Source organism: Chiloscyllium plagiosum, unplaced genomic scaffold (assembly GCF_037043375.1).
Source record: "Chiloscyllium plagiosum isolate Xiang-an unplaced genomic scaffold, Cpla_swu_hap1 HiC_scaffold_3, whole genome shotgun sequence".
Classification (NCBI taxonomy): domain Eukaryota; kingdom Metazoa; phylum Chordata; class Chondrichthyes; order Orectolobiformes; family Hemiscylliidae; genus Chiloscyllium; species Chiloscyllium plagiosum.
The window spans coordinates 93,905,657-93,977,745 of NW_028270141.1; the positions used below are offsets into that span (position 1 = coordinate 93,905,657).

A 72,089-nucleotide genomic window follows, 5' to 3' on the forward strand; every position below is an offset into this window, starting at 1 on the left:
AGTAAGACATTTCTGCTCCCCTGATCCTCACTACATGGCCCCTTCTCTGCCTGGTTGGGATGCAGGACCTACCAAGGTGCATGGATCTGCACTAATGGAAGATGCTCAGGGATCATATGAAGGTACATTTTAAAAGTGTTGCCCCTCCTCTGAAGATTCCTGAATTTTTCCCTTTTCTCCTCCCCTGGAGACCATAAAAGACGTGAGGAGTATAAAAGACATGAATTAGTCTGAAAGTGGATGAAATGAGGTTTCATATCTTATACTCATTGTATAAGACAGAGAACGAAAAATTCTGACATATGAGAATGAGACAACAACAATTTTCTGTTTAAAACAATATATTTTATATAGTTAATATTAAACAATAATTGTTGATTAGTTGTTATTTAACTTACCACATTGTTAACAGTGTACATATACTGCTAATTACTCGGCTTAGCTTCCTGTCACAAATTCAGAGGGTGCTGCGTGAATGGAATGAGCTGCCAGAGGAAGTGGTGGAGGCTCGTCAAATTGCAACATTTAAAAGGCATTTGGATGGGTATATGAATAGGAAGGGTTTGGAGGGATATGGGCCAGGTGCTGGCAGGTGGGACTAGATTGGGTTGGGATATCTGGTCGGCATGGACAAGTTGGACTGAAGGATCTATTTCCATGCTGTCTATCTCTATGACTCTATAATGTTCAAATGCAGAAATATCATAAAAACCAAAAGATGTTGAAGAATAAGATATCATTACTGTAAGTTAATGACAGAATTGGGCAAATCAGTCAGCAGCTCTTGGTTCATAATTCATACACAGCTTTTCCTGTTCACAACTTGCTAACCCTCTTTGAACATCAATAAAAGGGTGTGACATTCAGATATCTTTTTTTTCATCAAATTCTTGCCAATATAAACAATATTTGTACTGTTTCTCCTAAGTTTCCATTTCTCTTGGTATTGAAATTGTAGCAGACTATTGGGAGATCCTTTGTAAAATATTCGACATCTAAGTAAGTTATATATTATTCCATTTTTTAAAAAATTATTCTTATCATCTGGGAGTTTTATGAATAGCTATAAGTCAGCAATGTAGATTCAAACATAGCCATAAAAGCTAAATGAAATGGATCACAATCAGTAGCAGCAAGTAGAACTACATTCTGATAGTTAATGTCATTTTGCTTTGAATATTTTTTTAATGAAAATTTAGAGTAATTCTATTGTTAAGTGCAAAATAAATACTGCAGTGATAGGGTCAGCAGAACAATCATGTGACCAAACATTATGCAGCATGACCAGTATTAAGTAACAGTAACAGTACATCCCGTACTATTCCATTACATTCCAAGATCCATGAAAAGAGGTACATATTCCCTTATATTCCTTAGGAAATCTCATATTACAATTAAATCTTTATCTATTCACCCTGAACTGAATGGTTGATATCACTTGAGAGAGCAGAGCTCTCCACATGCTCTAATAGTGATAAATCCTGTTTATCTGGTCTGCCCTAAGGATAAATGTAACTCCTACACTTTGATTCTATCCTGTGGACTTTATTTCTGGCACTTAATCACTGTGAGAGGTTTGCTTATTGCCTCCTCCACTCCTGATAAATAGAAGATATAATTTTGTTAAACCAATGTTGTTGCAGAATTATAGAAACCTTGATATATTAACTCAAAGTGTTGACTTTAGAATTTTAACTAGATTCCTCTGTGCATCCTTCGATAAAAATTTAACTAGACCCTCGTGTAGTTGTTAGTGAAACTTACAAATGACCTTCACGCAAATTTCATCATATACCAGTAGTATTAGAAATTCTTTAAAAAAAAATAAAAATACTACAGGTGTGAAATAAAAATAGAAAATGGTAAAAGTGTGCAGTTAATCAAGCAGCATTTATGTTTATAAATAGGCAGCAATCAGGTCTCAGGCCAATATCTTTTGTCAGAACATAATATTTATTGTTTTTATTTTTAAAAACTTCCAATTTATTTATGAATGTAATGGCAGTAATTACTACTGTTAAGGCTTTTCACACAATGATTATTCTGACATTTGCCTTTGTTTCTTATTTTATAATGTGTATATTACTTCTCTGTGATTACTTCCTAATTAGAATATAGGAAAGCAGAATTATCATTGTTTATACCTAAATATTCCAGCAGTTTAATTCAATGTGAGATTCTTCAAATGTTCTGCCTCAGATCTGATGGAATCATGAGAACTGTCAGCAACTCGATCAAAATGTAATAATCTGTTACAAATGTGTTCTTATATAAAAGGAAACTGCAATCTTGTGCTCAATTTTGTGCATTCAGCATGTGAGAGATTGTTTCAATTAAGATCACCTTGTATTTCTTGGTCTTACTGTTGCACATTGTTTATGTAATTAATAGAGTTTATTGCATCCTACTGATTGTATTGGAAAGGTGGCGCAGATATATTCATTGAATTAACTCTGTTATATCAGGTTGCATCACCTCTTCCATTACCCCATTACATTTTTAAGTTCATGAACTGAGATAAATATTCCCACACACTTAGGAAATCTTATATTCACAAAAACACAGAAGTGTAGTAGCACAGAAGAATCCATTTGACCCACTATGGATGTGCCATCTCTCTGAATGAGCTATTTACCAAGTGGCTCTCCGTCACCTCTTCCAATTACCTTTTACATTCATCCTTTTCAGGTAATAACCCAATGCTCTCCTGAATGCCTTATTCAAACCAATCTCCTTGACACTCCCAGACGATAGCATAGGAATATGTATTGACCATTCAGCCCATTAAGTCTGGTACATCATTCAATTTGATTGTGGCTAATTATCTACCTCAAAGTAATTTTCCTGTACTAACTCCATAATCCTCTGATATCATTAGTCTCCAGAAAACTAATGATTTCTGTCTTGAACATGTTCAAGCCTCCGAGAGTAGAAAGTTCCAAAAGTTAACTACCCGTTGAATGGAGAGATTCCTCCTCATCTCCATCTTAAATGACTTAAATCTTATCCTGAATTCATGATTATGTCCCCTAGTTCTAGACTCATCAGTCAGGAGAGACCTCTATCTATATCCTCTTTGCCACCCCCTCTAATAATTTTGTAAATTTCAATGCAGTGGCACCTCATTCTTCAAAGGTCCAGGAAATTTGGACTCAGTCTTCCCAATCTCTCCTCATAAGACACTCCCACCATTCCAGGATTAAACCAGTGAAACATCATTCCAGGGATTAAACAAGTGAAATTATAATAGTGAAACATCCTTTTTGGTGAGAATATGTCTCCTAAGATAAGGGAATCAAAACTATAGAGAATACTTCAGTCTCAGCAAGTCTGCATACAACCACAATAAAACACCAATAGTCCTGTACTCAAATCCCCTTGCCATGAAGATTAACATATTATTTGCTTTGCTAATTATTTGCTCTCCCTCATGCTAATTTTTAGTGACTCATGAACAAGGATACCCAGGTTCCTTTGGACAACATCTCTTCCCAAACATTCACCATTTAGGAAATATTCAGCCTCTCTTTTCTACACTGAAATTATATTCACTTAGCCTGTCCAAGTTCTCCCGAAGCCTCCTTGCAAACTCTTCACAAATTATTTTCCCACTCAGTTCAGAATCATCTATTGCTCTTTGCCGGAACACACTAGTCAGAACCTGTCATTCTGAGAATAATCCATCATTCATAATTTTCTGCCCTTCTGATAAGCAAGTCGCATTTCATAATATGTTCCTAACCCATATGCTCTATTTTCATTTACTAACTTCCTGTGTGAGATGTTATCAAAAAGCCTTCTAAGAATCCAAAAATACCACAACTACGTGTTCTCCCTTGTCAATGCTGCACATAAAATCCCCCAAAAGTTCCGACATGTTTGTCAAGTATAATTTCGCTTTTATTAATCCAAGTGGATTCTGCTGAATTTTACAATTATTTTCTAAATATCAAGTTATCATATGCTTTCTAATAGATTCTAACATTTCCCCTTCCACAGCTGTCAAACAATCAAATCTGTAATTATTCATTCTTCAGCTGCCTCCATTTGTAAGTAATGGGGATAGATTTGATACTTTCCAGTCCGCAGAACCCTCTAGCCATCTCCTTTGAGGTGAAGCTCCTCTAGTCCAGGGGAAGTTATCAACCAGTTGGATAGCTGGACAAGTTGGACATTGAGTATCCACAATCCAATTCTTTTCTGTCTTCCTCTTATTAATTGTCAATCTTAAATTCCATTAATTAATCTTCTGTTGTCTCACTGTTCATGAATATCCTGCTGCCTTTGTCACTCCACTGACATTTCATACTTCCAATAAGTTTTTGGCCGATATCTTTTTTGAACCAAAAGGCGAAGGAAGAAATGTAACAATCAGGGCTTGCAATGAGCTATCCCACTCCAGAAATTCTGGGCTGATGAGTGCCCTGATCACTGATCACCAGCCAAAGAGATATCAGATGTTTAGAAGAATCTTTCAGTTTACCAATGAAAAGTTGCGATCATAGCTGTGGCTTTGAAATCTGGCTCGGAATCAAATGCATAGAGATGACCTTCCACTTTACTTTTTGCATTGCAAAAACCCATAAAATTCTCCAAGCATAGATTAACTATCCTGTCAGTTGACAGGAAAATGACAATGGAAGAAATGCTCACACAGCAAACTTTCAGGGTGTTGAACAATCAGTGATTCCTTCTACGTGGCACTATTTTCAATGAAAAAATGAAAAGATATGAAACAAGAATATCTCATTGCATTGGGAAATCCCTAATCCTGGGCACTTGAAAGAATCTCCGCAAGCCAAGGCTTTCAACTGAGAACATAAACAAAAGAAAGAAGAGACAGATAAAAACATGCATTCAGGTTCAGCTAAAACAGTGAAAGAAGTCAATTGTTTTGAATGGAAAAGCTGTAAAGATATTCACATGCTATCATGTTAGATATATGGGATGATAGTTAAACACCACCTTGTTTCGGGGAAGTAAAAAGATTCAGTGATGGAGGGAAAGATTACATTATTAATGGTGTATGCTTAGATGAAAACATGTTATCCTAACTGAATGAGTCTAATCGTAATTGCCATTTTGCATGTTCACCTTACTGTGAAATAAAGCAGCTTATTGATTTGCATCAGATATTGACATACCAAATGAATATTCAGTCCATCATTTGTAAAATTGAAGAAAAGCTTGTGCAAAAACATGAATGTCTTGTTCAAATCCTAAGGGAGCAATATTGTTAGCCCAATGGGTTACCAGATCATGCAAGTTGGTACATGGCTGTGTGAATTGACTTCTCTATTAAGGTACTCGTTTCCGTTATTGTGACTGACTCAAGAGAGTATTTTCAGTTAATCCACATTTATAATGAGCACATAACTTCAGACTGGAATATTGTCAGAACCTATAGCACTTGCAGTATCCTGTATATTCAACCATCTTCTGATACCATTTGGAGTGAATTGAATTGTCTGAACAGTGGAATCTGTGATGCTATAAACCACCTCTACCTCACCCCGCCACCCCCACCCCAGAGAAGACCAAAATGGATCATTCACTCTGAACTTCTGGCTGAAGATTGTTGCAAGATGGATTCTGGGTAATCCAAGATAGAGGACATGAAATAATTTTATGGCGATAAGAGTTGCTCCTTTTTTTGAGGTATTTTAGGTGTTGGAGCTGGTTTCCTCAAATTTCAGGAGCAATAATTATTGTTTTATTGGGTGTGGTGTTGTTTTGGAACTTCGGGGGGTAAATGATCAGAACCATGGCATTTTAAAAAGGAGGAAGAGAGACAAAAGCAGAAACAACATGGTCAGTGAATTAAACAAGAAATAAACCTACATTGCTTTCTGATACAGCAGTGAATCTGCACAGGTACTGCTTTTGCTATTAGAGTTCAAATATCTCTGGACATTAGAGTGTGGTTAAGAAAAATTAACAAACTGCAAAATTCACAGCTGACTTTGGAAGAACCTGTGTGGGAATGTTCACAGCATGGGAGCAGCAAAGTGTGTACTTTTTAAGTGTAACCTTGCTGTTCTAATTTTTTTCATAAATCTACAATAGTGGGTTCTTTTTTGATTATTATGTTTATTGAGATTTATCTCATGATTAAATTTTAAAAATATAAAACATAAGTAATACTTTAGTCTGGAGCAGTGTTTTTTAGAGCAGTAAGACTGTGCTATTTCCTGGGTCTGTAGATTGTTAAGGTGCAAAGATGGCCTTTAGTAGAGTGATGTGCTCTTCCTGTCGAATGTGGGAGATGAGAGAGTGCTTCCATGTTACTGATGATTATATGTACAGTAAGTGTGTTTGGTTGTATATTCTACCATATTGCATGGAGCAGCAGGTATAGGCAATTAAGAATTTACAGAAGCTGGAGGCTGTGATAGACGGCAGTTATAGGAAGGGAGAAAAAATGCAGGTGGGTGGGTTACCTCCAGGAATGATAGGAGAAGGAGATAGGCAGTGCAGATGTCTCCTGTGGCTATCCCCATTTCAAACAAACATGCTGCTTTAGAAAATGTAGGGGGTGAAGGACTCTCAGGGGAATGTAGCATTAACAGCCAAGATTCTGGTAGCGAGACTGGCTCCAATGTAACAAGGAGTATGTCAGGTTCCAACCAATGGATTGTGATAGATGACTCTCTAGTCAGAGGCACAGACAGACATTTCTGTGTCCGGCAGTGAAAACTCAGAATGGTGTGTTGCCTCCATGGTGCCAGGATCAAGGATATCTCAGAGAGAGTTCAGAATATTCTCAAAAGAAAGAGGGGTCTACAGAAAGTCAGTGTACATGTTGGAACTAATGACATTGAAAGGAAATAGGCTGAGATTCTGAAGGGGAATATAGGAAGTTAGGCAGGAATTTAAGAAGGAGGTCCACAAGGATAGTAATATCTGTATTCCTCCCAGTGCTATGAACGAGTGAGGATAGGAATAACAGGATAGAACAGATGAATATATGGCTAAGAGGCTGGTGCAGGGGAGAAGGGTCCACATTTTTGAATCGTTGGAATCTCTTCTTGGTAAAAGTGACCTGTATAAGAAGGACAAGAGCACCTGCATTGGAAGGGATTCATATACAGGCAGGGAGGTTTGCCAAAGCTGCTTGGGAGGATTTAAACTAATAAGATGGCAGGGTGGGACCACTATGAGACTGGTACAGTTGGGAAAAGGAGCAAGTCAAACAGTCAGGGTAGGAAGGAATAAAGCAGAGAACAACGTAGAACTGATAAATTAATCTGCATTTATTTCAATGCTAGAGGCCAAACTGGGAAGACACATGAACTCAGGGCATGGTTCGGAACATGGGACTGGGATATCAGAGCAATTACGGAAACATGGCTCAGAGATGGACAGAACTGGCTGCTTAATGTTCCAGAATACAAATACTATAGGAAATGGGGCAAGAGAGGAAGGGGAGTGGTGTTTTGGATAAGGGATAGCATGATGGCTGTACTTAGGGAGGACATTCTGGGGATACATCCAGGGAAGTTATTTGGGTGGAACTGAGAAATAAGAAAGGGATGATCACCTTACGGATTGTATTTATAGATTCCCCCAATAGTCACAAGAAAATGAGAAACAAATTTGTAAGGAGATTTTAGTTATCTGTCAGAATAATAGGGTGGTTATGGTCGAGGATTTTAACTTTCCACTGAGAATGCTATAGTGTTAAGGGTTTAGATGAGAGGAATCTGTTAAGTGTGTACAAGAAAAGTTGCTGATTCAGTGTGTGGATGTACCTAAAAGTTGCCTCACAGCGCCAGAGACCCGGGTTCAATTCCCGCCTCAGGCGACTGACTGTGTGGAGTTTGCACATTCTCCCCGTGTCTGCGTGGGTTTCCTCCGGGTGCTCCGGTTTCCTCCCACAGTCCAAAAATGTGCAGGTCAGGTGAATTGGCCAGGCTAAATTGCCCGTAGTGTTAGGTGCAGGGGTAAATGTAGGGGAATGGGTCTGGGTGGGTTGCGCCTCGGCGGGTCGGTGTGGACTTGATGGGCCAAAGGGCCTGTTTCCACACTGTAAGTAAGTAATCTACCAGAGAAAGTGCAGAAGCACTTTGGGGTCAGGAACCATAGTGATGGAAATAGTGATGGAAAAGGATAGATTGGATCTAAAAGTTGAAGTTCTATATTAGAGGAAGGCCACCTTTGACAGAATTAGACAAGAACTTTCAAAAGTTGACTGAGGGTGGATGTTCATAGGTAAAAGGGCGGTTAGAGAATGGGAAGACTTCAAAAATGAGATTACAAGAGTTCAGAGACAGCATGTTCCTGTTTGGGTGAAAGGAAAGGCTGGTAGATGTAGGGAATATTGGATGATTGGAGAAGTTGAGGCTTTGGTCAAGAAAAAGGAGGTATATGTCCGGTATAGACAACAGAGATCAAGTGAATCCTTAGAAAAGTATAAATGCAGTCGGAGTGTACTTAAGAAGGAAATCTGGAGGGCAAAAAGGGGACATGAGATAGCTTTGGCAAATGGGGTTAAGGAGGATCCAAATGGATTTTATCAATATGTTAAGGACAAGAGAGTAACTCAGGAGAAAATAAGGCTCCTCAAAGATCAGCAAGGCAGCCTATGTGTGGAATCACAGGAGATGGGGGAAAATGAGTATTTTGCATCAGTGTTTACAGTGGAGAAGGACATTGACGATATAGAATGTGGGGAAATAGATGGTGACATCTTGAAGACTGTCCACATTACAGAGAAGGAAGTTCAAGATATCTTAAAATACACAGAGGTGGATAAATCCCAGGGATCTGATCAGGGGTACCCGAGAACTCTGTGGGAAGTGATTGTTGAGTCCTTTGCTGAGATATTTGTATCATGGATACTCACATGTAAGGTGCCAGAAGGAGAGGTTGGCTAACGTTGTGCCACTATTTAAGAAAGATAGTAAGGAAAAGCCAGGCATCTATAGACCAGTGAGCCTGACATCGGTGGTGGCATGTCGTTGGAAGGACAGGATGTACATGTATTTGGAAAGGCAAGGATTGATTAGGGAAAGTCAACATGGCTTTGTGCATGGGAAATCATGTCTCACTAAATTGATTGAGTTTTTTGAAGAAGTAACAAAGAAGGCTGATGAAGGCAGAGCCGTGGATGTGATTGATATGTACTTCAGCAAGGCATCTGACGAGGTTCCTCATTGTAGACTGGTTAGCAATGTTAGATCAAATGGAATACATGGAGAACTAGCCATTTGGATACAGAAGTGGCTCGAAGGTAGAAGACAGAGGGTAGCGGTGGAGGTTTGTCTTTCAGACTGGAGGCCTGTGACCAGTAGTGCCACAGGAATCAGTGCTAGATCTACTGCTTTTTGTCATCCATATGAATGAATTGGATGTGAACTTAGGAGGTGTAGTTAGTAAGTTTGCAGATAACACCAAAATTGGAGGTGTAGCGGACAGCAAAGAAGGTTACCTCAGAGTGCAACGTGGTCTTTATCAAATGGGCCAATGGGCCGAAGAGTGGCAGATGGAGTTTAATTTAGATAAATGTGAGGTGCTGCATTTTGGAAAGGCAAATCAGGGCAGGACTTATACACTTAATGTTAAAGTCCTGGGAGTTTTGCTGAACAAAGAGACCTTGGAGTGCAGGTTCATAGTTCCTTGCAGATAGAATCATAGTCATAGAGATGTACAGTCTGGGGCTGTTTTCCCTGGAGTGCGGAAGGCTGAGGGGTGACTTTCTACAGGTTTACAAAATCATGAGAGGCATGGACAGGATAAATAGACAAAGTGTTTTCCTTGGGGTGGGGGAGGCCAGAACTCTAGAATAAGCTGACAGAGGAAGTGGTGGAGGCTGGTGCAGTTGTAACATTTAAAAGTCATCTGGATGGGCATATGAATAGGAAGGGTTTCAAGGGATATGTGCCAAGTGCTGGCAAATGGGACTAGATTAGATTGGGATATCTGGTTGGCATGAACAAGTTGGACCAAAGGATCTGTTTCTATGTTGTACATCTCTATGACTCTATGACCTAAAATACATCAAAAAAGGAGTAGCTGTTACAGCCACAAATTTTTCCCATCCTCCATCTTGGATTACCCAGTAGATAGGATAATGCAGAAGGCATTTGGTATGCTTTCCTTCATGTTTGCCCAGCCTTGAATTGTTCGACCATTTAGAATCATAGAGTCATAGAGATGTACAGAATGGAAACAGACACTTCGGTCCAACCCATCCATGCCGGCCAGATATCCCAACCCAATCCAGTCCCACCTGCCAGCACCCGGCCCATATTCCTCCAAACTATGCCTATTCATATACCCATCCAAATGCTTTTTAAATGTTGCAATTGTACCAGCCTCCACCACTTCCTCTGGCAGCTCATTCCATACACAAACCACACTCTGCGTGAAAATATTGTCCCTTAAGTCCCTTTTATATTTTTCCCCTCTCACCCTAAACCTATGCCCTCTAGTTTTGGACTCCCCCACCCCAGGAAAAAGTCTTTGCCTATTTATCCTATCCATGTCCCTCATAATTTTGTAAACCTCTATAAGGTCACCCCTCAGCCTCCGACACTCCAGGAAAAACAGTCCCAGCCTGTTCAGCCTCTCTCTATAGCTCAAATCTTCCAACCCTGACAACATCCTTGTAAATCTTTTCTGAACCGTTTCACATTTCGCAACATCTTTCTGATAGGAAGGAGACCAGAATTGCATGCAATATTGCAACAGTGGCCTAACTAATGTCCTGTATAGCCGCAACATGACCTCCCAACTCCTATACTCAATACTCTGACCAATAAAGGAAAGCATACCATAGGGTGGTGATATTACCATGAAATATGATGAAGAATATCTTCAAAGTGAAGACAGGACTTCATCTCTTCAAATCGTGTGAGCAGTGACTCCTACCAATACTGTAATTGATAGATACATCTGTGGAAGGCAGATTGATCAGAAGAGTGTGTTTTTCCAGGAGCCAGTGCTTTTTGAAGCATAAACAAGAAAATCTGGCAGAGTTGATCATGTACCTATAATAGTTTTCATTCAGTTTGACTCGTATCAGTTTAAAAAGATATAAAATTAGCAAAACTTTTAGCCGTAGTCTAGCAACATTTAGACCATCAGCAAGGGGTGAGCTAAAAGTAGAAAATGACCAGACGTAACACTAAATAACAGAATAAATAGAGTTTATAAAGTATTTAGATATATATGTGTATTATAAAATTTGCACCAACAACAAAAAAGTCATTTTCACCAACAAGCAGAGAAATAGATTCTCTCTCTCTCTCTCTAGAGAATGTATTTCTCTACTTGTTGATGAAGATGACTCTTTTCTGTTGTTGGTGCGAATTTTATAATTTTGGGTTAGGATTACACATAGAATGGTGCCATATATTGCAATAATTCTGTAGGGACATTCTGTCAATAATCAATTGAACATGTGTCAGGGCTATTGCATCAATACCAGTGACCTTGTTGGATATGCAGTTGATTGCAATCAATAAACAGAAATCATTAGATCACTTATAAGTTACTGGTCTTTCTATTTGCCTAGTGTCTTTGACAATGATAGCATGACTGAGATTTCCTCTCTTTTCCCGTCAAATGAACTTCCTGGGATATTGTTGCTGAAGCTATTTTCTCAATGTATTTCAAGAGATATGGTACCAATTTTTGTTTGAAAAATCAGCATGTTGACCACCTTCTTTCTTCCTCTATCATGGGAATGAATCAACTTTTCAGCGAACTTATTATCACAATGATATTACCCGTGTTTATTACCTGTTACGTTTCCACGTAAATTCATATGTCCAAATCTGTGATGGAACCTGCTCATAAAAAAAACTTAGCATTACACTCTACTCCCAATGCCAATGTTACTGCTGACAGGCGGGTGTAATGACAAGTTCTTAGAGGCATGGTGGACCTTGGAGTTTACATTGGAAAACTGTGGATAGAATGTCTCATTTTTAAAATAGGGACTGAATTATTCATATCCTGATCCAATTATCTTCTGCTGTCCAACCCCACTCCCCCTGCACTGTACACTGGATCTTGACTCCCTGTGCACAATACCATGAGGTATTAATCTATACACATAAAAAGATATTGATGAATATGATTGAGCCTTAAAAATGCACTTTTCACATGAACAACATTGTTTACAACTTGTATTCTTTGGAATTACTTACAAAATCTCCCAATGTTCCATCATAAGTTCAATCAGGGGATTAAAGGAATCCGAGAGAAAGTAACAATTTTAAACTATTTATATCATGTAGAAGGGGTTCCTGTGACCTGTGAAGTAACATAGGGATTTCAGGAAAATTGTCATGGATATTTCATAAATCATATATCTAGGCAGGAAAGGAAGACACTTGAAATTGTAATTAATCTGAAATTGCTTATCACATGGAGAGCCAACTAATGGTTAGTGTGAAATTAATGATGATTGTTGTGTAATATTTATGTCTCTTCAAATTTTGAGAAACAAGTGAAAAAGGTATGGGTCGCAAAATTAGATTGGAATTTTATTTTGGGAGAATAAATTTAAAATCAAGGTCATCCCTACCCTTAAGTAGTCAATTGTTGACTTGCCTCACTTACATCGCTATTCAAATATTGACAATTCTTAAAATTCAATCAAGCATCAATGGCTGGGCCGGGGGCAGCCCATTTGATTAGCATCACAACCACAAATATCCACTCTGTCCACTACTTATGCCCAGTAACAGCAACGCGTACCATCTACAAGATGTGATGCAGAAATTCATAAAATGGTATTGGATAATACCTTCAAACCCCAAACCTTCAGTGCACCACGAGACTTCCTAGTTTGTGGTAAGTAGTGTGACTTAATATTTTCTGTTAAATATTAAATAACTTTAAGAGATTTCCATGAACTGATCAAAAAAAACTGCGACTGGAAGGTCGGAAGGGTTACCTCAGACACCCATTACTTGAATACAAAAGCAGCAAGGTGCTTATAGAAATGCTATGAAAAGCAGAAAGTAGCTTCAAGAAGAAAAACACACTTTATTCATACACTACAGTTAAACACAACAAAAAAAAATTGGGATAACTTAACTCTGTCAGAAACCTTCACAGAAGAAAATATTACTAACTACTAAAATATTATAACTATTAAACAGTAACTGTTCCAAGGTAGTAACATCCCATAAACACACCCTTGGCAAAGGCAAATTCAGTAAATGCAATTCTCCAGTCTAGGAGGAAAAAGATCAAGAAAAATATCTGAGAGAGAGATTAGCAAGGAGGGATGTATTGCAGCTTCCAAACCCAACAACTGTTCATGAAAAACTAAAACTAAAAATCCTGTGTTTTTTTTGTTGTGGGAGCTTGACTCCACCTATTCAGGCTGTTTCTATTTTTTTGAATTTATTAAAAAATAAAATCCCAAGGCCTCACATGTTGTTTACATCGAAGCAGACTGTTTGACACCTCTGTCCCAACCTTTCTTCTGTTATGGACTAAGCCAGACCACTCAAAACATTCTTATGCACGCAGCTCAGACCATAACTTTGCAATTTGCTTCAGTAAGTATATAGTGAAAATTACCCGGATTAAGTTAGCTAGGTTGACTACTAGATTTTAAAACAGACAACAATTTATTCACAAAATTACACAATGAAACACAAAGAAGAAAATAAAGAGCCCCTACAGAACTCAACCTATCCAACTAGACTTAATTATGTTGTTCCAAATATACACAACAGTCCCAATAAGCAAACTCCCTTTAAAATCCAGTATAAATGAAACACATGCTTACAGGTTGAAGTTGAAGGGCAGAAAATAGAGAGTTTCCACACAGCTCCCTGTTGAACTTCCAACCAGTTCAAGGCTGAACTAAATCTGCTCAGCTCAGCTAGAGAGCTGACCACTCCCCTTTCTTTATACAGGTCACTTCTAAAACATGACCACTTTGACCTGAAGTCTCATCTGTTTACATATAAACAAAAGGCCCCTCAAAATCCTTTTCATCTCTGTACCAAACCAGACTGATTGCAGCCTGACCTGGTTTATTGCCCCGCTGAAAAAATTTCAAGGACAGAGTATCCTTGAGCCAAGGAACAACTTATCGAAAAAAAGGTCTAGTTTTGTGACATTTCATATAAAAAGAACAGAAACTAATACATCTCTTAAAGCCATATTATCATCACACTCCACATGCTTGTCTAGATTCCATTTAAGTACATCTATATAATTTGTTTCAGTGGTAATGAGTCCCACATTTTTACAACTCTTTCGGTGATGAGGCTTCTTCTGAATTCTCCACTAGATTTCACAATGACTATCTTGGATTGGTGACATTTAATGATGCTCTTTCTCATAAGAGGAAACATTCTCACTTTGTCCAGTCTTTCAAGACCTCTGAGGTGTTCACAATTCCTTGCCAAAAAGCAAAATGCCCAATGGACAGAATAATCAACTAACCTCCAGGTGCTGGAGATCCGCAACAAACAAAAAAACACAGAAATTGCACAAGAAACGCAGGAGCTCTAACAGAAGAGAGAAAGCAGAATTAATGTTTCAAGTCCAGTGACCCAAAATACTACACAGGATATCACTGGGGACTTTGATCATGGTGATCTCGTGCTGTAAATAGAATTGAAGATTGAATTAAAAGATTTCAATCAAAAATAATAGGAGAGGTTGAGGGGTAATGAAAACTTTAAACAGGAAAGGTTTGGCTTAGGGGCAGAAATCGCTATCTTATTGTTTTGAAAGGAATAGAGTCTTAGAAGGCAAGCCTATCTGCAACATAAGTGATCACAGAACCAAAGCCATTGAGTGGCATGGAAAGAATTGGGTTGAAAGTAGGTAAGGAAGCATGTAAGAATTTCAGAGCAGATGGATTTCTAAAGTGCTTTTATGAAGTTGGAGTATTCTGGAATATTCTCGAGTTAGAGTTCTGGAAATGCTTCAGAAAGGTAATGAAGCGAAAATAATCAATAGCAGCTGAATAAATGAGGAGCTGAATAAATACATGATCTCCTTATATCTGGCTTCTACTGGGACAGTTAAGTCAGTAGCAAGACAGAGTTCACTATGAGAAAGTATCAGTTTGCCCAATCTGCTTGTAAGAAGGAGAAATGAGAATATTTCCTAAATTTCAAGATTTTAGGGATTGCAGATGAGTCCAAATACAGAAATTACTAATAGCTAATGGAGAGGTACAAAAAGAATTAAATGAGTGAATTGTTTCTCTTTATATTAAAATTAAGGAGTGGGAGCTATCTGACAGTTTTGCAGGGTCTGGTGCATTGTATGACCATAAGACTATAAGGTATAGGAGCAGAATTAGACTATCCAGCCAGTTTAGTCTGTTTCATAGGTGATATGTTTCTCAACCCCATTTTCTTGCCTCCTCCCTGTAACTCTTCATCCTCTTACAATTCCAAAAAGATGGTGGCTGAGGAGGGAGTGTCTGGGCTCAGCCCAGGTGTCACCCTTTCTGTCTGTTTCTCTTTTCTTTCCTTTTCTCATGCTTCTCTTTTTTAATTATTTTAGAATTGTTTTAACTTACCTTGTGGAGAGAGCAGTGGTAACGGCATTGAAACGTTGCAGCAGCTGAGGGCCCAGAGCTGGACAGTCAGTGGGCCTGAAGCAAAGTGGGCATTCAGCGGTCAGCCTGTCACAGGTGGTGGTCAGTGGTTTGTTATCCCAGGGCAGAGGAAAGCATGACCACATGTGGTAAATTCCCAGCATGGAGCAACTGCAAACTATAGGGGGACTGTAATGTCTATGTTTTAACTTTAATTCTTTATTTTCATACCTTTTACTGTTAAAACCTACAATGCAGACTCATAGAGCCATAGAGATGTACAGAATGGAAACAGACACTTCGGTCCAACCTGTCCATGCCGACCAGATATCCCAACCCGATCTAGTCCCACCTGCCAGCTCCCGGCCCATATCCCTCCAAACTATGCCTATTCATATACCCATCCAAATACCTTTCAAATGTTGCAATTGTACCAGCCTCCACCACTTCCTCTGGCAGCGCATTCCATACACATAACACCCTCTGCGTGAAAATGTTGTCCCTTAAGTCCCTTTTATACTTTTCCCCTCTCACCCTAAAGCTATGCCCTCTAGTTCTGGACTCCCCCACCCCAGGGAAAAGACTTTGCCTATTTATCTTATCCATGCCCCTCATAATTTTGTAAATCTGTATAAGGTCACCCCTCAGCCTCCGATGCTCTAGGGAAAACAGCCCCAGCCTGTTCAGCCTCTCCCTATAGCTCAAATCCTCCAACCCTGGCAACATCCTTGTAAATTTTTTCTGAATCCTTTCAAGTTTCACAACATCTTTCCGATAGGAAGGAAACCAGAATTGCACGCAATATTCCAACAGTGGTCTAACCAATGTCCTGTACAGCCGCAACATGACCTTCCAACCCCTGTACTCAATACTCTGACCAATAAAAGAAAGCATACCAAATGCCTTCTTCACTATCCTATCTATCTGCGACTCCACTTTCAAGGAGCTATGAACCTGCACTCCAAATTCTCTTTGTTCAGCAACACTCTCCAGGACCTTACCATTAAGTGTATAAGTCCTACTAAGATTTGCTTTCCCAAAATGCAACACCTCCTATGTATCTAAATTAAACTCCATCTGCCACTTCTCAGCCTATTGGCCCATCTGGTCCAGATCCTGTTATAATCTGAGGTAACCTTCTTCACTGCCTACTACACCTCCAACTTTGGTGTCATCTGCAAACTTACTAACTGTACCTCTTATGCTCACATCCAAATCATTTATGTAAATGACAAAAAGGACCCAGCACCGATCCTTGTGGCACTCCACTGGTCACAGGCCTCCAGTCTGAAAATCAACCATCCCCCACTACCCTCTGTCTTCTAACTTTGAGTCAGTTCTGTATCCAAATGGTTAGTTCTCCCTTTATTCTGTGAGATCTAACCTTGCTAACCAGTCTCTCATGGTAAAACTTGTCAAACGCCTTACTGAAGTTCATATAGATCACATCTATCACTCTGCCCTCATCAATCCTCTTTGTTACTTCTTCAAAATCCTCAATCAAGTTTGTGAGACATAATTTCCCATGCACAAAGCCATGTTGACCATCCCAAATCAGTCCTTGCCTTTCCAAATAGAATATGGTCGCTGGCCCCAAAGTGCTCCCCCACTGACACCTCAGTCACCTGCTCTGCTTTATTTCCCAAGAGTAGGTCAAGTTTTGCACCTTCTTTAGTAGGTACATCCAAATACTGAATCAGAAAATTTTCTTGTACACACTTAGCAAATTCCTCTCCACCTAAACCTTAATACTATGGCAGTCCCAGTCTATGTTCGGAAAGTTAAAATCCTGCCTAGCTCTCTGTAATCTCCCTTCAGAATCTCAACCTTTTCCCTTCCTATGTCATTGGTTCTAATGTGTACAATGACCTCTTGCTGGCCCTTCTCCCCCGTGAGAACGTTCGATACCCTCTTTGAGACACCCTTGATCCTGGCAACAGGGAAGCAACACAGCATTCTGATTTTTCACTGCTGGCCACAGAAATATCTGTCTGTACCTTGGACTAGAGAGTCCCCTAACACAATTGATTTCTTGGAACCCGATGTACCCCTCATTGCATTAGTTTCAATATCAGAAACTTGACTCTTCGTGCTACACCCCCCTGAGAATCCATCACTCCCTACATTTTCCAAAACAGCATACTCATTTGAAATGGGTATAGCCACAGAAGGCTCCTGCACTAACTACCTACCTCTCTTACCTTTCCTGGAGTTAACCCATCTATGTGACTGTATCTGAGACTTCCCCCCTTCCTATAACTGCCATCCATCACATACTGTTGCTGTTGCAAATTCCTCATTGCTTCTAACTGTCTCTCCAACCGATCCATTCGATCTGATAAGATTTGCAACTGACAGCATTTATTGCAGATATAATCTGCAGTAACCCTTAAACTCTCTTTAAACTCCCACAACTGATAAGAAGTGCATATCACTCTACTAAAGGCCATTTTTGCTCCTTCACAATCTACAGAACTAGAAAATAACACCGTCTTATTCCTCTACAAAACACTGCCCCAGGTTAAATTAATAGTGTTGGCTTACATTTTAAGTTTAATCAAGAGACATATCTCAAAAAACATATAATCAAGAAAGAACCCACAGTACTCACTATTGGAGACTTTCTGTAGGTCCCACTTAAAAACAATACAATTATCTGCTTCTGTGCTGTGAACTTTGCCCAGTTCCTCCAAGATCAGTTGTGAATTTCACTGTTAGTTAATTTTCCCAGACGCACTCCGATGTCCAGCGATACTTGAATTCACACAGCAAAGGCAGTAACTGTGCAGGTTCACTGCTGTGTCAGTTTCTTTCTCTCTCTCCTGCACTGACCTCACCATGTGCTTCCTTTGTCTGTTCTTCTCCCTTTTAAAACTGCTGTTGTTTTGACTTTTTTTTCCAAAGTTCAAAAACAATACAACAGCATATAAAACAGTAATTGCTACTCCTGGAATTCGAGAAATCACCTCCAGCACCTAAAATACCTCAATAAAGGAGCAGTTGTTACAGCCAGAAATTCTTCCCATCCTCCATTTGGATTAGCTTTAGCTTTTCTTCTTTATTTCTCGATTTTTATGTCGAATCCATTTTCGGTACTTTATACCTAAGATGAAGCCTACATGGAGACATTGTAAACTTTTCACTGTACTCCTGTACTTTTATACTTGAGTACACATGACAATAAAACCTTATTCCAATTCTAATTCTAATCAAGAACTTATTTCTCTCTGTCTTAAATACATTCAATGACTCCGTCTTCACAGTCTTCTGCAGCAATAAATTCCCCAGATTAACCACCCTTTAGCTGAAGAACTTCCTCCTCATCTCAGTTCTAAAGGATTGTCCCTTCACTCTGGTGCAAGGCCATCAGGTCTAAATCTCTCCTATTAGTGGAAACATCTTCTCCATGTCCACTCTATCCAGGTCTCTCAGTGTTCTGTAAATTTCAATGACTTCCCCCCTCGTCCTTCTAAACTCCATCAAATAAAGACCTAGAGTCCTGTCTGCTCATCATGTGACAGGCCTTCATCCCTGGACTACAGAGAGTATATTGTAGTTTTGAAAGGTCTGGAGCAGATTTACCTCAGTAAATAGATACAGGTTGTACAGATTAGCATTCTATTTAACTATACAAAGGTAAAGCAGTGATCTGACTAGGTGTTTGTAAATAATGAAATGAGCTGATTGCTTGACAGAGAGAAATTATTTTCTGTTGTGACAGAATCCAAGATAAGTGGGCATACACTTTGTGAGAATATAGAATGTTCTCTTCTGTTCAGAAAAAGTTCAAGGCAAAGGGACCAAGATGGATGCCTACCTTGAAGAAGTTCTCCTCCTCTCTCTCTCTCTCTCTCTACAAGGATCTCAGTGAGTTTCTTTCTCACTGTAACCCCCAGGTCAGTCTCAGCTACCTTCCCTCCAGCCCCACCCCCCTCCCATTTATCTCACCACCCCCTCAGCTCACAGCCTCTTTCCTGATTCAGGGCTTTTGCCAAAAACGTTGATTCTCCTCCACCTCGGATGCTGCCTGATCTGCTGTGCTTTTCCAGCACCATACTCTCGACTCTAATCTCCAGCATCTGCAGTCTTCACTTTCGCCTAAGTGAAGTTAACAGATCAACCATGACCAACTTCACAGTGGGTAAGGATTGAGGGGCTGAATATCCTTTCCCTATGATTCAGGAGAAATTACTGGGAGATTTAAGGAAGTTATTAATAATATTTGTGATTGTCAATGAAATGCAAAGGACTGAGACAGCATAAATATAGAAACAGGGATAAAACCTAAGACCCTTCGAGCCTGGTAGGGAAGTCAGGAACATTATTGCTGACCTTCGACCTAGATTTCACATTCCTGATCAATCCTCATATTCCAGGGGATTCCCCTACAGTGCAATAATCTAATAAGTTTTGAAACACTCGTCAACTGAGCATCCGGAGCCTTCAAAGATTCATAATCATCTGTTTGAAACAATTCCTCCTAATGTCATAATTTGAACGCCTCTTATGCTGTGACTATTGGTCCCCATTCTAGCATATCCAAGCACAGGAAATTATGTGGAAGCATTCAACCTACTAGGCCACCTTGCAAACTGATAAGTTTCAGTGAGAGAACTGCTCATTCTATTAAACTCCAACTCTCAGCATTGCAAGACGACTTTGATTGGCCCATGGGGTGAGTTAGGTTTCCTGATTTCCACCCAGCTGTCTCATACATTGTGCCATCAGTGGCAGCATGGATATGCAACAGGTATTTTTGCATGGTATTATGGCTAGTTTTACATCTTTAACTCAACTTCCAACTGGGGTGTGTAAAAATCAGCCCTCAATGCCTCAAATATATCTTTTTGTTCTAACCTTTTTCTCAGTTTGTCTCCAAAGATTATTAATCCTGTACTTCAACTATTTCCTGATCCAGCTTATTATTTACTATTTATTCTAAGTTTCCTCTATGTTTATGTGCCATTATTATGTGATTCCACTCCCTTCTTCCTTTTCCATGTCCTTTTGCAAATGCTGCAATATGTTTCAGTTCAGAGGAGTAGTTTAAACAGGTTTTTGAAATAATGTAACAATGGATACTTCCAAACCTAATGAGTTATTCTAACATGTTCTATTTATATTTTTGATTCAAATTTTTTTAGCATTAGAGACCTAAGAAGCAACGTTTTCACACAGAGGACGGGGCATGTATGGAATGAACGACCAGAGGAAGTGGTGGAGGCTGGTACAATTGCAACATTTAAAAGGCATTTTGAGGGGTATATGAATAGGAAGGGTTTGGAGGGATATGGGTCGGGTGATGGCAGGTGGGACTAGACTGGGTTGGGATATCTGGTCGGCATGGATGGGTTAGACCAAAGGGTCGGTTTCCATTCTGTACATCTCTATCACTCTATGACTCTATTTGCTGTATTTTGCTTTTAGCTCAAAAGAACTCAGAAATTGATGTCATTCCTGATCTGTGTGGATAAAAAAGAGGTTGATTGTAATTGGGCAAATTCAATAAATCTAATATTGAATAATTATTCATTTTACTAACTGTGCTGACATATGTTGAATATTTTGATACAAGAAAATAGTGTTATCGTGTAATGCAAGACAGATCAGATAGTACCAGCCAAGCCTAAGCCTGCCTTAGGTTAATAGCTTCGTCTCCTGTAACTCAGTCCTAGATTTTGCTTTCTTGAATAGCATATAGTAGTTCTAAGCCTAGAAATGTTTCAATACATGTACCTCATTTCAGTTCCCTTGCATTCTATGAACTTATTTTCCAAAATATTTGGATTATTTGCTTCTACTTGTTTGGATTCCATGAATCTTGTTGCAACCCCCTCCTCAAACAAACAGCTAAGATTTCAGCAAATGACCACTGTTCATTCTCATGAAAGGGATTCACTTCTAAGCAGATGAGTTCAAAATTTAGAAAATTATGCCTTTGCACAGAGCATCATGTAAAATGAAAGAATGATCTAATAACTATACCATTACATATTTATAGGACACAGATAAACAGGGCAGTGACTGTCAACGTATTATATATGGGAAATTAATCATTAAATACACCAAATTAGCTGGAAGTACATGGCTTTGATATTCACTGTACGTGTATAATTGCTACTTTTTGGGAAATGCATTTAGTATTGAAGTCAATGTAAAGGCAACTCCCAATCACAGTAAACTCTGGAATTTGAATGTTGCTCTCTATCTATCTATCTCTATCTCTCTCTCTTTATCTATCTACCTATCCACTCATCTGTCAATATATCTTAATAGAGTCACTATTTTTTCATTTCATTCATACATTTTATTTATTCTTGAAATGTTCATCACAATCCAGTTTAGAGGTAAGTCTGTATACATTTCTGATCCTTAGTTGTGGTGATGCTGTTCCTATGGTGGTGTTAAGTGGGCAATTCCAGAAACTTGAGCCACTGGTGACGAGGTAGGGGCAATATGTGTCCAAACCAAAGTAACGTATAACATTTGAATGCAGACATTGTGTGACTGGGAGCTTCTCTTAATGTTACCTTGGTGAATTGCTGCATCATATGCTGTGGATGTCAGATATGACATGTTGAGTCCAATGGTAAGAATAACATTCAAGCCTCTGAACAGGATTGAGTTGAACATTCTAATGTTGTAGCTACACCCATTCTGGAAAGTCATGAGAGTTCCATGACTTCTGTCTTGTGGACAATGGAGATGCTTTAAGTTTCAGGACACAAACAGTGCCTTGCCAATTAATTCAGCCTCCACCCTACCTATTGGCATAGCATTTACCTATTATTTTTGCACCAAGACAGAATGTTGTCCAAGTTCAGCTGCAGTGTTTCATTTTTGGATGAATTTATGAATGGAAATACTGCAGTCATATTGTGAGTAAACAGCTACTCCAGGTTTTATTATGTTGGGAAAATTATTGATGAAGCAGCTCTTTCCAAAAGCAATTACTAAAGACATTAAAAAGGTCCCATGTTCACCTGTAGTGCGCCCACAAAGCTCAATTCTTACTCCTCTACTTCATCACTTACACGTTAACATTCATCAAATATTATCTCAAACACAAAGTCAATTATCTTATATATTGTACAACTCTGTCTCCCCCATCTATACCAACAGCTGTGGTATGTTGTTGCCCAATGACACAGTTTACTACCAGTATAGATCTTCTTGTGAATGGTTTATATTTGAGGAATTTGTGCATGGAGAGCAGTGTACCCAGTTTACTATCTGAACATTCTTTCATCCATTCATTTAAACAGCTCCATTGCAAGAGACTCTGACAGGAATGCAAACCTATCTTTTTTTTTTGCCACACATCCTGACTCTGTTTGAGATCAAATCACGGCTGAGACAAAATTCATTTAAGTTCAGTGGAAGAAAATTACTCTCAGCTCTTGTTAGCTCCCACTGGCCACAAATCCCCAATTTCGGGAAAACACAGAGTTGCATAATCTTAATGTCCTGTTTGAGTTAGAGCAGATTGTCTGAAAGTCAGAGTGAGTGCCTGCTTGCCACTTTCTTCTCCAGGCCACCATTATGGATGCCCGGCAACAATGTCTCAGCACAGATTCTAGTGGCACCAACTTGACATACCCCTCTTCACCAGACATTGGAATCCAACACCTGGCAGCCTCTCAGAACTTCATGACATTTCTCTGATCCATTTGCAGGACACTTATGGACTTTAAAGCTGCACTTCAGGGTGCACCAACAATTCACATTGATAAGCTGCTCCAAGGATATGTTGTATGCAGGAACCTTGCTTGTGGATTGGACCAGGCTGCATCTGAGGACTGCACACTTCTGTCTTAGCACTCACTTACTTAGTGCCTGGATGCTCACAGCACCTCTGTGTTGCCTTACCCTGTCATATCGTGACTTGTTTTGGTGTGCTGTGAGTTTGTTTGCTGTGCCATATCTTGTAATACTCTTGTATTGGTGCATTTGCTTGCTGTTCAACACAGAGCGAAGCTGCTTGTCAGGAATGGATGTCTTGCCATTTGGCAGAGTTAGGCAATATTACACCAACGGTATGTATGAGCTACCTGTCCTGTATGGCAAACACACTATATGAATTTTCAACAAAATGGCCATGTGTGAATATATGTTGGGGGGGGCTAGACTTCCATCAAGTTAAACAGGGGGAAGAGGGTTGCAGTCAGTCAAGGGTCTTGATAGCAATACTCAAAGGTAAAGTCCAGTCACAAAACAGGTCATTCTGTTATAACACATGTTTCTATGGCACAAACTTTTAAAATGTGTGTAATGCAATTACAGCGCCAATACCTTAAGTGCTGTTTCTAAACCATGATTTTTCTCTAACTTGGGGTTATAGCAAATACGTGTAGAGGGGTACAGTTAGTCATCTATTGGGATTGTCAAAGTGAAGGAAGACATCCCACTTAAGTCTAGCAAGTAGCTTATAGTCAATCATGTAGAGTCATCACAAGCAGTGAGGGGAATATCATCTTCCAGCAGTCAGGGAGCTACAAGAACAGAAACCAGGGATCTGGTCAGTCCTTTCCTGGGGCTTGAGAGTGTGGTGCTAGAAAATCACAGCAGGTCAGGCAGCATTCTAGGAGCAGGAAAATTTATGTTTCAGGCAAAAGCCCTTCATCAGGCTGGGAGACTCGAGGATGGTGAGACAAATGGGACAGGGGTGAGGCTGGGGGCAAGGTAGGTGAGTGTGGAATAGGTGGATGGAGGTGGGAGTGAAGGTGATAGGTCAGAGGGGAGGGTGGAGCGGATAGGTGTGAAGGAAGATGGGCAGGTAGGACAGGTCATGAGGGCGGTGCTGAGCTGGAAGGTTGAAACTGGGATAAGGTTGGGTGAGGAGAAATGGGGTTGGAGGGTCCCAAGGTGGAAGATGAGGCGATCTTCCTCCAGGCATTGGGTGGTAAGGGAATAGTGATGGAGAAAGCACAGGACCTGCATGTCCTCAACAGAGTGGGAGGGGGAGTTGAAGTGTTCGGCCACGGAGCGCTGGGGTTGGTTGGTGTGGGTGTACCGGAGATGTTCTGTGAAGCACTCTGTGAGTAGGTGTCCTGTCTCTTCATTGTAGAGGAGACTGCATTGGGAGCAATGGAAACAGTAAATGATGTGTGTGGAAGTACATGTGAAACTTTGATGGATGTAGAAGGTTCCTTTGGGGCCTTGGACGGAGAAGAGGGGGGAATATTTGGGCACAGGTTTTGCAATTCCAGGGCAGCAGCGAGAACTTTTGGCCTGTACATTGAGCTGTGGAGAGGGTGAAAGTTTGGCTGAGTGAGAAAATCAGAAGCATGTGTTGAAGTGGATGATGACGGCAGGAGGAAATGTTGAGATATAAGGGAGGTAAGCAAAGGGAGAATGGGAGGGCTTGGAAGACTACGGGCTGGGGATTTGGGGTTATAGGAAAGTCAAGTTTTATTGGTAGTGACTACCACATTGGCCTCCACCAAATGCATTTCCACATGAATAACTTTTGGAAACTGACTAATGTTCACATAATTCCCATTCCTGTTTCATATGCAGCTGCTTCACTGTTAACCCTGAGGTACAGCACCTCCATGGAGTTGAGCATTGCTGGTCCCATTATACTTCCTCTGATAAGAATGGCCACACTTGTCATTGTCTTCACCATCTGCTGTTCCACTCATCCACTGATGCCATCTATTCTGTATGTTCTTCATGCCTCATTGAGGTTAAAGTATAGGTGATGGTGGAGGTGCATTGAATCTGATGGTGCCCCCTCAGATGATATTTTGTACTCTGAGGTATTTGTAAGACTCAATGAGCTCCCTCTATTACAGTGTCACCACCACTGGTCATATGGAAGTAATAGAAATGTAGTTTACCAACATCCCAATGCAGATATATTCCTGACTGTACATTTACCTGAGTTTTGCATGGTTACTAACAATCAGAGAAGGGTCAATCTTTGAGAATCTTTGTGCCTACCATCTTTGTAACTCTTATTCTGCTTAGGCTCCATATCCACTATTTGTTTTTAATTCATTCACAGGATGTGGGTGTTGCTGGCTCGGCCAGCATTCATTTCCCATCCCTGGTCTGGAGTCACATGTAGGTCAGACCAAGTGAGGATGGCAGATTTCCTTCCCAGACTGACATTAATGAGCCAGGTGGGCTCTTATAACAATCGACAATGGTTTCATAATCATTAGCAGATTCTTAATACCAGATTTTTTTAACACAATTCAAACCACCATCTGCCATGGCAGGATTTGAACCCATATCCCTAGAACACCAACTGAGTTTCTGGATTAATAGTCTTGCAATAATATCACGAGGCCATTGTCTCCCCTTCATTTTCTGTGACAGCCTGGTCCCTACCACCACTCCCACCCCCGCATTCTCAATTACCTCCTCCACCATCTGCATTAACACACTGAGAGTGGATGCCTGACCACCTATCCATCTCCATTCTCTTACATTAGAAATTTTCTTCCCTTGTCACACTCATTCCTCCTGTTGTTATATCATTCTGCTGCCTCAGTGCTACTCAGGAGCCTCTGCCACTTCTAAGGTCATCACGCAGTATATTGCATGTCTTTAGCCATGCTTGTTCAGATTGCCCATGGTACCCTGTGTGACAGTGCTCTTTGGCCTGATGCATGTGATCACCCTTGTTCAGCCCTGGTGCATTATGTGGTCCACATTGCTGTATATGCTATGTTTGTCACAGTACATCTGCAGATCTGCCACAATGCAGTCCTGGAAACATCATTGTTGTGTTCCCAACTCTACAACTCGTGTTTGCTCCCTTCCTCAGACACCTATTTGGTGAGGCCAGCTGGCGACCTCCCCCCATCCTTTGGGAATATTATCTCGCTGTTTCCCCTCGTTGACTGAAGGAGGACATCCAGGGGCAAGTCATTGAATCCCCAGGCATCAACTCACTCCCCACTTGGTTCTGAACCCTCCTCTGCGGACAGTTGGTTTGAAGGGGGCGGTGTCCTCCTCAACCCCTTTTGCAAGCACCAACTCCCACTATCGCCTCCTCCTCCTCTCCCTCCTCACAGCTATTGATCGCATCTCCTTCTCCAGCCCAACCCACACAAACCCACGCCACAAGCTCTGCTTTTAAATAGTTACAGATCAAAAAGATTGCCGCGGCGGCCACGCGACCCCGCAGTGGTCCCAGCGCCAGGCAGCGCAGCGCATTAACTCTTGTTTCTCTTTCCACAGATGTGGGCCAGGCCTAACTTAGTGTTCCTAACCTTTTCCGTTCCCATTTCAATGTTCCGGCATCTGCAGTATTTTACTTTTCTCTTAACCCCCTAATCCTTCGAAATTGCCTGGTACGTTTTCTGACTTGAGCTGGATACTGCAATGCCATGGCGAAGTATACAATCTTGTTTGAAGCCCTTCGGTGCGCTTTAGTCGCGTGGTGAGCTTTTCTTTCTTTGCCGAAATGTTTCAACGTGTTTCCCTGGGGTGTGCCTCCCCGGCCAGTTCCGGCTTACCAGCGATTTTGCGGGGATTTACCAGTCGTCGAAACTAGGCCAGACTTAGCAACAAAGGTCACGTGACTAATTTGTGACGCTAGATTCGCATCATTTTAACTAATTTACTATTGGATTGTTTAAATGACTGCTGCTTGACCGTCAATCGAGCCTGCAAAGTGCAGTCTTGAAATTCGCTTTGAACGTGTTGTTCCCATAAACAGGGCCTTGCATAACAATTTCCCCATTGTTGCTTTAAAAACCACACGTTCCATCTTTTGCTAGGAATTAAAATTATTTTAAAAGACTATCAAAACATATGCTCCTTAAAAAGTGCCAAACCATTTGCCTCATATGAAATTAATAAACTTTACTTAAATGGTTATTTGAAAATGCTTTTGTTTTCATTGTTAGAGAGTTTGGGATTTGATGATACCAGCAGTGTTAGAAATTGGATCAAAATCGCTTGGAGCTTTGAGAAGGACGCTGTGGTTTTTGTTGGTTTGAACCGTCCATACACCATGCCGATGCGGATTGAGACTATTTCGCATCGATTCCATCTGAGATCCCGATAATTAACCGAAAACGCACCGAGTTCTGTGTGAGAAAGATAGCAAAGAATGTCCTCTCTTCATTTCCCTTCTTTCTGCAGTCGGTTGGCTATTTCGGGTCAGTGAGTTTAGCACGAGTTGAAGTTCGTTTGGAAGTGAGGATGTGAGATGAACATTCTCCTTAATGGTGGCTCCGGGTCAAGGGATCGACACTGTCCTGGATCCCAGCCAACATCAGAAGAAAAGAGGCTTTGTACGGCAACGGCTGATAGTCAAGTGCAAACATGTTGGGTGGCTCTTAACACCCGAAGCTACGCCAGGACCGTTTAACACACGGAAGCAACTGTCAGCCTTCCTTCTTAGAGCGGCTATGTCACTCACAATGTGACCTCACCCGCACCCCCACCCCCCTCACCCCCGTCCTCCAACCCCTTTCCCAGACTGACATTCTTACAGGAAACTCAGAGAGACGAGTTTGATTTAAGTTAAAAATCACACACCAGGTTAACTTGTTTGACTTAACTTCTTCAGAGAATGCAACAGCGCGGCTCCTTTTTTTTTAGAGACAGTGGGAGCAGCCCCTTCGTTTTACAAGCAAAACGTTTCAGAAGGCAATCCCCTTCTGGGAGATTGTCTCTTGTCTTGCTGTGAGTCTTGTCTTTCCGACCCATTTCAGAGATATGATCTATCCCGTGATGGCCATTCTGTTCACATTCTGATCGCTTCACGTCAAATTCCGTTCATTTAAAAAAAGTCACTTTATCTTTTCGCTGGCGGACGTATTGGTGAATGGGATTTAGGTAAATTTTGAACAGTGTGCGTGTGTTGGAGGGGTGGGGGGGGGGGGTGTGGAGAACGACCGCGCTCCCAGCAGCAGCAGACTGGAAAGAACTGTGCAACTTTACCTCGCCCTCAGCTTCTGGGCGTCTGTAACGGTTTAATCTGGAAGGAGGAAATGTAGGTCGCAGTTATCCCAGAAGGTGGTGGCCAGCACACAGCAACTAATCTATAACCAGCCTGCAACTTTCCATCTTCACTGAGTTGAAGACCCTGACTGATGTGTGTTTTTCGCTCGATCGATGTGTAGTTATTTAACATTGGGTGTATATATTAAACTAAGTTAAAAATCACACAACACCAGGTTATAGTCTAACAGGTTTAATTGGAAGCACTAGCTTTAGGAGTGACGCTCCTTCATCAGACAATCACCTGATGAAGGAGCGACGCTCCGAAAGCTAGTGCTTCCAATTAAACCTGTTGAACTATAACCTGGTGTTGTGTGATTTTTAACTTTGTACACCCCAGTCCAACACCGGCATCTCCAAATTATGTTAAACTAAGTTTCTATGCGTCGCCCAACCCAGTATGTTAGCCCGGCTCGGTGAAAGGGTTAACCCCACACCTCACTCCCCCCTCTCCAATAGCGAATGGGTTCACTTTCCGTGACCGTTTAAAAAACACGTCTTAAAATAATCCCCAATGGCAAGTGGAAAACGCAATCGTCTCGGACCACCACTGTCATTGTTCAGCTCGCTCACAAATCAAAGGGACAAGGTTAACTTAACAAGCCTTTTTATGCAGGCTAATTGCATTATAATATCTCAATGAGTGTCCACACTCTGGGTTTCATGTTTCTCTCTAAAGGTTGTTAGTTCCTGGTTGAATGGGTTGAGAGGCAGGGTAGCCGCATTGCCGGAGCTCCAGGCTCCTGCTTTGACGTTGAGTGACGCTAGGAGTCGAGTCTTTCGACAGATGGGAGTTATCTGATGGTAACAGCAGATTCACTCTGTTCTATTAGCCGCGCAGATAACGGTCACGCTGTGTTCAGCTTTCTGAACCCCAGACACTGGAACACGCTACCGGGGTTAAGAATGTTGAGGATTCAGTCATAAAAATGTCTACGACTAAAGTACAACGGCACATCACAGTACTATATATACAATAATGAACTGTACCTTCAGCAGCATCGACAACAGTGAACTCTATACTGAGATGTGAAGTGATTTCAACATTCAACTATACACTGAAATTCTAACTACTGGAATATTTAAGTGAACTGCATCTCCAATAAAGAATTATATCTGCTCCACTGGAGCAATGTCCCCGTGGGGCTTCCTGAGACCGGACGATGTACTTGTAGAATTGGCTGTTGTTGTTTGAAGAAGTTTGCACCGGGTGGTTGCTACTGGAGCATTGCCTGACACCTGTACATTATACTGCACCTGTAGCATACCTGTCTCATTTCAATGTATTGCAACACTAAACGGTACAGGCCACACATAATGTCACCCTCATACTGTATCGTCTCAGCGAACGAAAGGTCAAGGGCTGCTGTGTAATTGACGCTATCTTAACTCTTTTTATATTTGAATAATCATTACATGTGGACTCTATAAGATTATAAAACCAGTTCTGCTCTTCCGTACTTGAAGCAGGACTTCATGTATCGCGTTTGCAACGTTTTGCTGCGAATGTTACTCTGTAACACCGAACTGTTAGGGTGCAAAGGGGAGACTATTGTACGATTGGCTGGTAGTCATTTGTTTAAATTAATTGAGGTCGATGTGAATGAGCGAATTTTGGTCGAAGAAAAGCAGCTAATGTTAAATCAGAGTCATTGAACTTCCTCCGGTGGAGAAGTTGAGCGAGGCAGTAATGTCTGTGGACGAGTAATCCAGAATCTCAGGCTAGTGTTCTGGGAACGTGTTTGAATCTCCCCATGGCAGATGGGAATATTTGAATTCGCTAAAGTCTGAAGTGAAAGACCAATCCAATGGCGTTATGGCTTTTTTAAAAAACAGAATCCATCTGGTGCCCTTTAATCAAGAAAATCTACTGTCCTTACCTGGTTTGGCTTACATGTGACTCCATGTCCGCAGAACTGTGATTGGTTCTTAGCTGCACTCTGCCTATTAGTGGCGGACAAGAAATGCGCGTCTAAGCAGCCTTGCCTACACCCCATCAACCAATAATACAAAACTAAACGAAAGTGACCTTTGCTCAACTCATTCATTGGACACCACTGGGCTTGCACTGAACAGAATGGTGGAGTTATTCTAGTCTTGTTAAGTATTCAATAAGTGAAACCAAAACCGGTAAATTTAGCTGATTTATATTGGTTCAACGATAAAAAGTTGTCCCGGACAAGACTCCTAGAAGTCAATTCTGTCGTTTTGTTCTGTAACCTCCAACATGACCCGAGACCTTACCTAATTTTGAAACTTTCTTTAACGGGATTGTCTCTTTATTTCGTCCGTGGTTGAATGATGAGAATAAATTACAACTATTCAAAGTTTGGGACTTCCATCGCTTTCTAATAATGTCATTTAAATTTTTCCAACAGTTATTCAGAAATTTACGTCCACCGAATCTCAATACATTTTGTTGCGATCAATGTGTAATTATGATAGTTATTAATAATCGGATGTGTGGAATATTGCTTGGAAGACAAGATTTCTTTCTAAACCAACTGAGCCTATCCCTGTCCCATATTCTCCAACCCATTCATCCTACCTAAAGGTGCATCTCATAATACAGCTGAAGATCATAGGAAAAGGATGCTCGAAAAATACGTCACCCCCCACATTAGAAAGACAATGATTTATATCACTGAAGCATAAACCACCAGCACTGACACCAACCACTCCCCCCACCCACGCACCTCCCCCCACCGACACCAACCACTCCCCCCACCTACGCAACCCCCCCCCCCCCAACCACACACACACCCGTGGAACGGGAAGTTAGACAAAAATATGCTTTTTAGAAGTTAATAATGTAATCCAAAGGAATTTCTGCTTATTTTTCTGTCCAGGATAACAGATCATTCTGGGGTTTTGTTTGTACGATTTGTCAATCCATTTTCCTCTGGATTTATAATTATTTGTGCACTGGGAGCGTTGGGAAACGGAGACTGTGATTAATGGAATCCTATGGAGCTCAGTGCTCGCCATGTGAGAGTCCCCGGGGAGAGGATCTGCCTGTCAGAGCCAGCAGCACAGCCCACAACTCACCGGGATTTGGGTAATAATTATCACATAGAGAAGAGAGAAGACTACTTTTATATCACACATGGGCCACAAACAGCAACCGACGGAAAGGAAGCGTGCCCGCAGACACAGTTTTAAACAGGATACAGCCTCAGACGAAACTGGGCAGCGATACTAGAACTGAATTATACATTAGAGAGAAATGATATGATTTTGTACTTAGAAGCTGCGATTCATTTTTTTCCATTAAATTATGCCACAAATATGGTAACCTGTCACGAAAACGGAGAAGGGTGCTTAGAAACGTTTGCACACAGTAGTGTCTGAGGGTTAAGTTAAAGAAATACTAGCTGTGGTAATTTGACTAGATATGTTTCGGTAGTTTTCGGGTAGTTTCTAAACTAACAACTTTGTATTGAACCGCAGAATGCTTAGAGTAAAGAAGGGAGCCATTCGGCCTGTGGTGTCTATGCCGGCTCTCTGAGAGAGCAATAATATCATAACATTTCACGCATAGCCATTGACTGCTGTTTCTTCAGTGTTCATTAAAAGTCATAAAAGTTCGCTACGCCTTAACGCCAATGATATTATTTGCTGCACACATCCGAATAATTGTCGGTTTTGTAATGAAAGACAGAAATCGTGTTTTTTTTAACAAAACTGGTCATACATTTAATCTCAATTCAAACCAAAGTTCGGTTTTTAACGTTCAAGTGCAATTTTCATTTTTTTTTAATTAGCGAGATAGAGTTTCAACCCGTTTTCACGAAAACTCGGGTAGATGTTTGTATGCAATTTAGTCCAGGTTTATGATTTTTGGAGGAACACCAATTCTTGTTATTGATGCAGTGCCGGTGCCTGTCGACATTTTGTTTTCTGTCTGAGTACGTTTTAGAGGTAATATGCTCTTCTAGATTGATTGTAGCTAAATCATCTAAAACGAGATAAAACAAAGGTGAAACAAATCTGTCACTTGGTTCTGCCTCCCATCATTTCACTTTTCAAACGTCACATATATCAAGTGCTTGAAACCATGGGAAGTGATATTCTACCTACTAAGTCTTAGCTTTTGAAATGGTTGGAATAAGAATTGCAGGACTTATTGCCTCTATCTGCTGGTCACTAAAGTGTTAATGCATGTTACAGCGTATTCTGGTTTCACCATTCACAGACTAGTGTGTTCATTCGCCAAACCGAGAAGCTCACGATCCTACGAATACTTCTAATCAGTTCAGCCCAGACCCCTTTGAGAATTCTATTACATTTTCTGTTCTCTGTTCCCATATTCTGTACAGTGATCGTGTGGGGTTATGTTCATAGCACCTCGCCTCAAAGCTTCGAAGAACTCCGCTCAAAAATAATCTATCTCTTGATTGTTTTCAGAATATCCTGACTTGGGTGGTCCAAGCATATATTTTCTGACTTCACTTTACATCATTAGTCTCTGGAAAAGAGGTGGATTTTAAAATGAAAGTCACCAGCAGATAATCAATGTGAGGAGATGATTCGTATTGCTCGGCGCATAGTGGCATTGTTACCCTGCAAGGGACCCGTACTGGTTATAAGTTCTTCGCTCACAAACTTGATACGTTTTCTTGCCAATTTATCAGTGCTGGGAACAGCGGAGAAATGAACTAGAAACTAACTCTGGAGGGACCCCTTGTCACTCCCAGAATTGTTTGTTAGACTTGTCTTTTGCTATGTGTTTTCTGGGCACTTTCTCGGTAAGTGCTATGCTGTGGGCGGGTCTTGAATTCGAAAAGACATGACTTTCATTTGCATTAAATACCTAATATGTAATATGTATATACCATATAAAAACCCAATCACAGTTCTCCAAGGAAACACTTCAGCTCGCAGCGTTACATAAAGTCAATATATATACTGTTACCTCTATTACTTATGCCTCAGTTCTGTACAATTTATTCTCAAAGCCAGAATAACTTTACAGGAGCTACCTGAGGCAATCAGAGACATTTTCTTTTATTTGAGTTAGAAAATATGAAACAATCAAGTTAACTTTAACGAAAGCGCGTGAGGTCTTCTCATCTTGTCTGTAATACAATAAAAAAGTGACATTTGGAGGATAATTACTTAACAAATTCAGAATTCAAGCCTGTATGTGCGCGTGGTGGCGCGTGGTGGGGGGGGGGGGGAGGGGGGGAGGGGGTGGACGGAGTGGGGTGGATTAATATTGCTGTGTTGTCTAGTCTAGATACAAACATTTTTAGGTAGATAGATAGATAGATAGATAGATAGATAGATAGATAGATAGATAGATAGATAGATAGATAGATAGATAGATAGATAGATAGATAGATAGATAGATAGACTGACTCAATGAAAGGAAACCTATTGATATCCATTATTGCAGCATAAATAGGAGCGTCTCATTTTTTGCAGGTCAAGTGACTGAGGGGAAATGATTTGAACAAAGCTTTGTTTATAAGGTTTGAATGTATTGTTATGAGCCAGACCCGCCCCGCAGCTATTGCCCTGAGTTCAGCTTTGATCAATTTAAGATGGCTGGTTATACGCGCGCATCCTATAGCTGACGGACTTTATAGCTTATCCTTCCCCGGGAGAATTAAAAGCCTGCCACGGGTGTCCTAATTTGCCGAGACTGAAGGTAGAGGTCATACAATTACAGTATCGCAGCATATCCCAGGATCGTGATATGAGATAAGCCTGTCACAATCCAATTAGACCAGGGTTGGTGAAAACTGCGAAAACTTGACCAAGTTGCATTAAAGCCATTAAAGGCTAGCTCTGTTCTTTAAATATGAGAACAATTTGGCAATATAGTGAACCCTCTATTCATACCACCCTGTACATCAGGTCACGCGGTAGTTCACGCACCCGCCGCACGGATTAGAACTGATCAAGTAAAATGTTCTCCACATTAAGCAAGCTCCATTCAGCAGACACTATTACCAAATGAGGAGCAAATGTTGCGTTCAAGTGGAAACGTACAAACTACATATACCTTGAATCTATTTAAATATGAACCCGCCGTCCCGAATGTTCACAAAAAAAGTGTTGCTGGAAATATAAAAGTAAACGTTTGGCTTAAACATGGTCCGAAGTGTTTCCTACAATCCGCATACAGTGTAAGAATGCGATCTTCAGAAGTGTGGGGAACTGTGATGAAAATGACACTAAATCCCTGTAAATGTCATAGTAAACCTACTATTTATTGTCTGGACGCTGAGGAAAGCTCCACTGCCCAGGCGCCTCGCCCACAGCAATAATGAATCGCTGTTGTTCAGTGCCTTTAGGGAAGATGTGCTCGCTATTTTTGAAAGTACGAAGGCAACATTAACTGGCCTCTTGGATAATTGCTTAACTTGTTAAAGGGAAGAATCCAGAACCTGTGGGAGAAAAGTTTCATTGAAATACGTTTTTTTTTCACAAATAAAAAGCGCTTCAAACATGTTTCAAATTACAAACCACAGCACCCAAAATTAATTCTGCTTCCAGGAGGCTACAAGTATTTGACTAACATCATAATTTTCCACGTTCACTAAAAGCACTTTATCTTGAAGCTGGTGATCACGTTATGGCTAAACTCTTATCGCAGTTGTAATAACGTTTGAACTGTCCAGTTATGTGATTGCAGAGGCAGTACTCTGTTAACTTTGGTTGCTTACCTTCTTATCAAATTCTGCAAATATACCGTGAAAAGCTGTGCTCTGATGAGGAACTAATTAAAGCTTACCACTATTTCATCATTGCAGCTAGAGGGTTATAAGCGGGTGGGTGTTGTCTCTTAGACTGTCATAAACTCGAGAGAGAAGGAGGCCAAAGGTGCAGAAAAGTAACAGTATAAAGGAGGGATGAAAGGAAATCGAAATAGAAATAGGAAGGGGGATGGAAGGAATGGTAAATAGGAATAGGGAAGTAAATGGTGGGAGTGAAAGATGTAGGGAAAAGAGAAGCAGAGAGAAAATGCTGTAGGTGAAGAAACTGCAGGAGAGACTGAGATAGGTGGGAAAGCAGAGAAATGTAGACTATTTAACAGACTGAGAGAATGATTGACAGTGGGGACAGGGAGAAAAACAAAGAACATCAAGGAACAAAAAAAAACGTGAAAATATAGCTATGATTCCACATATAAATTTTCAAAATTAAGACCTTAACATGGAATTAAGCTCAATACTGACGTGACAGACAGGTAGATAGAAAGAGGAAGTGTGAGAAACAGCACGGAATTGGAGAAAGGAGAGAGACAGACCCGGAATGGAAGAGAGACAGAGAGATGGAATTGTCTTGGGCACAAAAAGGCGCACATACTGGCTACGTGACGTCAGGCTTTGCCAGAAAGTACAGCTCAGCAGGCCCCACTTTTAAAACCCACGGAAACATCTCACTTTTAGATATGTTAGGAGACGGCTAGATTGAATTGCGAGTAACTTAGTGCTCCACTGGTGTATCTATCAAATGCTTAGCACAGTTCTGTTCATGGGTTTCGCGCTGTCTACTCTTTTGATTGATTACAATGTCAGCTATAAAGCAATGATGTCCATTCGGCAGAGCACATTTGTAAATATTGCACAATGCAGGCGTTCAGCTAGAAATGGGTTGGTGTTATTTGTAATTTTTAATCTTCACTCGGCCACGTTTGTAAAAGCTAGTGAAATCTGCCGGAAGATTGTTTGTTATTTACCGCTCGTTTCTCTTGCCCTAAACAATGATAGGACCCACATATGTGTCAGATTTTTAAAGCACTACCACTATGAATGTTTTTAGGTTATTTAAACATGGCATCTTAATGCATTATAACTTCAAAATAAGCCCCTGGCAATTGTTTTATGTGGTTGTTCTGGTTGGAATTTTCCGACATGTACTAATTATCAGTCTGCCCTTAAGTGCGCAGTGGGTGAGAGAATTCTGGAGGAGAGGGTCGAGTTTCTTGTGGCAAAAGTGATGGTAAGTGCTTAATGAATTTGGAGAACACAATACGTGGTTGCTTTGACACTATCAACTGCATTCTGTGTTACAAGTGTGTGTGCAAGGCATTGACTCTCAAACACCACCCTGTATCCCGCTAACAACAACACTTTGAGGAATTATTGTTACTCATGCAGTTTCATGAAGTAAACAGGTGAAAAGGTTTCAAAATCCAACCGGTACAGTACTGTCCCTTGTAGGTTCCCCTGGCAACTTCTTACCATTATCAGTTTACTATATACTAATGTAACTAACTGGAAGTATTATCTCTTGCGCCAAACACCCAAAGGGCAGCAGGTGGCCGGTCCGTTCAGGACAATAGCTCCTTTTCAATGGGTGCACTTGCTTGGAAGAATAAAGGCTATTTATACCTTATCGATCTTAGGAACCTTTTTTTGTTTTATTTTTGAAAGTTGTAGGCGATCTATTTCGAATCAAAGTGATACGTTTTGGTAGAAGCAACTAAGAGCTCTGGAAAACTCAGAAACATCTGTCTGAAGTTTAAAACGACAGATTTTTTTCTTGAATGGGGACACATCAACAAGCTCCTTTAAACCTATGAATGGGCCCGTGTCTGAGCTTGAAGGTTTGGGGCTGTGTCCCTCTGTTGGGATGTCTCTGTGCACTGCCGATATCTGTGCTTGCTTGCACGTGTTCGTGTGTTGTACGTGCCTCTGTGTCCTGCCAACCAATTTTAACTTGCCAAGCATCCGTGTCCGGTCTGTTCAAAAATGACATTTTAACTATTTCTGTAGGCCGGAGTCGAAATATGCAAATTGAAAAGATAAATTGCTCGATACATCTGGAAATGTTATCTAATTAGGGCGTCAGAAATTTAATCTTTACAACGAGCAGGTCAAATAATTACTGTTAATTTAACGCCCAAATTATCTTTCATTGATTTGTATTCTCTTAAATATAGTTTGGCAGGAAACCATGATCCATACCAATGGATTTTACTTTATGTGTGAACACGGCGGGCCTTAGAGTGAATTATTGCAACCCATCCCATACAAATAACAAGATCACATCATGTATGCATTATTAAGCCATGTAATTGAATGTTCCATAGTTTGCATATCAAACTATTAAAATAATGTGTTTTTCTTTTCTTCCAACACGTAATGTTTAAGCCTGCGCGTCTATTTTGTGACTCTGATAATTATGATCCAATTAGAGTAAATGTTCCCTTAATTCGGAGATTTTTTTTGCCTATATTTTTGCATTTTAATCTCTAACTGAGTAGCCCGTGACGTACACTATTTTTCCCCTTTGATATATTCCCTGCTGCGTCCAATGTTACCTTTCAGAGAAAACTCAGCCAACATTCAATTTTCTACCCTGAATCCCTTTTTTCGGATACAGCTTTATCTGTTCAACATCGTTCATTTTTAGGTTCGGGATATCAAACTAAGTGTTATCTACTTTCATATCAAAAAATACATTCGCAGGATTGCTTTCAAGGACAAGTGGAAAAAAATTGCATCCCCTGCATGCCATATTTTCATTGCAAATTTTAGTCGATATTGGCGTTTCAATAACTTAATTTGGATTGCTAAGGACAAGTTACAGTAAGCAATTACTGGTCACATCATTAAATACACATTATCCATTATTAATTAAATTTGTCGATCTCAGTTACCCTATAATACTTAATTCTCCTCCACTCAGTCACAAATCATGAAACTTATACAACTTACATGAAAAAGAAAGTGCATGTATGTGAGCCAATGTATCGCATACCTGTATGCATACGTACGCATTTAAATATAATGCACACTCATCGATGAACAGATAAGTATACGAGACAGCGGGGATAGATAGATAGATAGATAGATAGATAGATAGATAGATAGATAGATAGATAGATAGATAGATAGATAGATAATCATTTCATCCTATTATCTTTCTTGATCTTTCTCGATCGCGTCATTTCTTTTCTCTTTCATTCGAATTTAATTTGTTTTTTACAGCATAACCAGAACTAACCGTTAAGTCTTTTGGAAGTCTTGCAGAACTGATTGAAAAGCAGATCACACCATCGGCTTTGCACTTTATAACATCTTTAGGACGAATGCCCTCTACAGCCTCTTTTCTGATTCCCGCTATATGTTTTATTTCGGTTTTATGCGCCACGAGATCTTCTCCCATAGCGGTTACTTATTTTCTACAAGCTTTCAGAGTTGCAATACAAAGCTAATTGCGTCTCCTTTGCAAAATAAGAGTCCCGCGATCTACCGCAAAAGTTTTGTTTCGTCAGGCGCTTTCTGCGTGGGTGGAATATTGACCTTAACCACCATGAAAGGAAGATTGATTTGTAATGTGCATCCTTTACTAGGGACTAAAGTTAAAGAGAATGGAGCAGATTTCTTTCATCATTGCCTGACACACAAAGAGAAATCTGGCGTCCAGTGGAATGACAAAGATATTGATAGAAGTTTGTTGTTTGAAATATAAAAAGAATAGAATTGGCCAAGAATGAAAGCACTGACTATAGCCTTCTCAAAAGAAATCAGGCGTAGTCAGTCAGCAGACTTGCCACTTAAAATCATTGTTTTAAGTGAATCATAAGCTCAGCCCTTACGTTATTGATTGATACTGTTAACCGTGACATCTTCACCGACTTGAATTGAACCCGGGGAGTCTGCAACACGTCTGAAAGAAATCATTTTGCAGAATGCATGTAGCTGGACGCGCAACTCTCCCGTGCTGTTGTTAAAGTCGTCCCGTATTTGTTTATTCAAATCGGTTGCAGTGTTTATTCTTACCCATTGGCCTAAGGGAAAGCCGCATCACCGGCCTTCTCCACTCATTCAGTCCGGCCGGACTGGACTTTTATTTTGGCTGAGGCTCCCCGCACTTTCTCTGCGAGTTTAAAAGAAGCCTTTAGTGGTGCGAGGACACCCAAACACAGCTTTAGTGTGAGCTTTGTTATTTCATTTCTGCGCCTCACTATAGCAACGCCGAGCGTCTCGGCAAAAATGCACCTTCTCGGGACAATGGAACATCCTGCCGGAGCCAAGAAAGAGATTCATCTGTTACATTTATTTCTCAAATTGCTGCATCACCCAGCAAGGGGAATCGGATGAGCCTCCTTGCATTTCTCTTGTCATTTAAGAGCTAGAAAATATACTGTATATAGATTAACGCCCAAATAAACAGAACAATCAAAACAGTCAGTGTAACAATGAAATGAATTAGTGTCATATTACGCAAGTGGTACAATCTAAAGTCTCCTTAAAACCGACTGCAGTTGTCTCTGAGGTTGGGGAGGAGTTACCTTGCGAGTTTAGATGATCATTAAAAGTTCACTTCATGAATGACCGTCTCTGCACAGTGTGAGTTGGTTTTGATAAGAATACATATAGGGTCTCAGAGCGTGGGTGTCCGTTCTGCACAGGACACTGGGTCAGCACGCAAAGGGAAGCAGTTTCACTGTCTGTAAAGGACGCAGGTTGCCTTGAGAAGGAAGATGTGAGCGTGTTTTACAGTCTAAACCGAAATGCAGCTCCATCTTCTACCAATGCAAACTTGGGGGGAGAATGACATCATCAGTAAAAAGGCAAAGCCCGCCTTACAAGTGGGGCTTTGACCAGATCTTGCTCTCCATTCATAACAAATAGGTGGTATGTAAAAGCGATTGAGTTGTGCTCTACAGCTTAAAGGCGGGGTAGGGAGGGGGTGGGGGGAGGAGTGAGAGTTCTTTTAATTGGCGAGCACCACTGTCTGTGGGTCCATTAGAACACTGGATGTCAAAGAAACCTTCACTTATATAAAAAAAAAGCTGATTTCATTAACAATGCGTTAATCCCTATGTGGAGTTAACGGGGCTGAAGCACACACTTGCACAAAGCCGTTTAAAACAATAATTATGTCAATTCGAAATGCAAAACCGGCAGCTCGATGTTGGGATTTAAACACTCTTCTTAATTTGTTCTTCTTCAGTTTGACATTTCACCAGATTGTCTTTCGACGAGGTAGGCGGTAAGTGAGGGGAGTGTTGGTAACGTGTGTTTGCATCAATTAATTAATAGGATAGATGTAACTGGCGTACAGTGGATAAGAAACTACAGGAGGAGCAACCAAACTGTCGGATGAAAATGGGAGTGACATGAAAACGTCCTGGTCCATTATTTCTGGGACTCCAATTGGTGCAAGTCTAACAAATATGAGTCTCGTTGAACACTTCCGGTTCAGTGCTGAGAGCTTCTCGCTGGCTGTGATGTAAGTGAAAGTGACTAGACTGCAAATACTGTTTCCAAAGCAGCGTCTGTCAACAGCCAAGCAAACCCCTGGGTCTAGGAGGCAGCGTCGTATATACGCAGATACAAAGAAATGGACGAATGGAAATGGGTGTTCAGACAGATAACAGAGAGACGGACATCAACTTTATTAACATGCGCCAAAATAAACGTGTTCAATAGAAATGTCTTAGTGTTGTCAGTCGCTTTGGGAAAGATTTGTACATAGCATGCGAAGTGTCTAATATGGCATTTTCAACCAGGCAGCCAATATGAGAGACTTTTATTTACAACTGTAATGGATAGATTGATAATGCATGCTTAGATTGTATCGACATGCAGCGAGAAAAATAGAACCATGGAAAGCTAATGTTAAACGGGAAAATAAATGTGGATACAAATTTCTAAATGTGTTCCAGCACAGCATGAAAGCAGATCCTTCGCTCCAACTAGTCCTCGCCGACCATGTTCCCAAAGTAGTCCCACCTGCCTACGTTTGACCCGTATCTCCAACCCTTTACTATTCGCGTACTTATCCAGACGTCTTTTGAACGTTGTAATTGTACCTGCTTCCACCACTTTATCTGACAGTTCATTCACACACTGACCACTCACTGCCCTTTTTGCAATCCTTCTGCTCTCAACTATAAAATATGCCCCCTAGTTTTGAACTGTCCCACCAGACCTTTTTCGACTCACCTTATGATTTCATGATTTTATAAACCTCTCTCAGGTCACCTCTCAACCTCCCAAGATCCAATGAAATAAGTCCCAGCCTGTACAGCCTATCCCTATAACCCATATTCTCCATTCCTGGCAACCTCCTGGTAAATCTTTTCTGAACCTTCTCCAGTTTAATAATATCGTTCCAATAACAGGGCGCCCAGAAGTGCACCAGAAGGGGCCTCACAAACGTCCTGTACAACCTCAACATTACGTCCCAGATAAGGAACTACGCAATACCAAGTGCAAGTATAATCTGCATTACTTCAGTCCAGAAATCCTAACAAATAAAGTAAATACATTAATTTTAAAGATGATCAAAACCTGCTAAACGGTTGCCCGAGGAGATTTTTTTTATGATTTTTCTGTTCAGTTTCAATTGCCTGCGGATGTATTTAAACGAGGACAGAAGGCTCTTAAATAAACCAGCTGAGAAACTTCCTGCATCGGAAAGAAGGCTACATCACAGATCTTTGTGCAGTTCAAAGGTTTGGGGCCCTTTTAAAACCCCCGTCACGTCACGGTTAGCAGCTCTTGTATTTGAACAGCTGCTCGGGGGCTGAACTGAAGCAAACACAGCAAAGTCTGGCTCGGAAACTGCACTGGCTGCTGCAACGCCTTGCAACCTGCTCTTCCAGAGCCCGAGCCCTCACTCAACAGCTTTAATATGTCCAGAAAGCCCGAGGAACGGCATATCAGAGAGGGCTGCACGTGTTCCTGTCATATCCATCTGCATATATTGGCACTTGACCTCAAATACCCAAAACAAATACAAATATGGGCAGTGAGTAGCGTGTACATAGTGTACATAGATTCGTGCATGTTAATACAATATACAAATATGGGAAAAGCACATTGATAGCTCAAATGGAGAGTTTAGTGTATATATGCACAGCGCTGACATATAATAGATACATATTACATACATTCAAGCTACATCTACAACAAGATTGAGAATATTATCTTTCTCGCACGGATTTGGATCACAACCGACTCAGTGTGATATCAGAGCACTATTTGGCCTCAGATTCACTATCAATTTACAGATCTTTGCTATATCTTTGTTCTAAATTAGAGTGAAAATTTCTGGAGCAAATGTGCATTTCAGCGCACTTCAAAGATGTCCCAACTTCACTCGAGCCACTTCCAATGTCATTTCCTCTCTTTTCCCCAGATTCCCAAAATCCCACCAGACGACATGTACCCTTGGTAAGCACGTGACCACAAAGGGCAGTGTCTCCAGTTTCGGAACAATATCATTTAACCAGTTATCATTTAACCTTTACTGAGCAGCACATGATCCATTCCTTGGGGTCGATACAGACTTACTGTCTAGTTAACTACGCACGTTACATCTATCCCATCCGTCCTGAAAACTATAACAATGCCACGCTCATGTTAAGCCGTCACTTCGGCTGTGTTCAGTTAAAAGTGACATAGTCGAGAGCTCTGTGGAATAGGCCACATGTGTCAGTGAGCATGAGCATGCTATTGGAAAGAATTCACGACCCCTTGCTTTCTATCTAATATTGGGTTTAGATTTTAGATTCAGATTCTAATGTGGTTGCGGTCATGGCCTGGGTGAGTTTCTGCGGCTCACAGCCCAATTAAGTGCAGCATCTACAATCCACTTCAGTGGCTTACTTCCTCACGGTCAAACTCACGTCGTGTCTCAGTATCACTCTGGAATCCGATTTAATCTCAGATTCGCAACTATCAAGCTCACATTCGGTCTCAGGCTTTTCACACTTTGAGATTCAGATTTCAACTTACTATTGGACTGAGACAGAGTTGTTAGAATAAAAACAAAATACTGTGGATCCTGGAAATCTGCAACAAACTTAAAAGGTTGCTGGAGATAACTTATCACTTGTCTGTGGAGAGGGAAGCAGAGTTAACAATTCGAGTCTGGTATGACTCCTTCAGGACTGATGTTGTGAAGTCGGAAGAAGGGTCATATTCGACTCTGAAATGATAACACTGTTTCTCTCTCCAAAGAAGCTGTCAGATCTGCAGAGTTTCTCCAGCATTATCTGTGTTTGTTTCAGTACAGTTCGAGATTGGAACCCGTTTCTTTTACCTCATAAAGGCATAGTGTCAGACACAAATGTAGGCAATTTGTGGGCGGCACTGTGACTCAGTGGTGAGCCCTGCTGCCTCACAGCACCAGGGACCCAGGTTCGATTCCAGTCTCAGGCGACTGACTGTGTGGAGTTTGCACATTCTCCCCGTGTCTGCGTGGGTTTCCTTTGGGTGCTCCGGTTTCCTCCCACAGTCCAAAGATGTGCAGGCCAGGTAAATTGGCCGTGCTAAATTGCCCCTAGTGTTAGGTGCATTAGTCAGAGAGAAATGGGTCTGGGTGGATTATTCTTCAGAGGGTTGGTGTGGATTTGTTGGGCCAAAGGGCCTGTTTCCATACTGTAGGGAATCTAACCTAATCAATTCAGCCTTTCTAATGTCTGTTGGTTCCCTGTAGAGTAATTCACTCAGTCCTATCCCCTGTCTTGATGCCCATAGTCTTGGCTCCTATAACCACCATCCTTAAGGCAGAAAAGTCTAGGTCATTGCTACTGATCACAGTCCCCCTGCAGCTCAAACCTAGAAACATAAAGTTGTGTCCTGGCATCCCGGTGCGGTCAGTAGAAAGAAAGTCCTTTTTTGTGGACATTATGTAAACTTGTCATAATCTTGTACAACTCTCTCGAATCCCCCCTCAATCTTCTTTGCTCCAAGGAGATCAACAGCAACATTCTGACCTTATATATAACCCATTGCTTCCCCCTCACCCCACTTTCCTGGAAGCATATTGGTAAATCTACTCTACAACCTCTCTTTATTCTTTGTGTTATTGACATCTGTTCATTGTAGATTTCAATGTGACAGTTTTTTAATTTCATTATTGCACTCTGAAAATCTCCTTATTGTCAGAAAAAGAAACAATTGATGGCTCGGTTTAAATCAGCAGTCATTATCTTCATTCCCACCACTATACTCGTGTTTATACAGGTTTTAGATAGGTTCATAATAAGAATGATCTGGTTATCTGTTCACAACTCCTTATGGAGTATATGTTATTGTTGGAGTTTCCACGGTAATATATGAGGTTTCCTCTTGAATTTTAGATCATCAATCCACCCTTTTCTTGCACTTGAATTGGTGGAAATATTGTATATTGTATTGTAACTACTAACATATTCAATCTCATTTGATATAGCATGAATGCAGAATGGAGCTTATTTCCTATTCAAGTTAGAAATGACATGTTTCCCAGGAATGATTAAAAGGCAGATACTTGGCTTCTATTGGATATCCATCATTTCAACCAATGGTATGGTCAATCAATGGTGTGCATCCATGATGCTATCAGAAGTATAGTTCAATATATCCACATTTTATATCAATTCTGCTATTCTGTCTGTTGTTTGAGAGAAGCTCCCAACATCTCCTATTCACTCATTGAAAACATTAACTGATGGTTACCACTTGCCTTATGGCCAATTTGTACTGAGGCATTTTGGAGAATAAGGAAGTGGAGTTCCGTGGGTATTGGAATGACAGGAAAGATTCCGAAAGCCTATAACCATGCACACATTCCATAACAGGTTTAGTGAATACATAGATGCACTAAGTACCTGTAGTAAACTAAAGCATTAATAATTAATAAAACATCCGACCCGAAACCTGCCGCGGGTGGTGGAGGGTGAAGTGTCTGATATTCTTCCTACTCAAGATCAAACAACTGTGCAACCCAAAACTTTAATTAAACAGGTAGTCACAGTTTACTGAACAAATTCTCAATGATCTGCTTTGGTGATCTTGGTGACTTGATTTTGTCAAACTGCACCTAAAGTTTCTGGATTTGCGTATGCGAAGGAAGCACTCACCTGATCAAAAAACAATGGGTAACTTAGGTTTCCGCATTCTATGGGCTGTGAGAAGGCATATTCAGTCGTAAAACGTGCAGATGCGCCAATGAGGTGCACATTTCACTGATCAAGTGACCAAAAGCAAAATGATATGTGAACCACAATATGCACGTTCCAAATGAAGGAGGAGAAAGTGAGGACTGCAGAATCTGGAGATCAGAGTCCAGAGTGTGGTGCTGGAGGTCAGGCAGCATCTGAGGAGCAGGAGAGTCGATGTTTCGGACATAATCCCTTCATCAGGACCCTGCATCTATGTGGACTTCACCTGTTTCTTAATTTCCCCCTCCTTCCAATGTATCCCAGTTCCAACCTTCCAACTGGGCATCGCCTTCCTGACCTCTCCTACCTGTCCATCTTTTTTCCCACGTTTCTGCTCCACCCTCCTCTCTGACCTATCACCATTACCCCACTTTCATGCACTCTCAGCTACCTTCCGCATAGCCCCACCCACTCCCATTTATCTCTCCGCACATTCCTGATGAAGGGCTTTTGCCCGAAACGTCGATTCTTCTGCTCCTCGGACGCCGCCTGACCTGAAGTGCTTTTCCAGCACCCCAGTCTCTGTATTTCAAGTGAAACCAAACTGACTATTCAAGAACCGTTAACTGCATAGACTGTCTATAATGTTGCAGTCAAAAGAGAGGATTGCAGATGCTGGAAACCAGAGTTTAAATCAGAGTGGTGCTGGAAAAGCACAGCAGGTCAGGTCAGCATCCGAGGTGAAGGAAAATCGACGTTTCGGGCAAAAGCCCTTCATCAAGAATGAAGGCAGGAAGCCTCCAGGGTGGAGAGATTTTTTTAAAAATGTTGTTTCGATCAAACGTTCTCGGTGTGGCAAACACATAGCAATCAATTTACTTTTGCACTGTTTTATACGCAGAAGACTCTATCGTCAAGTAAAGGTTGATAGTGGCGCATTGCACAGGAATTTCCGGAAGCTTTAAGCAGCCCACTTCGCGCCCCGACCCCCATCTTTCCCCAGGGCCTCACCCCCCACTCCAGCCTCCCACCTCCCCCCCCCCCCCCCCCAACGTCGCCAAAGATCAACTTTGTTGTTGGAACATTTGCAGATATTCTACGGTTCTTGTTTCCTCACCGAGGCCTGAAGTGTCCTAGCCATCCCCCGTCCTGGGAAAACATTCGCCATTTTCAGAATCCACCAGCGAATGCAACAATTTTTCTGATTGAGAAGCTGCAGGATCCCTCCAATTCAGAAGCTACCGTTTCTAATTTCCCGTTTTGCACCTGAATCTGAGGCTCTTTTGGTAACTGCCTGCGTTTTTTTTTTCATTTCTGAGAATATTAGAGGCCACAGATCTTCACAACTGAAGTTTAAATCTGGACTCTGCAAATACAGTCAGTTTGTCCTTCACCACCGAGCCTTCGAGTGGAAATGGTCACCTCGGGGTGAATGTCATCATCAGGTGCCTTGGTAGCCAAAGGGGACCGTTCCCAAAGTTACTGCATTAAAATTGAAATAGTGGGTTTCCAAGTGAACAACGAGAAATGGAGTAAATAATTCTCCGACTAAAAATCAATCAGATTAAGGCCCGATTTGAGCAGAGAAACTGTATTAGGCCGAGGCGCAATATTGGACACATGGAGCAGCCTCAGTTTCAGGCGAGGTTTAGATATATTAGCCTTGTCCTGAATTTCACATTAAGTCTTGGTCTCAGGCTCAGACTCAGATTCCCCATCAGGGACAGGATGCTATTATGTTACCGCCTTTATACTCTGATCATTATCTGGATGGTGTGATACACAGCTGCAGTCCCGGGTTATAGTGGCGGCTGCACCACACACTGAGTTCAGCAACAAAGACGCGCTGCATATATATGCTCGGACACACGCACAGAGCTCTGCTCTGTGGGCAGCTCATTCTTTATGTTAAAAGAAAGCAAATAGAAACACCATTGGACAACTGAACATTAAAAAGATTTCACACAATGTTCAGTAAGTTCCCAGGTAGTCAGACAGACCGCTTGGAAATTTGGACAAAGCAGACTGCGAAAAAACTGAAAATGAGGTGCTCTCACCCAAATTCCAGATTCCCAGTATTCAGGGATCAACTCGACTTCCAAATTAGACTGTCTCTCTGACAAGCTTGTAGAGTCAGTCTCTGAATCGAGTTCAAAACAAACATAACCTCTAATGCAATCCCATCCAGAAAACAACTCTTGGACCTGTAGTTTTTTTAAAATTGTGAATAATGTTTTAGGTCTGTACCAGTTACCAGGAATACTAACAAGTGTTTCTCTCCTCCCTTGTGTATATTTGCCGCATCCTCCGTTTTTGTTTAAATCGCGGGATTGTTTAAGTTAGCCAATCATCAACTTTGGCCCTGTGTTGAGCCGAGCTGGTTATATTGCACAGCTGCCCAGGAGGGAGCGCTGCATGTGCATAGGCACATGGACAACATTCGGCCTCCGGCAATTACATTCAAACTGTTTCCAGAGAACACGGATCCTGCACTTGCTCCACACTGAACTGAACTCTGGGGAGGTCAAAGAAATTCCATGAGGGTTCCATCCGGGACACCCCGAGCTCCTGGTTAGTTCCATTGTCAATCTCCAACAGTGTGTGACCACCCTCTCCAAGGTTCCCACACTGTTGGCCTTTAGGGTTTTTTTTATTGAGCTACCCAGTCGACTGCTATATTACACTTTTAGCTTCATTGCACAGCTTGCCCGCGACATTCGGTAGCAGTATCAATGCACTTTCAGTCCGGTCTGTCAGAGGGTCATTATTCCGAGGCATTCGCTCTTGTTTCTGCCTCCACGCGTGCAGCCAGAGCTGCGGAGTGTTTCCAAGATCCTTTGTTTTTATTTCAGATATCCAGTATTTTGCGTTTGTACCTTCAGTCTGGTGTGCAGCTCCGCCTCTCAGCCATGCAGCGCTCCCGCGACACTGCAGGCGCCGGACCGGCTTTATATCCAGTTTGTGCTGATCGGGGAGGGAGCTCTGTGCATGGACACACAAGACACCACTCACTGTGGTTAACGTGTTCATGCTCAGAACATACTCGGAGATGAATCCCCACTTTCCAAACTTTGAAATTATCTTTCGAGAGAGTCCAAGTGTTGTCTCGGAGGGAGACCCTGAGCTTTTAGATGTTGTATCAAACCCAAGCGGGTGACACCCCGTCTCTCCCCAACCCCCTCCCCGAGGTGTCTGATAGCTTCTCCTTAGAGGGAGTTTGGCCTGTGCTCCAGATTGACACCAGAGGTTTAGTGTCGGGTTAATCAGAAAAAGGAGCTGAATTCCGGAGTAGAAAGGAGCCCTCGGCCACTCCATTCAACCTGAGAGTCAGGCTCGGTCCCACTGTCTATCATTACATCGCAGAAAATTCTGACAGCTCCACAGGGTCATTTGCAAAACAGGTTGCACCGGAAATGGGAAGTGCTGAAGGCTGCAATGGAAAGTACAAATGGTAATCTCTGATTTGGCATCTGACTCGTCCTCGGGATCACTCGGCTGCCCATTTCCACTCAGTTATTAGCTAAGTGATGCATTTCCCATCTGCAGCGTAACTACTGACGGAATGGACTGAACCTGGTGCCGAGGTCAAACTCGTGAGCAGGGCAAGGGCCCTGTTTGACTGGAGGTTGAAATTCGAGTTGTACGGATGGGTTGCATCCCGGTTTAAGGTGCAGCGCATTTCTGCCGTCCACAGGCAGAGAGACTGCCGGAATCTGTTTGCAGTGAAGTCCGGGCCCTTTGCATTGGCCAGATTGCATCAGAACAGGTTTCCAAATGACAATGTGAAGGGGCGTATCATTCAAATCCAGGAGCCATGAGATCTGCTCCCTGTCCCGAGAACTCCTCTGGGGTCGGTCACATAAGAGGGACCGGGACCGAGACGGATGGGGGAACCTCTAGCCTCTCCTAGGAACGGGCGCTGCTGTCATTGGCGGCGCAAGTCGCTGTCCGCCACTCGGCTGCGCCGGAGCTCTGATAGAGGAACTGAAACAGAGCGGATCCCACAGACACGACCTCAAACCCTCCTTAGTGTCCCTAAATAAGTGAGGTCGGGGCGGGCACTAATTTGTAATGTTTCAAATACAGTTTTTTTTTAAAGCAGTTTAGAGTCCTTACAGCGACATGCAGTCTGCAGAGTTGAGAAACCTCGAGCTCTCAGACTGATCCAGTGAGCTGGTATCTCGGTGCATCCAGACTCTCCTATCGCAACAACTTTAAAACACTTATTTTAAAATAAATGTAACTGCCAGTGAAATCGACACTAAAATAAAGGAATTGGAAAGCAAATATGTTTGTGTAAAGGGAACAAACGGAATTTGTTTCTTTGTACTGAGTATACAGTGAGCTGGGGGAACAAAGTTGGGCCACTGTTCACCACTTGTAAACTTATTTTTGTTGCTGCTATGAGCCTCCAGAGTGAATCTGAAACGCAGGGGCGGGGCGGGGGTGATCATGAGATGTTTGGCTGCTTTCCCTGAGTGTTTGTGCATGTTCCCCGGGATTGGACACACTTTCTCCCTGTTTGGTTAGTTTTGGAAACCGCATGGCATCCTCCCAGCGCTGTTACGGGGCGGGGGGGGGGGGGGGGCTGCGGGGGAGGGCCGGGGCAGCCCCTAGAGCTCTCAAGCTGTTCACTTTGCGGCTTTTGTTTTGCTTTATTTTCGGACAAACACAGGGACTGTCTCTCCTCCTCTCTCTCTCTCTGTCTTCCTGTTTCTGTCATTCTTTCTCCCTCTGTTTCTCTAACATTCTGACCTGTATCTCTCCCTCTATTTGGTATCTTGTCTTGTCTCTCTGTCCCTCCGCCTGTGTCTCTCTGCATCTGTCTCTCTATCTTTCTGCCCTTTGTCTTTCTCTCAGTCTTTGTCTCCCCCTCTCTTTCCTCTCCTTCTGTCGCTGTCTTTCTCCCTGTATGTCTGTCTCTGCCTATATCTCACCCTTTCTGCCCAACTCTCTCTCTTTGCCCCCCACCCCCACTCCGTTCCTGTCTCTCTGTCTTTCTCTCTCCCTCTATGACTTGTTCTCTCAGTCTGCACCCTTCCCTCAGTTTTTTTCTCCCTCTCTGTATCCCCCTGTTTTTAATCTGTCTCACTCATTTTTTTTTGTCTTTCACTCGCTCTGTCTCTCTATCTTTCTCTCTCCCCCTCACTCTCTGTCTCTCTCCTCCTTCCGCGTGCTGGTCCTGCCTGCATGGCTCCAGAGAGCAATGAAAGAAATCCCCCAGCAGGGGCGGACGGCCAATCAGAAGGCTGCGCTGCTGTTCCCTGCCCGGGATTGCCATGGCTGCCACCATCAATCAAGAGGCGAGCGGCCAATGGGAGGCAGGGACCGGCACGCACGCGGCGTCTGCTTCCCCCCCCCCCTCTCCCCCCTCCCCCCTCCCTCCCCTCCCGCTCGGCGCTGCCAATGATCCGAGCCTCGGTGCAAGTTGTCAAAGGCTCGGCTCGTTTAACAAGTCAGATCACTCCGGCTTAGCAAGTCATGGCGACCACAGCATCTAATCATTACATTACGAGCAGCAACATCCTCACCTCCAACTCCATCGTTCACGCAGAGCCAGGGAGCATGCAACAAGGGACAGCCTACAGGGATGCACAGAAACTGGTCCAGAATGATTACATGCAAAGCAATGGACACCCTCTCAGCCACGCTCACCAATGGTTAACGGCTCTCTCCCACGCCGAGGGCTCTCCCTGGTCGGCCGGCGTTCCGGCCAGCCCCCTCGGTCAGCAGGACATCAAGCCCTCGGTGCAGTCCGGGAGGGACGAGCTGCACAGCGGGGGCACCCTCCACCACCGGCCCCCTCACATGGTCCACCAGCACGGCAATCACCACGGGGCGTGGGGCAACAGCACCTCCGCCCACCTGCCCAGCCTGGCTTCCAACGGCCAGAGTCTCATCTACTCGCAGCCCGGCTTCACCGTCAACGGCATGATCAACCCGGCCAGCAGCCAGGCCATACACCACGGGCTGAGGGAGGCTCATGAGGAGCACCACGGGGAGCACGTCCCGCACCACCAGCAGCACCCACCGCACCACCACCACCACCACCAGCACCAGGGCCACGAGCACTCGGACGAGGACACCCCCACCTCGGACGACTTGGAGCAGTTCGCCAAGCAGTTCAAGCAGAGGAGGATCAAGCTCGGATTTACCCAGGCCGATGTGGGACTCGCTCTCGGGACGCTGTACGGCAATGTCTTCTCGCAGACCACCATCTGCAGGTTCGAGGCGCTGCAGCTCAGCTTCAAGAACATGTGCAAACTCAAGCCCTTGTTGAACAAGTGGCTGGAGGAGGCTGACTCCTCGTCCGGAAGCCCCACCAGTATAGACAAAATCGCTGCCCAGGGCAGGAAGAGGAAAAAGCGGACCTCTATCGAGGTGAGCGTCAAAGGGGCTTTGGAGAGCCATTTTTTGAAGTGCCCCAAGCCCTCGGCCCAGGAGATCAACTCTCTGGCGGACAGTCTGCAGCTAGAAAAGGAGGTGGTCAGGGTTTGGTTTTGTAACAGAAGACAGAAAGAGAAACGAATGACTCCTCCCGGAGGAGCTCACCCCGGAGCCGAGGATGTATATGGGGCCAGAGACACTCCGCCGTCACATCATGGGGTTCAGACTTCTGTACAGTGAATGACCACTTCTCTCACTTTTTGTTCCTTTTATTTGTTCTTTTCTTAACGAACAGCTTAAAACACTGGACTATCGTTACGATAGCTCACGCTAATGATGTGTTTTGACCTATACAGAAGGAGCTCGCAGGCAAATGCAGTGAGTATATAAATGACAGCAGAGGCACTGATATACATACCTTTACAAAACTGTGGCAAACAGACACAAAACTGCCTGGATAGAATGTGACCTGAAAGGCTGCTATCATTGATTATGTATAGATCCACTGTGACAGGCGGGGCAAGGGGATTTTGTTTTGTAGGAAAGCAGGGGAGGATTTGGCCAGGAGCTGCAGTTTTGTTTGATGGAGGAAAAAGAGCGAAAGGAGGGTGGGGAAAAGAAAGGAAATTCCAACACAATGCTGTCCGGACTAGCCATCGTAGCAGTCTGTTTTATTTTTGAAATCTCAACCGAGTGGGAGATAATTCTCATTGAATTGTATGAGGCGAAAGGCTATGTGTGTGAACAGAAATTAGGCTGTGTCAATCAGGCAGAGAGGGGCTCATCTCGAACGATACCATTCTCTCCAAGGTCTCAAGTTGGGAGCTGCAAAATAGCAAACCGCGATCAATTCACACAAACAAAAAAAAGTAACTAAATGAATGATAAATCGATAAACATCAGACGCTCTAAACTACGACGGATCACCGACTAAAAGTTTAATCCCCATGTTTAACAAAAACTAATTCCGGTGGCCAAAATGCAATATCTTTTTTATACAACAGGAATATTACAAATCTGAGACTTGAACGCCTCCGAATTAGCACTGTACAATAATGAATTAAACAAAAATTCTCAGTCAAAATGCTGTAGTTCCTGCCACATTTTTTTTTTCTCGGAAAAAAAATATATATTGCAGTATAAAACATTGTACTTATTAAATGTGCGCCCACAATCTATCATTTTAAAAAATCGGCAGTCGGATGTAATGAGATAAAACGCCCTGTAAAACATGTCAATATATTGCGCTTTCTTACAAAGAGCATATCCAAGCATTCAAAATTCTAGAAAAGATGTGTACATATTTGAGATATTTTGATGTGGTGATATGATTGTAATTTAACCGCAGTTATAGCGATTCCTAAAGACAATAAAATTTAGTGAAGTGTTAGAAAAAAAATTAAAAATTAAAAAAAAAGCACCGGGTCAGATAGGTTGGTACAGAAAAAAAACCCTGAGACACAAACTAAATTTGTGTCTGTTCGTTTAGTAACATGAAGTTAAACGTGGAGTACTTTGTTAGAACCTTTTCTTATAGGTTTACGAAGAGCGATTACCATGCACATCTTATACCACTATGTATATATGTTGCATATATTTGTCTTTTGAACTGAAGAAGAACAAGCAGTATCTGAATGATTTTTTTTCCTTGTATACATTTTTCCATAATGCTGCCCAGGGAATTTTAATATCATTTTCACGTGGCCTGCCTCAATGTATTTATTTCTTTAAAAGAAGTTCTGGAAACTGTTCTGTAGCTTTAATTGATTAGATGTTCTATGTGGGATGTACATTTTTTCCGTTATGCTATTTTTCCCCTTCTCTTGAAAAGATTGTTTTTGGTACATTTCAATGTGTCTTGTGAAGATAAAAGAAACAACGCAGAGTCCCTTATATATTTATGTTAAAGTAATATTTTATTACTTACATAAAAGAAGCAATCGCAACCTCGAAGTCTTTATGTCTTGGTTTTGTGCTCTGACATTTCCTGAGCGGGTGGCCAGAGATATAGTTTGTTTTTCAAATCCGTATCATGGCCTCACTTTTATTATTCTAATAAGGGTATGAACATAATATTCCTTTCCATAGACACATTAACCTCATGAAGAGAATCCGGAAAGATATTGAAAAACACGCTCACACAGAGACACAAATGGGCACATCTACTTTATCAAATACATCGATTTCGCAAATGATGTGTTTTTGTTTTACTTTTGGGTGCGCATACAAACAGAATATGTTTTCCACTCATTATTTAACACATTAGACCTGTATGTGCGAATGTTACAATCGCGCAGACAGGTATCTGCTTACTTACTGAATCAGCATTTTATAATTTAATGCTTCAACTAAGTTAACCATAATCTATTGTATGGTGCACATGACAGCTAATAGGAATCACACACATTTAGTGCATGCATATTGCTTTAAACCGACCTGCACACATTTTACACATGTGCCACGTATACTTGTTATTTTAGATGGTTGTATCTCTTAACTAACACACCAATATGGGCAAACTGTAATTGTACTTATGTCGCACGTGTTAGTTACCCGGCAGTGTCGAACAGACGGATTTTTCCAGTTGTAAAATATTTTTCTCTATTGACGTATACTTAAGCTCATTTCATTTTGAATTAGCTGTAATATTTGGTAGATCGGATTTCTCTCGAGAAATTAAAAGTTGCAACCGGCCGGCTGACTGGCCGGGCCCTGGTTCGCTTCTGCGCTCAGTCAATATTACACACGTACAAAACATATTCAGTTAAATTATCTTATCAATACAGACAAAAAAAAATTGACAGAAAGAAGAAGTGTTTTCTGACCACAAACGTGCTGATCGGGTGAAATGTTGTAGTTGGTTATGGATCGGGAGCATTGTTCAATAGCAGTCACTGCATTATCTGTAAGGAATGCGGCTGCCCTCTACAGGCCAGGGCCCCACACTGGCCCACGACTTCCCACCAAAGCAGTTCAATTCTTCCTGCTACGATTTTCAATTTCTTTTTGTGTGTGTGGTCTGGAAGAGTAGGCATTTAATTACATTTGTGACTAGGTATCGTGACAACAAATTGTCAACTAGCAGGCCTATTGGTTAGTTGGGGAGAGGGGACCAGTTGTTGGGAAACTACAAACGACCAAGGCAAATCTTTTCCTTCAATATTTTCTCATGCGTTTGTCCCGTTGCAGTGCTAAACTTTGAGAAAGTGCGAAACGTACCCAAGACGCACTGACGGCATTGTGGCTAATATAGAAATGTGTCTCTTCAGACAGAGCATTCCTTGATATGAGTTAAGACAAAAAAACGAGTTAATCCAATCTAAACAAAGCGTGTAGGCGATTAAACACCAGCTCTTATTGCACAATAATAAAACGTCTAACAAATATATTATTTACTATTTAATTACTGCAGTTTTCAATTTAAAATTATTCAGCGACTTTCTAGATTATCCTCAGATTTTAAATGTAAATGTAATCGATACTCAAAGTTGTTCAGTCTGTCGGAAGCCCCGGTTTGTTCGGCGAATTTCCTGTCGTTGTTGAATGGTTGATACTGCACTCCACTTTTAAATTAGTTTCACACCAACAAGTGAAATGAAGACTTGCATAAAGAAACCTTGTTTTAAATGAAATCCATTCTCAGATCTGAGACAAAGAGATGTTTTGCTGTCACTGGGAATTATTAAATTAGGTTCACGTAATGTCGCCATTAATTTATTTTCATAAACTGTTTTTAAAACACCGAGTTCTGTCTTCCCCATCAACACTGACAGCCCGAGGCAGACTAAATAAAATTGGTTAAGTTTAATTCCGTCTTTTTTTTTGTATCTGTCATGCTACTATCGATTTTTTTTCGGGAAGAGAGACATTTTTGATATTAAGCGCGGATTTCAGGATGGAATAGTGTTCTTCAGTAAGATCAAGTTGGTTTTTTAAAAAATATGATATATAACTGATGGAACAACATCTCGTTTTGCTTCCTTTAAAATTAAGTGGATGATGATCACGAAAGATTTTATTGTAAACTTTACAGAATGACTGTCCCTTAAAAACAGAAACCTCTTCTACCCTTGAAAATTGATCTCCATAGAAAAGGGGCTAAGATACATTCAAATAAAACGCACGATTTAAGTGATAACTGTACTGGAGAAATACATTCATTTCGTCAGTAAATATTACTACGTCCATAGTTTTTAAAAATGTTCCTGAAAAATATGAAGAATTTGCGAGGTTTCTAGATCTGCTTTTCCCGGGTGTTGGGATGAACGATTCCAGGAGCTAACATAGAGTGGAAATTAAAAACTTGCTATTGCAAAACTGCCGATACGGTGAACACTAAATTACTATTGTGACTTGAGTAAATTGTAGCCAATAAACATTTCGATTCATTTATATATATAGTTATAATCATGAGGTTCAAAATTAAATATGACAATATTTGGACGTATATAAAGAGGAGAGACTTTAAAAGTTTGAAATTAAGAAATTTTAACAAAGACGTATTCAATATACCAAACTTGTGTGCGCGTCGACGGCACTGTTGCGGTTGGGTCCTCACCTCTGATGGAGACACATTTATAAATGTGATTACTTATTTCAAACTGTAAACAAACACCTCGGTGCGTTCAAACAGGCTTCCCGTCCATAAAACATTTGGCAGCTTATTAAGGCCAGCCATGAAATAGATTTTAACTCATTGGTCTCAGAAACAAAACAAAAGCCTTTTGATAGTAAAGAAATTGATTAATTTAAAACGTTTTAGTTATTTTTGTCTATTAAACTCTAATCGGAGACAATGCGTTTGAGTAAGTAACGGGAACGGAGGGGGATGGGGAGGCGAGGGAATTTATTAACTCCCCATCAGATAGAGAGCAAAATCAGGCGCGCGTCCATTCGTTATGCTTGAAAACTATGTAAACTTAACTAGAGGCCGCTTTGTGCAAATACACGAACAAAGACCGCAGTTTTAACGTCCAAAGTAAGCAGATAGGCCCGCACGAAACAAACTCCGAACAAAATTATTAGTCCAGGGAGAGGCTGGACTCCAGTCACACATGTGGACTTTAACAAAACATTAACACGGACAGTTTCTGTGCATTGAAAGAAGGGAGCACATCAGTGACTCTTTCGGACCTTTACAAACTGGGAACTCTTAGTCTCGGAAATCAGATTGTACGTTAACTCAACTCCCCCCGTAGCCGAACGTTCATAAACACAAGCTACACAGACACTGAGATAGGGGGAGAGATTTGCAACCGTAATCTGTTCAACCAACTTTAGTACAAGCGATCTGAACTGTCAGCAAGACCCAATTGTGTAATACCTTGAAATTACTAAAGGATGAAGTCCATGCCTTGTACAAGCATATGCGATGATGCATAATACAGTAAAAACACACGCAAATAAAACATCCATCAGAAAGCGTACAAGAAGATTATTTCTGCGCACAGTCCACGGGATGTCTAGTCAGACCAACAAAAATATAACAGATACCACAGATTGCAAAGTTTTGCAAGTTATAGAACATATTCCATTCAGGCTTCCATGATCACGAATGTATATTTCAATACCTCTGCATTTGCACTGACATGTACATTAATAAAAACACGCGTGTAAAGAGTAAGAAGGTGAAGGGGGGGTCCGCATTTGCAATAGAGATGTTTTGTGTCAATGACCACAAGGGCGAGAAGGTAATGTGAGCCCAGTGGAAAGTGGGTTTTGCAGGAATTCCCATATCATTTTGTATTCTGATTGATTTTCAAATATTCAGATGACACAGCTCGAGCAGTGCGATTAATAGTCCAGGTAGAAGCTGTCTTAAAAGGTTCAGATGGTTCTGTAGATCAGGCGGTCACATCTTCTATTACTCTATTGCAGCCGTGCGTGCAATGTTACCGCTACACTGTCCAGTGATAGCTCACATGATATTTGTCAATGTTTCTCCATACACCCGAGTGACTTGTGCCTAAACTGTACCAAATACAATAATACCGGCGGATGTTGTCTGATAGAAAACGCGTGATTTTAGTACCAAAAAAGTGAGAAGCATTCAAAGGGTTAACCAAATATTATTTTGAGTTAGCGACCTTGTTGCTCACTGCATAGATTTGCTGCTCCTGCCTGTGTCTGGAAATAACCAGTGCTTTATTGGAAAGCATACCTCTCCATTAAAACTCAGCGACGTTGTTCTATTTAGTCAGGGACGCAACTTCTCAGTGCAGTAAGAAATAATACAGGCCAATGTATCTTTGATTCTGTATTTTGAAAGTTATTCTAGGGACCATAAATTACCGTGCTTCAAATGGATAATATATAATGCTAGCTTATGAGTAGCTAATGGATACCTGGAAATCATGTTTTAGAGGCATAGTTATACTTGTCACTGATCTATGCATTTTAAAAAGATAATAGATCTCCTCCTATTAACGAATAAGACATTTCCTATGTTCAGTCCCAGACCATCAATGCGATTATTACCATCGCGCAATAAAACAATAGGAAACGGCCTTTGCTTAATGAATGTGGTTCAAACGTCATTTCCAACAGCGACGCCGGTCTTTGTCATTACAATGTAAATAATATAATGTCATGAAAGTTCGTAACATCTACCCCAGTTTAGCAATGTTCATCGTCGCAAGCTTTTTTTGTTCGCTGTACTTTGTTGTACCAGAGCAACTTGACGGCTCAATCCTTTATTGTCAATAGTATTTCTTTTATTGGACATGCAGATATACAATTTATAATATCGGAAGCAGCAATTAAATGCTATTTACTTGTGAGTTTCTGCGGGCTGTTTGGTTAGTCATTGGTACTCGTGGGTTGGACAGTTACACTTCACTGACGTTGTGTAGCTGCAATTTGAAATTAAGTTTAATACTGAACGAAATTCATCCTAGGAATAGTAATTGTGGATATGTTTACGGGCTTGTGTGGGAAAAATTGGGAGAGTTTAAAACATGAACAGAAAAAAAAGCCAAATTATACGGTTGATGTCTTTTTGTAAAAGAAGTATACTTCGAATATGTACTTCATAGAAAATATAGTTAAGCATTGTCAAATCCAGAATTTGTAAGTTTGTTGAAATAACTGAAGGAAATACCTCGGCTATATTTCACTTCATACCTGTTTTGTTCTTTTAGAAATATAGCCACTGGTTTGATGTTGCTTTTTAAAAAGCTAGTCACATAAAAAATGGAGGATAGTAGCCAGTTCCAATCGGAACATGAAAGAAGACTGGCTACATGTAAGGTGGGAAAGTTTCTTGCTGTACTATGAATTATGATTTGGGCTTCTTTTGTACTCCTGCCCCCAAAGCAATGGAGGCAGGAACTGTGCGGAAACGCAATCAATTATTAATCCATTTACAAAATCTTTGACGATCGTAGAATTGGGATCAGAGTTTGTTGGTATTTCGTAAGTGTGGAATTAACACACAGCCAGGTAATGCATTCGTTACTTCCCATACGTTTTCTTGGTTTCAACGCATCTTGCGATCGCTAAAATGCTGTAAAATATTATCAGCAACATATTTTATCTTCCGTTATATCAATTATTTGTCACTACCAGGTCATTTTGAGGGGAAAACAATTCAAGGCAAACCTAAATTATTGTGAAGTGTGCACATTTACATTGTTGTCAAAACTAACTCGTTTTTTTGATCGACAAACAATTCCATATTTCCGTCAATCAGCATTGGTAAACACTACCTAAAAGCAAAACGGAATGTAAAACATTTATTAATATAAAACTTCAACATTCCACATAAATTAAACTAAATAGATAAATATTCTATAGAAATGCTGGCAACTCGTGAAAAAGTCTTTCTGGTGCCTGAAACATTTTGGAAAGTTTTTTTTTGTTTAGTCTGATTAGATTAGATTCCCTACAGTTTGGAAAGTCTCTGGCCGTCACCTTGTAAACCAAAAGAATCATATTAATTTTGCATATTTCAGTCACTTCAGGAAATTTAATGCAACAGATTTGAGGAAATAAATGTAAATTTCATATTCCGGCACAGTTTGTACACCATCAAAAAAAGACTACTAGTGTAGCATTGCTGTCAGCCACATTGTTGCACGTTTACTAACAATACTGGTAACTTTCTGGAAACATGCAGGCAAGTGCACATTAAGTTGGCATAGATAGGATATTTTGTCAGTTACGTACAATTTTTCTGTGGCTTCAATGGAGACATTCACTTTAAAGGAAATTTGATTTGAATATTTTCCAGCAGACACATTTCCAAACCTCTTAACAGACATACACAATATGAAGTGTTTTGAAAGTTCGTGTGTCTTCTCTAAGCTGTCTGCTCGCCAGGCTGAGTGAACATGATACAATGGCGCGGCCTATCGGTAAGAATGGGCAATTACTGCTTCCAAAGGTTGCCGAAACCCGCACAGTTTCCTTTATGCCAATACAATTCTACCAGGAATTAATGCTTTCGTGACATTTTACGCCACGACATCATTATACATTTTGCAGCGAAAAGAATACAGATTAAACACAATTGTTAAAAAAGTTATGGTAACCCGAGCTTTACTTGTACAGACAAAATATCGAGGGTTGCTAAATCCTTTACTGATTGTTACAATCGGAGTGAATGTTCTCTGATCAATCATCGATCAGTCCATCGAAAAGAGGAGGGCGGTTGTTTCTTGTGTGATCTATACGACAAGCAAGTTTGCATGCTGGCCAGTTTAAGGTAAGTGTTAGTTGTCTGCAGACCATCCTGCAGTGTTCACTGTTAATCAAACAAATATTGTTGTATTGCGGTCAATAATTGTTAGTTCCGGTGGAGTGGAAACACGTCCGGTAATGAACATTGCACTAGTTCCACTGACGTGGAATTGAATCCGCACACAAACCTTATGTTTCCCATTGTATATAAAACATAATATTGCCTAACGCTGCAATATTATCAATGTTTGAGTTAAACATCCCAGAACAGTCGCAAATGTTGTTCTTTTGAAAGTTTGTTGTTCGTGCGTGTCATATAAGGCAGAACGACGTCAGTAAATAGACGCCATCGCAAGAGAGGGACTTCGTTTCCAAATTCTTCCAAATCGGAACACGGTCTCGGGGCGTTCTGGCTTTCAGAGTGGACTGTGTGGGACTGACAGCAGAGAGGCTGGTGAACCGGCTTACAAGTTGCAGCTGCTGGAGAACGCTATTGTGTGGACACATCTAACGTATACACCGTTTGGACATGCTATTTGAATGAGGGGGGAAACAGCATATGTTTTCATTTTTGAAGAATATGACGAGTTGCTATAATCATTCTAACCGTCTGTTTTTTTTCGCTTCGCCTAGTTCACACTACTTTCAAATCTTACAGTTTACGCCAAATGAGTGGGAGCCCAATTCGACCCATGAACATTAATTTACATGATGTCCAGCTTTTCTTCACCAGTAAAAGCAACTTATGTTTTACTAGAAACAGCTGCCTCCGTCTAGGTTGGCAAATGACAAACGGTGACATTGGTAGCGCTGCTCCAATCCACGGGGTCAGCGTGAAGTTACTGGACAGCTTCGAGTTACTGGACAAAACCGAGTTAGACTCAATCAAGGGCAGAACAGTACGTTAACTTTGGGAATTAGCCCCCGACTTCAAACTCCCAAATCGAATTTGAACTTTGAAAATGTTTGCACGTTGCGATACTGTCATTTGTGTTGTACAGCCTTGATTTCCGCTCGCTGCAATATTTATAGATAATTTCGATAATGAATACATTTCTCTGTACTAGGTTTTAATATTTCCCGCAGTTCCCTTTCGGGATAATTACAAAACGTAGTTACCTAACCCCAAATTGCTGGACGTGTAAATCGGTGGAACATCTGTCTAGGGGATTGAGTTTTTTTTTAAAATATATATACGAAAGATTTAAATTGTACTCATTAAAGGATATGGAGACATCCAAAATGGCTGTTCATTTAATTTAGAAAGAGCAAACTGGAGTCACATTCAACCTTTTGCAGACGAGCAAGGACAGTAAAGCACAGCGGAACCCATCGCCAAGAGGAGGAGGTTTACAGCGAAAGCAAGTCAGTCCAAATATTGCACCTACAGCTAATGCCTGTTGAAGTAAATATAGTGAATGAGGGAAGTTTAGAAAATAAATCTCAAATATAGTTTTTATCCACTTGAATATTCGCAATTAGTAACTGGCATTGAGACATTTGACAATCTGTATACACAAATGCCTAAAGTTATCACCGACAGGCTGAAAATCAGATGTAAAGAACATTCATCTCTGCCTAAAGTGCACGTCACGACTTCTTTTTCCCTTAAACAGATGACTTTTTGCCAACGAATAATCTCGACTCCTTTCAAAAAGTGCTTCACTGTTGCTAAACACTTTGGGACATCCTGGTGCGCAAAAACATTATCAAGGCGCACACTTCCTTCACAGTATTGAGAGCGTGGTCTCAGGAACCTGTCCACGCCAATGTTGCGGAAAGCTGCTGCAGTTTTCTGCTGAATTTGTCTATTTCGATCCCGACATGGACTATCAAAGAATGGTCAGGTCTGAAATCCTCACACAAAGGAAGTTCAGCCGGAGGGAACACCGGCAATAGAATTGTTTCAGTCACATGTCCCCCACTCTCTCATCGGGTTGCTTAATGAATAATCAACACAAAACCATATAAGGACAAAATAGAGGTTGTATTTAAAAAAAAATACAAGTAAAGAAAATAAAAGAATCCAAGAACACAGCTTCACATACATGCTGTTGCCAGCAATGTGAGAACATCTTACACGCCGCGAATCCTGAATGATACAAAGTTAAAAATCACACAACACCAGGTTATTGTCCAACAGGTTTATTTGGAAGCACTAGCTTTTGCTATAAATTCTGTGTCTTATGGTCCTATTCCACAACTACCTGATGAAGGAGCAGCGCTTCAAAAACTAGTGCTTCCAAGTAATCCTGTTGGACTATAACCTGGCATTGTGCGATTTCTAATTTTGTACACCCCAGTCCAACACCTGCATCTCCGAATCATCACTTTCAATTAGCTATTGTTTTTCATCAGGAAAACTCTGAGAAGGAATAAGCTTCCGATGGTGAAACTTTTATTAGTGATTCCAGAACTTTGGAGATCAAGGAGATGAGAGGAAACATGTTACTTTGACAGTGAGATCCCGTACACACGCTCTGGGTACATTGATTTGTTTTATTTAAGCTCAGGGATCCACTGTAGCGCAAGCAAACCTTTTCCCAGCAAGGGATGGCAATATACCTGAATGTTAGCATATTATTTAGATAAATGTAACATGAAGCTGTAATACAGCGCAGTACAGTGTATCTGCTGGAAAACACTAAATGTCCAGTTTGCACGTTTAGGTGTCTCTTGATTGTTCAATAGGCCGCTGTAAAAGACACAGACGCACCGATCAATGTAAACTTCTCCTTCAGCTTTGCGCTGCCATTTCTGCAAATATTGAATCATTGCAATCTGATTCCACCGACCGACCTCAAAGCCGAGCAGTTTCTTTAATAATTTAGTAAAGGTTTTGATTTACAAAACTAATTTAAAGCGATATATCAAATTTTCAGTTTGCATTATTTGTAAAATAGATAAAAATTAAACTGTCAGAAAGTTGTAAGGCTAAACGTTCATTCAGAAATAACCCAGAACAACAACATTCAGAGCAAGCCCTCTCCCTACCCCCAAAAGGACATCTCGAACATTTCAATTCAAATTCTACCCTAAACATTTCAGGTATAAATCGATAATAACATTTCCACCCAAGAAATAATGCAAATTACAATCACAAGTCAAAATGTTAATACTTTACCATCAGCAATGAATAATCCAATCTAGACCCCCTTGGGTCTGACATACACGAAATTGATACCTGTTCCAGTTTGAGATTCTTTTTTTTGTGGGGAGGGGGAGATGGGAGATGGTGGTGGTAGCTTCACGCTGTGATAATTCCTCCCTTTGGGGAATAAATGCACCAAGTAGGGTTTTGGATAAATCGACATGAAATGGGATGTGTACATAAAAAAAATGTGACAAGACTGCAACCCAGTTCTAAATGTAAACTGAAACCATTCGATTTTTAGTTTAATAATTAGGAAGCAACACTTTGCAATAAACGGTCGTCTTCTATAAATTGATAAGAACTCTACTGTTTGTCTAAAACTTTAAACAGACTTATCTGAACACAACCCATTGTTGTACTCTTTTAGGCAAATGCACCAGGTTAGTTTCTATCGTTTATTTAAATATTCTATTAAAATACGTGGAGTTAACATATCATATGCAACCATATGTGGAGACACTTTTCAGATTTAACAGATCCTCATGTTAAAACAGTCCGATGGTGCGCCTGACAGACGTGCTGCACAGCACCGATATATTTCTTCAGATTAATATGTAAAGGTGAGGAAGGTACTAGATATTCCAGCAATTTAGTTTTAACTCGATGGCTGTCTGCTGTCTATATTACTTGCAATGTATATAAATTGTGTAGAAAACAAACAAAAATTGACAAGAGATTGGACTCAACAGTTGATTGAATAGAAACAAAAGGAGATCAAGGGTTAATTTCAGTGAAAAGATTATTCACTTTCACTCTTAGTTCTTGGTTCTCATTTGAAGAAGTGGAATATGTCAAATTCCAACTAATCAAACAGTAATGCATTCTGCACTCCCAATGATCAGTGATTGGAAGTTTTAGTAGAAGAAAGACCTCTCTGCCTTTAAATTAGGGATAGGTCTTGACCCCAAACTGTAGGTAGTCAAAGACACTAGCTTCTTCTCTCTACTGGTTCAAAACAATGAAATAGGTCTCTTCATTCTTCAGTCAGACCACATTCAGCGGAACAAGAAAGGAATTACTATTTTTTGAGAAGGTAACCTTCCACTGGGAGGTTAATTTCACTTTCTCCAGGGTAATTAGGGAGAGGCAATTTAAAAAAGAAAGTCTGCAGTTTACCAGTCTGCTTATGCCAGTTAACAGTTGGCTGGGGGGAGGTCACATGTGATCCATCTCACCTGGTTGGGAATGTCAAAGTACAGATAAAACAATATTAATATTTCAAAAGAGGTGAGCAACATAAGGTTCCAAAATCCCAAAAGCCTGTATATCATCTACAAGAGTTGAATAAGGAGGTGTTGGAATACGCTGCACTTGACTGATAAGTACAATTGCAACAACACTCAATTAGCTCTATATCATCCAGGATAAAGCAGACCCCTTGATCAACACTCCACTCACTAACTTAAACATTAACTTATAGCACATCCTATCTGCATAATTAATTATCTACAGATTTCACTACAGCAATTCACCAGGATTTCTTTGGTACTTATCACCAAAGCATTTCAGCCTCTCCTATCTACAGTGCAATGTTAGTAGATGCATTGTAATCACTGTCATATCCAAGATCCCCACCAACTCAGACACTCTGATACTTCTGAATAATATCAGCATTCTTTTCTGCTTTCTGGATCCTGGAACAACTTTATTTGAGTGCTTTCACCACATGGACTACAATGATTAAAGAAGAAGATAACCACCATCATTATCTTACAGTAATTGGATGTGAACATAAAACATCAGGTTTGTCAATGATGCCAACAACCCAATACTTTTTTAAAAATGTCTCACTGTGAGTTGGGAATAATCAGAACTCTGAGTCAAAATGAAGTACATTAAAATTAAAGAACCACCCAATCTTTGACAGGAGGTATTAAATTCTAAGGGAGGCAGTGGCATTGTGATATTGCCACTGGACTCATAATCCAGAGACTGCAGGCTAATGTTCTATGGATACAGCGGGTTTGAATCCCACATGGCTAATGATGAAATTTGAATCAATGAAAACTTGATATTAAAAGCTTATCTTTTAGTAGCTGGCCATGTAATGATTATCATAGAGTCATAGAGTCATTGAGATGTACAGCATGGAAACAAACCCTTCAGTCCAACTTGTCTTGCTGACCAGATATCCCACCTCAATCTAGTCCCACCTGCCAGCACCCGGCCCAAATCCCTTCCTATTCACATATCTATCCAGATGCCTTTTAAATGTTGTAATTGCACAGCCTCCACCATTTCCTCTGGTAGCTCATTCCATACACATATCACCCTCTGTGTGAGAAAGTTGCCCCTTAGGTCACTCTCCCCTCTCACCCTAAACCTATGCCCTCTAGTTCTGGACTCCCCCCCACCCCAGGGAAAAGACTTTGTCTATTTATCCTATCCATGCCCCTCATGATTTTATAAACCTCCATAAGGTCACCCCTCAACCTTTGTTTTACTTGTATTGGCAAATGCCGAGGGGTGACGTTATAGAAGTCTATAAGTGAATTGTTGTAAATTCCCATCTCTGATTCAGAAATGTTCTTCAGGGAAGGACATCTATAATTTTTACCTGGTCTGGCCTACATGTATTTACAGGCTCACATCAATATGGTTGACTCTTACTTGTTGTTTGAAATGGCCCTAACAAGCCAGTCAGTTCATTAGGCATTCAGGGATGAGCAATAAATGTTGGTCCAGTCAGCAACACCCACATCCCATGTATGAATAAAAATATCATGTGATCAAGTATGGACAAGAGAGTTCTGATGAAACAGGTCAATACAAGTTTGATGGCAACAGTTTGCTTAGAACCCATGTACAGTATCAGGGTATTTTATGTTTTGAAGTGTCCTAGGAGAGATCTACAGCAGTCCTCCACCGCCAAATCCTAGCCACCCAACAACTGGAGGAAGAACACCTCATCTTCCACTTTGGGACCCTCCAACCACACTGAATCAATGTCGATTTCACCAGTTTCCTCATCTCCCCTCCTTTCACCTTATCCCAGATCTAACCGTCCAACTTGGCACCACCCTCTTGCACTATCCGACCTGTCCATTGTCCTTCCCACCTATCTGCTCCACCCTCCAATCTATCACCATCACCAGACCTTCATTTACCTATTTCATTCCTAGCTACCTTTGCCTCAGCTCTCCCTCCTATTTATTTCTCAGCTCCTTTGGGCCCCTCCCCACATTTCTTATGAGGGCTTATGCCCGAAATGTTGACTCTCCTGCTCATCGGATGCTGCCTGATTGGCTGTGCTTTTCCAGCGTCACACTTTTTGACTCTAGTTTAAAACAGCAATCAAGTATTTGGTAATATATAATTACTACATCAGTGTGAGAATGGACATCTGAGGAAAATAGGTAGCTTATTATAGTTTACAAGGAGGGCAGAGAAGGATAAGTGAAGAGAGGTGAGGAAAAGCAAGCACAGCAACACTTCTTGAAGATCTTCCCCATCTACTATCATGTTTTGGGACTCCTATCCCAAATTTGACCCCTATCTGTTGTTTGTAATTTTTACAAACAACTTGGATGTAGGCATAAATGGATGGGTTAGTAAGTTTGTAGATGATACTAAAGTCGGTGGAGTAGTGGACATTGTGGAAGAATGTTGTAGGTTGCAGGGAGACTTGAAAAAACTGCAGAACTGGGCTGAGAGGTGGCAAATGGAGTTCAATGCAGATAAATGTGAGCTGATTCATTTTGGAAAGAATAACAGGAAGGCAGAATACTAGGTCAATGGAAAGATACTTGGTACTGTGGATGTGCAGAGGGATCATGGTGTCCATGTACATAGATCGCTGAAAGTTGCCAACCCAGGTTGATAGTGCTGTTAAGAAGGCATATAGCGTGTTAAATTTTATTGGTAGAGGGACTGAGTTTGGGAGCCGTAACGTCATGCTGCAATTGTATGAAACGCTAGTGCAGCCTCACTTGGAGTATTGTGTGCAATTCTGGTTGCCCCATTACAGAAAGGATGTGGAAGCATTGGAAAAGGTGCAGAGGAGATTTACCAGGATGTTGCCTGGTCTGGAGCGAAGGTCTGATGAGGAAAGGCTGAGAGACTTGGGTCTGTTCTCATTGGAGAGAAGAAGGCTAAGAGAGGATTTAATAGAGGCATACAAGATGATCAGAGGATTAGATAGGGTGGACAGTGAAAGTCTTTTTCTGAGGATGATGACATCTGCTCACAAATGGGGGCATAGCTGCAAATTGAAGGGTGATAGATTTAAAATAGATGTCAGAGGGAGGCTCTTTAGTCAGAGAGTAGTATGGGCATGGAACGCCCTGCCTGCCAAAGTAGTCAACTCAGCCACATTATGGGCATTTAAACAGTCCTTGGATAAGCATATGGATGATGATGGAATAGTGTAGGGTGATGGGCTTAGATTAGTTCACAGATTGGCGCAACATCAAGAGCCGAATGGCCTGTTCTGTGCTGGATTGTCCTATGTTCAATGTTCTATGCACTACATAAAGAGGGAAAAATAGAGAATCTTTCAAAACTGAGGCATTACCTAGTCCAGTCTTAGAATGAACCCAAGGATCAATCATGAATAGCAAGATTAAGCCAGTCTATTGCATTTCTATTTGGAATACACAATAAATAGGATACTTTTAGCAACTAACTATTTTTTGACTTAGAGTCATAGAGATATACAGCACAGAAACAAACTCTTTGGTCCATGCTAACCAGATATCCTAGATAAATCTAGTCCCATTTGGCAGCACTTGGCTCATATCCCTCCAAACCCTTCCTATTCATATAAACATCCAGATGTCTTTTAAATGTTGTAATTGCACTAGCCTCCACCACTTCCTCTGGCAGCCCATTCCATAAACACACCACCCTCTGTGTGAACAAGTTGCCTCTTAGGTCCCTTTTGAATGTTTCCCCTCTCACCTTAAAACTCTATGCCCTCTAGATTTGGACTCCCTCACCCAGGGAAATACTTTGTCTATCCATACCCCTCAGCCTCCGACACTCCAGAGAAAATAGCTCAAGTCTATTCAGCCTCTTGCTATAGCTCAAACTCTCCAATCCTGGCAACATCCTTGTAAATCTCTTCTGAACCTTTCAAGTTTCACAACATCCTTCCATTTAGCAGGGAGACGAGCATTGCATGCAGTATTCCAATAAAGACTGAACAAATGTCCTGCACAGCCACAACATGACCTCTCAATTCCCATACTCAATGCATTGACCAATAAAGGCAAGCATACCAAACGCCTTCTTATATCCTATCTGCCTGTGACTCCACTTTCAAGGAACTATGAACCTGCACTCCAAGGTCTCTTTGTTCAGCAACACTCCCCATACCTTTAAGTGTATGGAAAGAATACATTCTGCATCTTGATTGATCCACCTCTTTTAATTCTTGCTTTCATACAATTTGATCAAACTGGGATAACCTGCAAATTTCAAAGAAATGCAAAGCAACAATAAACAGGTTAAGTAATATTCCATTTTGGAACCTAATGAGAATTAGACAAGAACAAACACATAATACAATTGAGTTCAATGAAGATAAGATTGAGTGGACTCAATCTGCAATAGTTTTAAACCCAAAAAGATTTGACAAGTTCAGAATACATTCAAGATTTTCAGTGCATGACAAATCCAAGATTAACAGCACCAATCACTGAAGACAGCAGTCTTTGACTCTAACAATTTGGGAGGGTTTGTGGAAAATCCTCAAATCTGGCTGCCCAGTGAAATGCATCACCATTCTTCACCTACTTCTTGAAGACCTGCGAGTCAATGTATCCGCCATACATCAATATGAGTGCAAACAGGATTGTATCATCAAACCATTGCTTTTCTCTACCTTCCTTGCCACAACACTCCACCCCATCTCTATGAAGCTCTCCATCAGAGTGAGCTAACCAACAGACTGAGCAGGAAACAGAAACTTTTGGTGCCTCCAGACCAAAACCAAGATTAGGCAGCATCAGAGGAGCAGGAAAGTCAATGTTTTGGTCTGATGAAGCGCTTATGCCAGAAACATCGATCCTCCTGCTCCTCAAATGCTTCCTGATCTGCTGTGCTTTTCCAGCGCCACCCTTTTCGACTCTGATTCACCAGCACCTGCAGTCCTCACTTTCTTCCAGAACCAAAGTTACCCAGCTTTTGTCATCGAGCTGCCTTATGTAGTGAACACTGACATGTACATGCATTTGGAGGTCGACATACACATCATCATCAATGCATTCAATGAGGGGTATGAGGGAATGCTCTTCAGACTAAACATTTTGAAAACAAAGTTTCTCTACCAGCTCACTCTTGCAATGAAATACTGTCACTGACTATCAAAATCCATGATGAGCCCCTGGACAACAAGGATCATTTTGCATACCTCAGGAGCTTCTGCTTTATGTGAGCAGACATTGACAATAAAATCGAACATCAAATCTAATACATTAGTGCAGCCTTTGGATGCCAAGGAAGAAAATGTTCAATGTCTGAGATCTCAGACCCAGCATCAACTTCATGACCTGCAGAGCAGCCATGTTCCCCACCCTCCTGCGCACATCAGAAATATGGACTATGTGCAGTGGATACCTCGGATCCCTCGATAGGTATCACCAGCTCTGCCTTCCCCAAATCCTATATATGCACTGGTAAGATAAGCTTGCCAACATGAGCATCCTCTCCCAGGCCAGTATCTTCAGTATTGAGGCACTGGCCATGCACAACAAGATGTGATGGGTGGGCCACATTGTCTGCATGTTTGACAAAGTGTCCCTAAATAAGTTCTCTACTCTGAGCTCTACAACAGTAAGCGATCATAAAAAGGGCAGAGGAAACACCACAGGGACATCCTGAAAGACTCCCTAAGCAAAGGGCACACAGAATCCAGGGTGGCCCATATATCTGCCTCCTCAAACACCACACAACTCAGCTTTGGCTGATAAGTCTGTGGCACTAGGATTGGACTATTCAGGCACCACAAAACCTACGCCCCCATCCCGTCCCTGCTCCCCCACCAACCCCCACAGTAGAAGCAAATCATATTTGACCCTAAGGGACTGCCAGAGAAAAAAAGATTTATGTGGATGTCAATTCTACTGCACCTTCTCAAACTTTGAACTATAATCTCAAGTGAACAATGCAACTACACTTGTATGTGGGTACAATGGAGAATTTTCCAATATCTCTTTCACAGGCACTTGTTGGTTAAGAATATGACAGTTGCAGCCCAAATATTTACTCATTCATCAAATGTGAACTGAAACAAGCATACTCAGAAAGTAAAGTAAGAGCACAGCCGCAAAATAAACTTGCTGTCCTTAAGCAATCTACGCAGAAAAGTCAAACACTGCCCAGGTACTTACATGGATGGCTTAAATGAAGAAAACAATATTTTGTCTGTCCAATTTGTAAAATAATCTCACAATTGTTAAGAAAATACTTGATTCATGGGAAAGTGAAGGATTGGATTCAGCCAACTTCTAACAAATGAATCATTCATGAAAACACCACATTAGATGACTTATCAAAACATTGAAGGATAAATATTAAGGTTGTTCCATTAGGAAAAGCAATTGTACAAAATGCTTCATTTGGCTTTTTTGATAATACACAAGGTGGGATAAGGCTCAAGTCTAATGTGGTCTCAAAACCCTTAGGAAGAGTAAATTTAAATTTTGAGTTGGTGTTGAGAGTGCATGCTGAATCTTCATTGAGAGTATGTATGTTCTGTTTCGAGAGTATGATGCTGGAAAAGCTCAGCAGGTCAGGCAGCATCCGAGAAACAGGGGAATCGACATTTCGGACATAAGCCCTTCATCCTGATGGGCTTATGTCTGAAACATCGATTCTCCTGCCCTTCGTATGCTGCCTGACCTGCTGTGCTTTTCCAGCACCATACTCTTGACTCTGATCTCCAGTCCTGCAGTCCTCACTTTCTCCCTGTATATGTTCTTTGCAAGTTGAACAATCAAGTAACAGTGCAGGTGACTGGAAAGGCTAACTTATCTCAACAAAAGTTAGACTTGCTAAAGGTCAGTCTGATCACACACCAATAATTACTTTTGAAATATATTTTTTCCAGACTAAATTCCGAACAAAATTCAGGAAAAATGATCTAAGAGCATTACAAACATACAGGTACAGCCATTCTTAGTTTAGTGTGTGTATGGTGCTGCCAAGAATGGGATGCTAACAAAATCATGCCCAAATTTAAAAACAAGCTCCTCATAAGAAAATATGTAACATGAATTGGGTTACATTCCTGATATGTATTTTTTTAGATCTATTCTTATTAACATGTAATGAAAATTGTTTTATCAACATTTAAAGTATTGGAACTATTTAAAGCAATGGAAGGTTGCTTGAATGAGACTGTAGAAGACTCGACACTATTGGAGTCAATGGAAGTAACTGTTGGAACTAATGGCAGGAGAGCTGATGGAGAATGGCATTATGCTTGATTGTTGACATTACTTAAAAAGTGGTCCATTGTAAACTGCTTATCAAACTTCTGACTTTGCTTGTATCTGTAAATAGTAACATTCAATAACTTTATCCACTTA

At 41.2% G+C, this 72,089-nt stretch overlaps 1 protein-coding gene and 1 long non-coding RNA gene across 4 annotated transcripts; one reads left to right on the forward strand and one right to left on the reverse strand.

The window, feature by feature from the left end:
• Window positions 1-32,170: 32,170 nt before the first annotated feature.
• On the reverse strand, window positions 32,171-38,723 carry LOC122546907 (uncharacterized). Of its 3 annotated transcripts, none has more exons than XR_006310841.2 (3): window positions 38,459-38,723; window positions 34,710-34,890; window positions 32,171-32,453 (listed from the first exon to the last, which is right to left on the reverse strand). It is a non-coding gene; the product is annotated as an uncharacterized LOC122546907 (long non-coding RNA). The 3 variants fall into 3 exon arrangements; XR_006310842.2 differs by lacking the exon at window positions 38,459-38,723 and adding an exon at window positions 35,238-35,747; XR_006310840.2 differs by lacking the exon at window positions 38,459-38,723 and adding an exon at window positions 35,170-35,747.
• Window positions 38,724-50,753: 12,030 nt separating this feature from the next.
• Window positions 50,754-61,897, forward strand: pou3f2b (POU class 3 homeobox 2b). Its single transcript, XM_043685514.2, has 2 exons — window positions 50,754-52,103; window positions 61,038-61,897. Exon 1 carries the CDS (start codon window positions 50,820-50,822, stop codon window positions 51,963-51,965), a length of 1,146 nt encoding a protein of 381 aa, XP_043541449.1. The 5' UTR covers window positions 50,754-50,819; the 3' UTR covers window positions 51,966-52,103; window positions 61,038-61,897.
• Window positions 61,898-72,089: the final 10,192 nt, after the last annotated feature.

Coding starts and splice junctions, on each gene's coding strand:
- pou3f2b (XM_043685514.2), top strand. CDS start 50,820: ATGGCGACCACAGCATCTAATCATTACATTACGAGCAGCAACATCCTC.